Here is a 72,089-nt window from a genome sequence, read left to right on the forward strand (position 1 = left end):
AAAGTGGTCCTCCACCAGTGATCTCTTGAAACATGTTGCATGGGCAGCACCAATCTAGCTGGTGATGAGAAATGAAAAAAGATGTAGATTGAAGCCCCTCACTTCCTCTTCAGGAGTAACCTGCAAAATGCTGCTGCCAGTCACACAGAAATTTGGTGTACGGTATTTTATTACAGAATAGTGTATGACTGTCAGCCAGAAAAGATAGGCAATAAATTCACAATGCTTCTCACTCACCATTTTCAAAGGGATTGTAGCTGACTTTTGCATTGATACATCCATGGAAAGAAGACACAGGACTGGCTACTCTACATTTTCACAGAGAGAGTGATTATTGCTCTTCACCTCTTACACTGCTGGGAAGGATGCCATTCAACGCCATTCCCCCAGGTCAATTGCTCACACATAGAAGGAACCAAATGGAGAGAAAATGTAGTTATGTATAGACTTATTCTTCATTACTGCCAGCTTGATGTACATATTCACACGTACCAAGAGAAGAAAAATAACAGTTCACAAATGCAGCTTTGGAAATACTCCATTTGGGTGCTGTACTCTCACTGGCACAAAGGTGGTTTTCACATTTTGTTGCTTATCTAAACCATGGCTTTGATCCCACTTCCAGTTAATTCGGTGGGAGTTTTTCCATTAACTTGACTGTGGTTGTTTGCACTGGAACACCCCTCTTTTTTTTTTCTAATTAAAGACAAGACTGTGTCCTGGAGCTAAATTCCAATTACACCTTGGTCCAAATGTCTGAACTTGATTGCCAAAATTGGACATCAAAGCTGGATTTCAGATAGATTGACCATGCAGTAAATATCAATACCTACAATGTGTGTGCTGAGCCCAGGTTTTCTGCCTCAAGTGCAAATTTATGTGTCTTATTTCACCTGTAAATTGAGTGCAAGCTCCTAAGAAAGCTTGGAAAGATCTTCCTATACTTAGAACCTGGCTAAACTTTTTGAAGCTAAGGACTATTTCTAAATCAGAAGATTATCACACCACAAAGTATTTTCGGAGGCAGATTTGTTCCTATTTATTGCATCCCAGTTATCATCTATTTATTTATTTATTCCCCCCAGAAATGCTGCTTGTTTGTTTTATGCTGTCAGGGAGTTCAGAATACTTTGAGAATTTCAATGAAAGGGAAAGGATGATCTTTCACTGTCCAGAAGACCTAAGACTAGTTGTCAGTGCCAAGGTGAGTTCTTACCTGCTAATAATAATTCTTACCATTGCAGTAATGTCTTTTTCTGCTCTGTCATCCAAACTATTGTGTCATTAAATTCAAGAAAGTTGAAGTTAGCTGAGGACTCAGAATTTTTTCAGTGGTAAAAAGCTTTTTTTATATTATTTTTATGATTACAATGTTAAAATTATATAGAATTGTTCTTATCCATTTAAGATTATTCTCATTAGTTTTCATAATTGTTGGCATTCACTTAAGTAATTTATGGGCGGGCCTTTAATCCAGCTGTACCAATAACTGAATCCTCTTTCGCCTTGCTGACCACAGTACTTTCCACCTAAATTTCATCATTGATACTGAATACACTCAGCTGTCACAGCTCTTGGGAGGCACAAGAGCTTTGAAAGGATCTGGAATTATTTTCTAGTTTATTTTGTTTATACTCTACAGAGGTGAAAAGTATTTAGGGAATATAACCTGATTATACAAAAACCTGTGTGGAATATCACACCAAAATATATTCTCAGCAGAATAAGGTCTCTTTCTAAGACAACTCAAGGTATTAATATAGAAAGCTCCCTTGGGAAAGTAAAGCATTGCTGTGCATCCAGTGGCTTTTTCTTATTGACGCTTCGGACAGGAACTCTGCTTTGGATTGCTGAAATTTGCAAATATAGAGAATGTAACTGTGTGTGTAACCCACCCATATCTGCTAGCTGGAAGTGTTCATATGATTTGGGATATAGTTTCATTCTCTGAAGGAGGTATAAGATAAGCACGCTCAGAGAAGTGTATCATAACCTAGCTCCAGAGCAACCAAAGAGAGCTTAAATGTGGGTGACTGTAACCTCCTAACAGATCTTCTGACATTTGTGTGCCTATGATCTGGGAAATTCCCCAGGCTCTGTTTTACCTTCGCAGTGGTGAAGGATTTCTGGCCACTTTAGGAGTCTGGGGACTGATCTTTTGTTGCCTCATACCTTATACTGTCATTCAACCTATACAAAATGAGTGCAAAACACTACAGGCTCAATTTTGAAATTTACTTCAGTGTAGATATATCAGTTTATACCACCAGAGATGGTGGCCCTACATTCTGATTTGGCAGCTTTTTAACCTCACTTCGCACTGGAGAAACAGATGTACAGTCCACAGTAATGGGAAAAAAATACTTGAGATGTATTTGATGGTGAAATCATTTCAGTTCTCTCCTCTTTAAAGCAAGTGTAATAATCATTTCCTCACAGGAGTATCAGAAAAGTCTGGCCTTTCAGCTCAACGGCTAACTCATTTGAGAATAACAAACTTTCTTGTCTTTGCTAGGATTTTGTCAATTGTTTATCCCAAGCTAAGGAATTCAGGTTGAACCCATGTTCTTCCATAAACATGGCAAGGGCATTGGGGAGAAAGGCAACCAGTTAAACTTTCATGTATTTCTACCATCCTGGTTTCTGAAGGTAAAGCTACCCTAACTGGTCTTACTGAAATATAGTTACCCTCAGTGTAACGTACTTCTTGGCATCCTATGTGTAAGACAGAACGTGCTGCTGCTGAAATCTCTTGCAATGGGGAGGTGTAGTGCTGCTGAGGGGAACTGCCTGCTCACTGCCCACCCTGTCCATCCCTGTCCTCTCCGAGATGGTACAGGGGTTTCCAACATCTGTCTGCTTTTGGTGAACCTCCCTTGTGGCTCTCTTCTTCCAGGAAGGCAGAAGCCTGCTGTCCAGCTAGTGGGATGCTAGACAAAGGTCTTTAAGAAATAAAGGAATTCAGGATCAAAATAAAAATTGCAGCTTCACACATCTGCTAATGTTGGAATGGAAATGCAGATCTGAAGGTTACGAGTGATTCATACTTCTACATGGGGCCAAACCAGACTCCTGGATGGAGCTATCCAACTGTATCTTCTGTATGAGTTTGACATCTGGGTGCAGATTCATTCAGTATGGCTGAGGCTTTATTGTGTCTGGAGGAGATGAGGGAGGGAGGAAGCGGAAAAGAGCATTATGGATCTGAGGGATTTTTCTGCTGTGAGGTACTGTGAAGTACCAGGGGCAGCTATCCCCACATTTTGTCCGATTTCTTGTGAATACACATCTGAGAAAAGCTTTCAGCAAGTGTCTTGTGTTCTGTGATATCCTTGAGAGTCCTACACCACAGCTGGCATTTGCAGAAGACTGGACAAAGCTGTGGGGCGGCCATCCTCCTGCGCTGACTCTCACTGACCCAGGGGTTGGATTATTTCTGACCCACATATGCACAGTCTGTATCTGCCCAATTTTGATGAGGTTGGTTTTTTGGGAAGGTCCTTTAGATAGCTATGACTTTTTGAGGTCCCAGCTCAGGGTGGAGCCCAGTGTCCAGGCCATCAGACACAGGCAAGAGCTTTCTCTGCATGTGGCTATACAATGCTGTACTGCTCCAATGTGCCCTCCTTTCTGATCTTGTCTATTCTAGTGCTGGCTGGGAAAAAAAAAAAAAATAAAATAAAAATCTTAGCTTTTTTTTTTCCCCACACATCTACATCCTCAATGATCCTGAGGGCCTCTTCCAACTGAAATGGAAATTTTGAACTTGGTACTTGATGTCTTCTTTTGGTGTCATCTTATTCTGGTACAATGTGAAATACTAGTAACAACTCTGTAAGCACTTGTGCAGTACAGCCCATGTGTCTGCAAATCTCTATCATAGCTCCCTCAGTGACCTTCAAGCCTGAGAAGTCCTACTTGGTTCAGTCATTCCTATTACAAAAGGCACGATACGCTTTGCCAAGCCTTGCTTCCGTTCTTTGTACATTTTTGAGCTCTGTGAGCCAAATTTTCAAGACAATGGGACTAGAAATTCATACAACACAGAGGATAAATTAACAACAGGTTCTCAGACTAGGAACCTTAATTGCACCTGATAAATGATGTCAGGTGTTCCCACAGCTCAAAGATTAGCAGCTCCAAGAAACTGAAGTTATATTGCTACTCTGTTTTTTTTTTTCCTTTGACAGTGATGTTTTTGTACCTCATGTGGATTTTCTGAATCCAGGGGAATGTCTTGCCAGCTTATATTTTTTGTCATTAAGTCTTAGATGTGAAAGATAAAAATCACAACCAACGTGACAGCAGACTGTCCAGCTTATCACTTCATCTTGACATGGTTATGTATGCTAGCAAATAGAAGGTTTCAATGAATAAATTTACTATTTCAAAATTGCATAAAATCCATTCAGTTACATAAAAATCTTCAACATTCTGTCAAACGTATCATTTTATTCAATTATTTTATCATGATACATACTCTGATGTTCACATGGATACTGGAAGATTTATACTGAGATTATGAAACAACTGGTTTCAGTTGAAGACTGAAAAGAGATAGGATCTGAAAAGTCTTAGTCCAGATTCACATGTCCTTTGCATTCAACATTTTACTCAGAAGTGTCACTTCATCCAGGGGCAATTTCTCTAGTGAGAAAATTGTCTACAGTATGTTGGGTGAGGAAATAGACATTACCTTTTTGATCAACACTCTGGCTTCGGGTTCTTCTAAAATTTCTGAAGTGTAAGTTGATCATAAACTCTCTGTGGCTGTTTAAACTGGGTCTGCCTTGCCTGCCTAAAGCAAACTGTGTTAGGGCCACAGGGGAAAAAAACCACACCAAACAAACAACAAAACAAAAACAACAGAAAAAAACCTACGAGGATTACCTTTTTTTGGTTTTCACTTCTTACTCTGACAGACACACACATGTATAAAACTTTCAATATATACTGTAGATACATAGATTTAAAATAAATGCATATAAGCAGCACTTACAACTTTCATGTGAAATTTAGAGGGTCCTGACTCAGTTCACACTCAGTTCACACAGTACATGAATGTGTACTTTGGTGAGAGTTTATGAATAGACTTTTTATAAGATATCTTTTCTTTGAACAAAGCAAGCATTCTCCCTGGTGCATCTGATGAGAAAATCTGGGTGTTGTGCCTCAACTGGGAAACTTGAACTGCAGCAAGTGCATCATGACTTTGATGGTAACATGCATGGTCATAACTGCTTTGCTCATGAAGGTCTCCATGCCAGAAAGACACATGACAATCAGTAGAAATATAACTTAATATAACTAACTTAATATAACTTAATATAACTTAATTCTCAGTACTTGACAAAACATTTCCATTCAACAAAAGCTCCAGAAACTGAGGAACTGTCTTTAGATATACATTGAATACAGATGAAGTTGAAATATATTTATGTTCTGAAGATACTCATAGCTCAAATGATATGATGTCTGTACGTTTAGAGACCTTCTCTGTAGAAGTAACACATCCATCCCTGTAACATAGTATTAAGGTAGAAGAGATCCAAACAATGAATTCTGAAGACAAGAAGAACTTGTCTGATGTACTAATTTATGTCAGCCTTATGCACTGAAGCCAACATCTGAAAATCGAGCCAGGAATGCAAACATTGACAGTGGACACTTAGATTGCCCAACAGGCATTACCTTAAAAGATGTTTCAGGTAAATGTGTTTGATAACTTAGGAGGCCTTTCTGTTCAACCTGTGTTTTCACAAGTGTGGTACAAAAAGTAGTAATATATAATATATATATAGTATATTATATATAAAATAATATATATGAAAGGTAAATAATAGGTCAACCAAATTAATCACCAGAAATGTGTCCTGTATCACTATATAGCCAATGTGCCAAACAACTGAAGGTCAGCTTGAATCTACTCATCAAATAGAAAAAAAAAATTATTGTACTGCCAGGGAAGAAAACAAATTTTGGCTAGACTTCTGTCAGGGAAAACCATTTCTCTATTTTTTCCCATCAAAAACACAATTACAGGTGTAGATGTCCTGAAGTCCTAAGTTTAGTTCAAGTGTTAAAGACTGATTTATTTGAATATTGTTATAGTTCATATTTCAAAGCCGGTAATGAACTAAGATATAGATAGCATAAATATCTGTCAATTGCCACAATCTAGTGTCAGCAAGTGACACACAATATGGTCCTTCTCTTGTCTCACTTTTGTAATGTAATATGCAATATACAACTCATGTTGGAGCTCTGGAATTGATACATCTCGCACATGAAGTATTTTAGAAAACCCAGTTTTTTTCTTTGCAATATGATCCACTGAAATCAAAATAGCTATATATGGGCCTTACTTCAAGAAAGTATTTACTTATTTTCCACAATTTATCTCTTCTCATGACTCCAAAAGGAGTTTAAGGCTCCATTGACTTTAGTGACACACAGCAGTGTTAGTTTTCTAATATTGCAATACAAATATCCCTCTGATATGATTGGGAAACACCTCTGACGATGCCTGCACTTGTTCGGTCCCCTGTTTTGGGCAAGATTAACCATCAGGGGGTCATGTTAATAACATCATGGGTTTGTTGTCTAGATACAGGCCGGAATTTACAAACTCATTTCACACATTTTCAGTAGAAACTCCCTCACAATGGAGACAGGCCAGATTTGAGCAAGTTTTGGATAATTAAAATGTTCTTTGGTCTGATAGCACTTCACAGACCTACCAAATTGAAACTGTCTTTGAAGATATTATTTCTTTTTGTGATAAGTGGCAACTTAGCCTACTGAGGAAGAGACTTATAAGTCATGGTTAATGACTGTGTTTTGTATTAATGCTTTTCTAAAATTTAATTATTTAATAATGTTATTTTGCCCTCACTTTTTTTATAATACAGTGATTAACCTTCAGTTGATATAATGCAAATGGATCTACAAAATATTAGGTGGGTCTATGGAATCTAATGCATTTTCTGATATTTTGTTTTTTCCTTTGTGCTTGTTCATTTATATGTCAAATGTCAATCCTAAAATCCTGAGCTTTTTCTGAAACTTGCCATAAACAAGAAAGCCACAAGCAATGTTTCGAAGATTTTATTTTGGGTCAAAGAGACTCCTGACAACAGGAATTCTTGGTGAGTAGTCTCTGATGAATTAGGATTTTTGCTGGGCATTTTTCACTTACATTTCAGGAAATTAGCATAATGGTGTAGCATTGCTACTGGTCTGCCCTTAGAAAAGTTCTGAAATATAGTTCTTGCTTCAGACCTCAGTTAAAGATAAACATTATTTTATATTTAATCATAGAATCTATATTCATGACAATATTTATAGTCAACAAAGTTATTTTTCAGAGGGGCTCTTATGATACTGATATTTTCTATGAATAAACTATTGAGAACATTTGCCTCTGTCCTCCAAATTCCCCTGCTGTTACTACAAACAGTTCTATGGAAGTCAAATTTATATGTGACTCCTTGGTGGATCAGAGATGTCCTGTAGTTTTTGGAAAGCATACCTGTTTTGAGTTTCACCACACATGATAATTTCTCTCAGCGAAGAGACTTCCTGTAGAGGTGACCTCAAAATTCCATTTAAAAATTATCCTACTTCTCTCTCTTGTACCTCTTACGCTTTTTGGGGAACACAACAAACACGACGATTGCTTGCTTAGTTTTGACAATCCCCATAGTTTATAACAAGTCATGAAGGATCTGAATTTCTCACTATTTTCTTCAGTTTCTAAAATCTCTGTTTTATAGGGGACTTAGAGTCAACCAAAGCATTTGCATTTTAACATTGAAGAGAAGTAGCTTCAGCTGTCTCTACTCTTAAGTTGTTGTTGTTGGAATACTGCTTTTGTTGGCAAGACAATTCTGTTCTGCATGCCCCTCCAACCTACTCACAGTAATTTTGTTGTGCTGGTGGAACATGCTGGGGGACGCAAGATAAATGAAGTTCAGGAACCCAACAAAAACAAATTGCTTTTTAAGCCTCATATAAGTTTCCCAAATTGTTTGTGTTTTGTTATATTTCGTTAGTATGTTTACTTGTTTTAAAATTAATGTTATTTAAAACAAGAATGATCCATTTCCCTCGGAAGTATAAAATCATAGAGTTGTTCTGAGGACTTATTACTGTTGTACTGTGATTTGTAAGCAATGAGTGCCAAAATGTATAACCAGGCCACCACAATTTGTTGACAAATCCAAGTTTTCAGGTTATTATCAAATGTCATTGCTTTAAGCTTTCTGTGGGCAAAAGGTGCTGGGGTAATTTCAGTACAGCAATCTCCTAGATTCCTCTGTCTAGACTTGTTTCCAAGTTGTTTTCTTCAACTTCCATGAGACTTGTGGGTGCTCAGAATAAGGTCTCATCCAGCAAATTAATCTGCCCTCTGCATCTGCCAAATATGTGGAGTTACGTATTAGATTTTGGCTGATATCTCTATCTCAGCATGATAAATGCTGAAAGTCATCCACCCTACCTCAAAATAAAAATGAAAAAAAAAAAAGGCATGAAAAAACCTTAATATTGGTTAAAATGTCAGTTGAATTAAATGAGAGTGGTGTGACTTGTACCCATGAGGGGAGAAAAAAAAACACAGCAGGTATGTTAGAGGTGCAAAAAAATATTGAGTTTCACACATAACATGTAAGAGTTGACAAGTGTGCTGGCAGCTGGCTGGTCACAGGGGGCTGCTGGGATCACAGGAAAATACAGACAGTGCCACGGTACTGAGAAACGGGAGAGAAAGAGAGACAGGGCAGGATGATAGATATATCTCTTGGCTTGTTAAAACTCAAATAACTTTGGGCTCAACTCTGGACTCACAGAATTGGGAAAGATCAAAACTCGATTACCAAGGGAGTTAAAACACAAAGAGACCCTTCTTTCCATGGACAGTACCTTGTAAGAATTGATAACAGATTTTACAAGTCATAAGTAATGTAGGCTATGGGGGGAAGTGGAATGAAATAAGCAAAGAAGACTGGGCTGAACAAAATGCTCAAACAGTACCTAAAATGAGATGTCTTTGTAGGCTGTGGGACAGAAAAGATAGAGAAAAAAAGGAGAAAACCCAGCCTTCCAGCAGCAGGAGTGAGGACAGCATGCTGGGAGGCAGAAGCGAGGAGGAAGCAAAGGCAAAGCCACTAAAGGTTTCATCTGTTCAGGCATCACCGCCAGTGACAAGGGGTGCGGGCCCCTTTGTTGTGGGGAGCTGCTGTTCTTCTGCTGCGCTGGGGGAAAAGAGCAACCCCTGCGCCTCCCATCTCTTTGCCTCTTTTATAACATCTGTTTCCCATAATTTTCCTTATTTCACTAACATCTGACAGTCGGTATCTACCTCTCCCTTCTGCTGCCATAATTTGTTAGAGATAAACACGTATTTTAGGTGTATTTGTGTATGTCGGCATAGCAATTGCACACAGTAGAATTTGATTTTTAAAGTAGTTTTCTTTTACCATAAAGCTTTCCCATCAAGGCTGATGTCAAAATTTCTTCTCTGTCCATTATCTAACTTTGTGCTAAACTCTGATTGATCACCTGGCCCTTCCCTGCAACCAAATAATGGCTTCATTATAGTGAGTCTGTATGCAGTGTAATGGCTAAACATAGTGGGAGGTGCTGAGACAAAAGTCAAAATAAAAATACAATTTAAAATATGTAATCTCGTTTTGGGTATTCTTAGTATGAAGCTTGAACTAGAAAACCAAAATATGAAGTCTAGAAAAATCAATTATCTTCACCGATAACCAGACCTCATGAATGGAGAAATGGGTTGTCTGTTTTGTTTTTCCACAGAAAATAAATTTACAGGAAAAAAAAAAAAAAAGAAAGAAAAAATATCTAAAACAGAGACAGTAATACATTTTCATTTCTTAATGCTTAAATAAGCCATATTATCAATATTTTCCTTGTTATGAAAGAATAATATACTGGAGTTCTTTTCAGTTTTGAAGTCTTTTTAAGCATCTTTAAAAAATAGTTAAGTTTAACTGAAGTTCCATTTTCTCTGCAAAACCATCTTCAAGAGAAAATAATCTGACAATAAGTTCTTATGCTATCTCAAGTGTTTAAACTTTTCCTAGTATCTAGTGTTATAACTCATCATCACAGCCTAACTATACTTTCAAATTCAAAATCAAGGGATAACTAGATGGTTTACTGGTCAGGCATTAAACATTAGTTTCTCCAGATCCCACCAGTATTTCTTTTTTATTTTTTCAGATTTGAGCCATTCCCACAAGAGTCAAAGCATGATACCTTCCACAGTTGCTTTTTATGGATTTCTGCTGTATGGATGAGGAGATGGTGCTGTTTGTTAAAGTGCCTAGAACTTGGGATGGTTACCTGGGTACTTTTTTATGTAAAACAAAATAAACAAACTGTTACAGTAATGCATGTAATTGTTATGACTTAGAAACTGTGCTCATGGTATTGTTCCTATATCCTTTTTATTGTACTTGGCACAAGGAAAGGCTGATATTACCATCAGCAAATCTATTTTGTGGGTAATTTGGGGGATGAAAGACTCCACTTCAGCACCTCACTTAAGCAAGCCCTTAGTTCTTTACACATACTCAAGTTTAATTAATTTGAAGATTTAAACATTAGCTTTGCTGAATAGGGCCATGATGAGTTTAGCCGTGGTTTTCTCAGCCTGGAAACTACCAAGTAGCACAACCAAATGAAGAAATCTGGAGATGAGGTTCTGCCCTGGGCTTGCTGGGCTTTGGGACCCCCTTCCCATGGGCATGCAGCCTTTATGCACATCCATGCCTCAGCCCAACTCTGGCAGCAGTGGGACTGAAGATGGGCATTGCATTGGCTCAGCTCACATGGCAGGTGTGATTTTTTGAACCTTGGAAAATATGAGACATAGATACCAGGTTAAAATAACTTGCTGGTGGTTGTCGGAAGCCACTCTTCCTCCTGCTCATTTTGGTTCCAATTTTTTCATAACCTTCTTAAAAGTAAGTGCTCAGAAAACACAGTGCAAAGACAGGCGCTCACTTTGGGCAGCTACCCCACCACACCTGCCTCTGCAAGCACAACCACAACATTTCTATTTCAGGTAATGACTTCATACTTTAGAGCACAATGATATCACAGATAGGGGTTTTAGCAGATTTGAATTCTGTCGAAATCTTTAGACTTATTCCACCTTTACACTGAATGCCGGAGAAGCTCCAGTTAATCTTCTTTAAGGCCCTATTCGCTTAATGGAAACGCTTAGCTGCATAATTGCTTTGAGCCTATTGCTATTCCAAAAGGAAAATATAATAATCTAATGGTATTGTCTCTATAAGCGAATGAGAATTTCAGGAGTGGATGTTGGTGCCACCCATGTGATCCGGAGAGGTTAATGCAGTTAAAGTTATTTCACAGTCCATTAAGGAGCTTACGGTGACCCGTCGACCTTTGAGCCAACAACACGGAATCCATTATCATCACAACGGAGGAGCCGGGGCTCCGCCAGCTCTGCAATGGGCCCAGGAAATCCCAAGTTAGTACTTAGTCTAAAAAAATGCACTTTTCTTTCTGCTGCTTGGGTATGGCTATTAATACACCCTCCCGTAATTTGTAACATTAACATTGCTGAAGGTACAGAAAAGGACATTGAAATGAAGACGTCAAAACTGCTGACTTGGTTTGGAGTATGATAATATTGGCTACATATTGAAGCGGCGGATATATATAACGGGAGACATCAAGATGAAGAAAGTCAAGGAACTTGGGGAAATTAATGATAAATTATCGAAGGCTCTGAAACTCATTTAATAGGTTTACTTTACATTTCCAGATACCATGGGGCTGGCTTTTTGGTTTGTTTGGTTTGGTGGTTTTTTTTTTTTTTTTGGTTTGGTTTGGTTTTTAAGATTATTTATATGACATAGATATTTGGAAGAAAAAAAAAGACATTGAGAATTTACTGTATGCAGCATAAGTATGTTTTCTACAGATGTAGTTAATCCATGTTCCTTTATCTAAACCATTTATTATTTTTTACTAAAAGTGTTTTATAAAAACCCTACTAACATTCTACAGAAGATGTATTCACAAGTATGTTTAATAATGTTAAAATAAATACATATCCTGCAATGTACCTAAGAATTTTCAAATGATAATGTTGGTCACACAAAACCCAGTGATTTGAGGTGCTGGGAAAGAAAAATAAAATTTTAAAAGCCTGAGGTTCAGCACTAAAGTGTCATAGATTTTATTCTCAAAGCTGATGAAAATGCAGTCCTCCTGGTTGCTTAACAAAATTAATAAGAATAATGAGATTACATGTTATATGCATGCAGTTGTTTCAATTTCTATAAAAATAACATTGCTAAAATTCTAACATGGAACAGACCTGGTCCCAAAGCTCCATAAGCATTAAATATCTTGGTAATGTATGCATGAAGATTATATGTTTATTTGGTATTCTTAGAGATGAAAAGAGAAAGACAAATCTTCTGAAAATACCTAGAAGTAATTAAGGATCACAGTACTGGAAAGTTGACCAGTTTCTTTGATACTTTAGGACCCATTTTAACTTATTAAAAAATGAGGTTGCCACAAGCACTGCCTCTTAATGTGTCTGTAGTATGGTAGTACTGACAGAGAAAAAAATATATAGCTATACCAATTTCAAGAATGCATGGTAATAACATCTTTTCATAGCTGACTGTCTCCTCAAATAATTGGAAACAGGGTTATGTCCTCCTGATTACTCTAAAGAAATAATAGGTTTCTGATGATATTTTTTAATCACAGCACCTAAAGTAAACTTTCAGTCTTTACTATGGAAAGGTTTATGAAGTTAGTTTGAGTTCCTCTGGTACAAAACATAACTAAAACTTTCATGTATCCTAATTTTCTTTATCATGTCTTTAGAGATATTATGAAAATAGTACACTGATATTGGATTATGTAGAAGCGACGGTAAGAAATGTAACAGGATATTTTGTGAACTTCCAGAATACATTATCTAACTACATTGTTTCTCTTTCACCCCCTTACTGAGAAATAAAATTAACCAAATGGCTCAGTTAAATGATGGAGATAATCTCTCTCTGATTCTTTAACAAATATGAAAGGAGGGGGCAAATCTGTGGTGTGCTGTGGAGCTCGTGGGGTTTGCATCTCTGCAAATGTTAAAATAGGTGTTTTAAAAATCTTGTTTTCCAGCACATGACAGAGGTAGCCAGGCTGCACCTTCAGTTTTGAAGATCGTTGTGGTAACCCTGTCATTAGCTAAATAATTCAGCAAGTGGTGATAGTGAGGGGAGAATAACAATTTCGAGTACTAAGTGATAACTAGCCTTAAAAGATATTTTATGAGATACATGTTATTTTAGAAAACCAGTGAAGTCATCAGGTTTTTATGTAAGAGGAATGCCATACCGGCAATTTTGTTTCTATTTTAGGTCCTTATTTTTAATGACGAGCAGTCATTTTGTTAATTCCTATGCTCGTTAGCTATAGCAGTTTGCGGCTTAACTGAACCCCAGTTCCCTCTCTCTCACACACAGAGGCACTCTCAAATACATTTACAGAACAGCAATTATTGAGAAAGTAGCCAGGGCAAATGTAGGTGGATATAATAATATAATACAAGTAATTAATCATGGGGTGTAGGATTCATTATGTCAACAAACTAGATGAAACCTCCTTGGGAGCATGATATAAAACAATATGTAAGAATGATTTCTTTAAAGTGACAGGCAGAGATAATCAATCAAAACTCTATCTGACGAAGAAACATATCCATAAAACTGGAGTGTTTGGGACCAGGAAGTGTAGATACCATTACTGCAAAATAGAATACCTTTTGTAGAGTTATTCTGCAAATGGCATTAATAAACGGTATATCAAAACAATGGACATATTTTATCTCATCATTTAGATGAAAGAATAACACAGAGATCTTTTTAGATGTAATTTTTCCTAAGGATTTGAACACATTCTGGAAGATTATAGGGAAAGGCATAAAAATCGTGAGTACTCCTGAAGACTCTACATTTTCAAGTAGCACTGGAAGAAAGAAGTAACAGATGCACAGCTGGGAAGTCCTATCACCAGATACCGGCAGCAAGCAGGAGCTGATTTTTCTAAGTAGAAATCACATATAGGACTACAAATTTCAGGCAGAAGTTAGTGATAACTTGCTGGTGAAATAGCAAGTGAGCAGTGAAAATCTTTGGACATAAATGGAGCTCCAAAGAGAGTCTCAGCCTTCAGTAGCCAAAAATAAACCAGTTCTTGGCTGAAAGACATAAGTGCTATTGTGAAATTGATATCCCTCCTTGGCTTATTCCCAGACAATATGTTGCCTTTCTGGGGGCTGATCAATGTGATTGATGTGATGTGTGAAATCCAGGAGGGAGCTCCCCTTTAATCAAACCCACTGTCCTCCACTGATAGGCAGCTGTGGACTAACATGTTCTTCCGCCTCCCTCCCTCCAGCTCACCTTAGAAATTTGTACAGGCAAATAAAAAAAAGGACAAGGGGAGAGAAAAACGAACTGCTGCATAGGACATGAGAGGGCAGCAATCAAGCAGTGGATTTAGTCCTTAAAATATAAAAGTATTGAACTGATCTCATTGTACTGCTTGGGGATAGCATGAAGGCAAAATAATTAGGGCTAAAAATACCTTAGAAGGTTTTTGGATGTTGCTTTAGACATTTAGACATGATGTAATTATCTGTGTGAAGAATTTAAAATACTGAACCATTTTAAATTGACATATCCTCAGCTTATGATCCTGTAGGATTCTCCTCTTCTTGTACCAAAAAAAAAGACTTGCTGTATATGTCCGACTGTGGCTGGTTTTGTACTTCTTTTTAGCTGGACAGCAACTGAATTCTTAATACTTCCCTACTATGCAGAATGAATTAAATTGATCTAGCTTAAAAGATTAACATTGGAGCATGATTTTTTTTCTTTTTTTTTTAGAGGCTTATTCATTCTCATAATTGTAAAGATTTCAGAGGTACAAATCTCATTTGGTTAATTTTTCTACAATTTAGTATAGTATTATAATACTTGTATATCCTATCTTGATGCTAGATTGGCAGCTAATTATGTCAGAAACAAGCAACTAAGAAAGTCCATCCAGGCCTCCTATATAAATAAATATGTTTTTAAAGTTAGCACAAGATAGAATAACTTTTTCTCTTTAAGAAATGGAGCGAGTAAGAGAGCTTTACAACATAAACATGTTGTTGAATCCAAAAGTGCAGCAACCAGAGCAAATATAGTTTGAAGAATACCCATAGCAGGTGGATAAATGAAACTCAATCTAGCAATGATTTTCAATGCATCCTGACTTCAAGTGTGTGAACAATCTCACAGAGTCTAAGCCACTAATCATAGCTCACATGTTTTAGTGTCTTATAAATATGAGTTTGCAGAGATACACTGTTTTTTTTCCCACTGAATTTGAGTATGGTGCTTTGACACTGAAAAAGAAAAGGCTTTGTTTGGTCTAGCTATTCTACTGTCAAGACTTTTACCTGACTGTCAGGTTTTATCTGTTTGCCATTGCAGTTGGGAATTGAAAGCCTGGAAAAGACCCCAAAGGTGTTAAATCCAGAGCATTCATCTGTTTTTTTTTTTTTTTTTCCTTTTGTAAGTAACACCACACTGCTTTTGAAGGATCCATGAACACGCAGATAGGCATCCCTGCAAGAAAGCCTTCTCCTTTGCTTCTCTGAATACCAATAAATTATTTTTATTTACATCAGACAAGACTTTTCCTTGTTAGAGAGCAGACAACAGTCTTTGATGTACAAATACATCATAAGATAATTGCAAGCTTAATTCTGCTACCCTTATGTCCATGTTGCACAAGACAAGACACTGATTTCAGATTCAGGCAACACTGCACAAAAAAATCACATTGAATAGGAAGAAAAACACTCAGCTAATGCCACAGGGCACATGTAAATACCAAGAAGTTAGAATTGCCCAAGACATCATTTTTAGAACTTTTTAAATAGTACAATCATAAATGAAGCAAATTCACAAATACACACTTAGAAGATTGTATATAGTAAATATGAAAAACATCTAGCTAATTATCTATTCTGTTGCTGTAAAAACACACTTTCTATATGTAGGCACATAGTAATTTGTATTTATATGTCCACACAACACTGTCATAAAATCTAATTTCAAAGGTCTTAGTTACAGTAATATTTTTCCAAATCCAATATAATGCCAGTGTTTTTCTGATGTCCAGAACATAATTGTTTGCCTTCTTTGGAACTCAATAGCCTTTTTATTTTAAATTATTTTATTTTAAATTCTTATTTTTAATGGAAATAACACACGTCAGTGTTCCTTGAGTTTTTATTCACTGCCATGTAGTGAAATTAGAGAAATATCTGACTACTGGAATGCTGACTGCCAAGGTTTGGGTCCTCATCTTCATTATTAAAAATGTCCTTTTCATAGGATAGCCTCAATAAAACACTAAGAGGGATTAATGAGTGCAATAGTCCTTTACTGAATTTTCAGTCCAGCTCCACTTTGCCACACTGGTCCTCCCCTTTGGAGTCTCTCTGTCAAGACACAGTTTTTGTAGTGACCAATATTGACTGTCTCAGAGAAGAATAAGAAGCTGAAGGTGTGAAATGAGTCCTCAGTCACACCAGAGAGGCCATCTGTAGGAGAAGTGTGAAAAATATTTAGCTTGTAGTCAGAGTTTCCCATGGAAATTAACCCAGGCTAGAACACTGCTTGTTTAAATCTCATTTTCTTTAAGACAATCAGAAGACAGAAAGGCAGATTTGTGTCTTAATCCAGGTTAAGAGCCAAGCTTTGGAAATGCTCATTTATATCAAAGGAAAGCTGCATAAATATTGTCTCAAAATCCTAATGTTTGCTGTGCAATAATATTTATTTTTACACCAGTGGACTACACTCCGTGAAAATCTTTACTTTTAATGGTATGCAGCATAGTTATATGACAAAAACATGCCACAGGTAGTAAATGTTTCAAATGTGAAGCAGTTCACTAAGCAAGTTTTCAGTTAATGCGTATTGGTAGTAATGCTCACAGTAATGCTGGAACACATTCATTGAAAATGCCTCCAGAATTAATATCCCAGTAAGTACATTTTCATTGGAGTCACATGGAAAGATTGCAAACTCTGATCTTAGTTGGGCCGCTGCTGTGAGTCCTGCAGATAATGTCTGATGCGTAAAGACTGAACAATGGATAGACTGCCAAATCCTTATTTGTCCTTCACATGGAGACCATATTGACTGTTTCAAAAACTCTTCGTATGAGCCATTATTTTCAAATTGTTTCCCAACTTATGCTGCAATTGAAAATTGGACAGCTCTTCAATTGCCCCTGCATTTCAATTGATTACCAATACAGGTTTTCAGAATTAAGAATATTGCTCTATTCTTTTCCATGGTATCATGTTGACTTTGTGTTGTGGTCATTTAAATATTGCTGTACAGTTTGCACTGGACTCTGGTGTTAAGATAACAGAAGGGAGAATCAATTAGATTTATTATCTCTAAACTGTACAGTAAGTGATAAGACAACCCCTACACATAATGTAGCATTCATTTTCAAGGACTTGTATAGTTGTATAGTTTTAGTAGTTTAACTACCAGAGTGACTTATAGTGTCATATACAACAATGGAAAAGACTCTGCTTAAATAGAATCAAAGTTATCACAGTTAGGAAAAATGGAGAAGACAGTAGGTGGAAGCCCTCACTCATGATATTCATGAGTAGCTTACATAAGCAACTTGCTATGGCTGACATCCAAAATCTAGGTTACTAGTCAGAGATAAAGGCTGGATTGGAGCAGCAGTCCAGCCTTTGTCCAGCTTTCTTGAGCTTTCCTGGCTTCTTTATGTCCGAAATTCTATTCTTATTATTTACCCCAAGTGCAATTTCAAACTCCCCCTAAACTTCCTTTATTCTTAATAAAACTGCTCTTATTGGTTTTAGTAGGAGTATTCTTCGAGTAAAAATGACCAGAAGGTGTGGTAAAATGCAGTTTAATGCTTTTGCATCTTTTAATGAATTGTCTCACACAATTACTCTGAAGTGAACAGAACTCAAAACAAGTAATCTTTTCACAAGTCTGATAAGTCTGGGTCGTAATGTGCATGGCTGTATTCATGGTCAAACAGGTGTAACGTAAAAAATTTGTTGCTTCTCAACTGAAAAACAAAAGCAGCACTTGTTCTCTTCTCTAGTCAACACTGGGGATTTCTCTTCATTTGCTCCCACTGCAGGTATTCCAGTTGATAGAACAGCATTATGGGAAAGGTCATATATACAAAAGATAAAGAGCTTGATCTGTCCTCAAAAATCAATGAAAAGTTTCCTGTTGATTTCAATGAGAGCAAAATTGGGTCCATAGTCCTTTTAAGCTTTGTTCGTAATTCTTCAGAGCCAAGTGTTTTGCCTTCAATGACTTTGGAAAAAAAAAAAAAAAAAAGTCCATCCCTCTGAATACATTATTCAAAATCAACCTTGGAAATATCTCCTTGTATAAAATACACTTATACCTCTGGCTGATTTTTTAGAAGAAGATAAGGAATAACTTTCACAGTGAGTCATTTCTATGTCTACTAACATCTCCTAATATGTTCCTTCATTAATTTTTCCACCATGATAAAACCTTGCCTTTTACTAGTTCAAGGATTTCATTACTTTTATGACCTGTTGACTCATATGTTATTTGAGCTGAATTTACCAATTTTGCAGCTTTATACCTGAGACATCTAAAGGGCCAAGTAAGTATCCAATTTGCCACACAAAGTTAAGCTTCCCTCTGGATGTGACAGACATACAGTTTCCTGAATCTTAAGTTCCCTGGTGAGTGTTCATCTACTGCCTGTTCATGACACACATTGTCTAAATAACATGTAAGAAGTATTTTACCACTACAGTCATGAATAACTCAAACCAGGAAAGCATGCCACCTTTCTGAAGCTGTAGCATCTCTTCCAATATTTTCTTTGTTTTACTTGACAAGTTATGACTGGAAACCTCTGCAAGAGTCCAAGGCTGCTCCAGAAAATGGTCCCAGAAATTCTAAGATAGCTAAGATAATGTCCAAAGTGAATGGCATTGGGCAGTGGAGGATGTCAGCTTTTCTGTGTGTTCAGCAACCATAGCCCTGGTCAGCTTAACTCTTGAAGGTTACAGTATTCTCTACAGTGTTGGTCTTACCTGGGTAGCTATAGAGTTCTTCTTACAGTCTCTCTATTGCATTCTTACTAATATTATTATTCTCCTATTATAGTAACATTATAATCTTTTAAATTTTCACTGCTTCTGCATAACTTTGTCTGTGTTCTAACTGGGGATTTTAAGTGATTAATATTTCACTAATGCAGCAATTCATGATCATACACAATCCCATAGAATACTCCTTAACATCCCTGGAATCCACAGGACAGGGCTGTTGCAATATGGACAGTAAGGGAACCTTTGGGAAAGTCCTATTATCTAATCCATTTCCTATTTAAATGAAAAGCAAATGTTCTCCATCATTCTGCATATTGGTTGCTGAGGTCCTATGGGCAGAGTCCCTCAACTACCATCTGACTAGATACATGTTTACCAGCATCCAAGATGATGAGCATTCTTAACACATCATGACATCAAAGGTGCTACACTATGTTGCAGTGGCAAGGTGTCTTTGAAGTGTTTTTTTGTTGAAAAGAGGTTAGAAATGTCAGAAATTTTTATGTAGGTAGGTCATCCAGTGTGTTTCACATCACTATAAAATCTGATTTCAACACAGGTCTTAAAAGAATACTATTTGGATATATTATAGAAATGTTACATTTCAAAAATCTATTGCTTGCCTAAAAGTAAATTTGGAAAACAAGAAAATATGTAGGATTTATTTTAAAAGTAAATTTCTATTCTGAAAAATGCCAGTAGATTAATGTTGAATATTTTTATTTGTAATGATTGAATTTTAAAACATTTATATAATATTAAGACATTGCAAACCAGAGCAGATGGTGCTCACAAAAGCTCTGCTTGCCCATTTGCAAAGCAGGCTACTGCTTCAGAAGGCAGAAGAGCTGTGCCACCTGGCAACCCCAACTTTTCCTCCAGTGAGATGGCACCATCACCTCACACAGTCTGCACTGGAAGTGTCCCTAAAAGCAGCGAGGCACATGTAAGAAAATGATCTCCAGCTAGTGATGTTTGTGGTCCACGCTGAACTGTTGCATAGGCTGAGATGCAGAAGCAAACAGTACAAAATGACATTAGTTAAAATAGGTACCAGTGAGTGCAAGATCTGATACAGCTACAGCAAAAGAATCTCCCTCTGGTCTCTTTGGCAGTTGAGATCTTCTGCACCAACAACACTAGCCTTGACTCAAGACTTCAAGGGTGTGTGTAACTGCAGGCACAACTGTTTGAAGATAGCTTAAAATTTAAAGAGGATCATCAAATTTAAGAACGTGTAGGCCCTTAGCATCTAAGTAGATATTTTTTAATATCTAAATTTTGGATTTACGTGCATATTATGGCAATGAAGTGGCATACCAGAACAATATCTTTAATTGATTTAACACTGGTGATCCTGTTGGCTGTAAGGAGTCACATAGCGACACCCTGCTGAATTCTTAGAGGTTAGTTTTGATGAGCAAGCATGACTACTAGTAGAAATATTTAACATTACAAAAGTTTAAGTGGAACTCTTCAAACTCTGTGGTTTAAAAATTCATTTCTCAAAAGATTTTTGAACCTTGAGTTCGGAAATGTTGTACACTGACACTTCGCATTGTTGTTCTTACTCCTCTGGATTTAAATAACCTGAATACAAAGAAGTGTGTTTGCAATAGTTGAAAGTCAGTTGGATCAAGTCAGTTCTCAGGTGAATCGATGTATACTGATTTACACCACAGTTGACCTGATTAGTCTCATAAGAGAGGCAGCAGCTCTAATAAAAGCCTCACCAGAAAAAAGTGCACCTATTTATTGTTATCTTTAATATTTTGTGAAAACAAGAAAGACTTGAAGATAAGCGATTTTAATGCACCTATTGATTTCCTTTATTTAAAATATTAATGAACTAAAGTGACTTTTTCTTTTTAAATATCAGATTCAAACAACATGCATGATGTTTTCTACATGATCCCAAGTGTTTATATATTAAAAACCAAATTAAAACTGATTAGTTGATAATGACTGCAGATGCTGACCTTTGGAAAGATTTATTAGTCCTGCAAACTGTGAACTGGGCTACCTGCTCATTCTGACCTTGATACAAGAACAGAAACAGTGAATGGTAGATTTAACCCTTGCTGATTCTAAAAATAAATTCCTGCTAAAAGAAACATCAAATGTGGTCAAACAGCAGAACTTCTAGGCTGCTAATGCAAGTTCAATTTTTTTAAAGGAGATTATCCATGGGAATCAAGTTAATGCCCTCTGCCTTGCTGCTTATTTACTAATAAGTATATTTTTAGGTGATACAGAAGATTGGGGGGAACATTTTATTTAAAAAAAACCTGTACAGTTGCATTTCTTTTCCATTCATCAGCAAAGCAAGCTGAATGTGTATAATACAAAAAGACTACTCTTGCCTTGCTTCAATCTCATGATTGGTCTCATTCCCTGTCTATTGCAGGCAGCACAAATATTCCTGTTGGTTTCATTATGTCCATGTGCAGGTCCTAGATACAGAGAAAACTGTAACTTTAAAGCAGACATTTATCAGGCCAAAAAGTCAATAAGACATGTAAATATCTGAGAAAAATTATTTAATTGCATTTTGAGTTTAAATAAAGATAACTGCAACTGCTTTAGCTTAGTTTTTATTTATTTATTGTAACTTCCTTTCAAGAGCCCATTAATGACCTTTTCTAAGTTCACAATTCATGTCTATTGACTTTAATATTGCCTATTGTGATACTGATACTTCGTCTCCAACAGCTACTTTATACCTTACTAAATTAATAGCTAAACATTGATGCTTAGTCACATGCTTTTAAGCATAAAACAGCCAAATCTAGACTGTCAGGTAAGTGGTTCAGATCAGCAACAACTGGTTATGTGAGTTAATCTTAGAAAATAGGGGAAGGAATAGGGAAAGGGGTAGAGGAAAAGAGGTTGGTTTGGGGATTTTTTTGTGTGTGGTTGTTTTTTGTAGGTTTTTTTCTCTCCTCCTTTTTTTTTTTTTTTTTTTTTCCCTTTAAACCACCCTGTGATCTACACTGCAATCTGTTTTGCGTGTTGCTTCTGACAGTATCACAGGGAACCTCGCTTGGCGAGATTGATTGGTACCTCCAACTTAGCCATTTCCTTGCAGAATGGCTGCCTTTTTTGCCTAATGATGTTACATTTGTCCTGCAGATGATGTAGAGCGTGCTGCAGAGGATGAACAGCTCTGCTCTGATCACTCCTTACTTGGCAAGTACTCACGCTTCACACCAACACTCCTCAGCACCATTAATATTATATATAGATACCCTTGTCACAGATTTACATTCGGTGATCTGAAATCAGGACAGGAAGGGTGAAATGTGCGGGGGGTGTGTGGGTGAGGAGGTGATCTGATTTATTGTGAGGAATGTTGGTGAATAAAAAGGAAGTGATCAAATTTATATTAATGTCTTGACCTATATTCTCAGTGCTGCTTTTTTCACTGCTCAACCCCAAAGTGTCTTTCCTCCTGCAACAGATTTCAAAAAGTCTTTTAAAGCATGATGGTTCTCCATCTCGATATGCATTTACTTGCAATAAAATCTTTGAAATCACAATTTTGTGCATCAGTGACAGCCCCTGGGGAGATTAATTAGTCGTGAAGTAGAAGCCAGGTTCTCAGTCTCTAAAATGGTTCACGCATCATCTGCACATCCACAACTGCATGTGCACAGAAGCCCCAATCACTGATACTGTAAAACACAGGGACCAGTTGCAGAGTTACCTCCCTTTGCATACACATCTGTATATCCCATGTGTAAGACTTGCTTGAAACTTCTTACAGAGAGGGAAAGAACACATCTTTGGTACGGATACATCTCACAAAAGAAATGCAATATCAAGCCATTCAAAAACATGTCATGAAAATGGCAAATCAAAGAACTCAAACTTAGGACTGCAGAAATAAGACTACTTACAAGCTAACTTCAGTGTCTTTTATTTATGTCTTCTAATACTGAATTATTTAGGGCAATAATTTTTTCATCAAATTCCTTCCTTTGTTCAGCGCTTGGGGAAACCTGCTCCGGGGATAAATCAGGGTGTTGTAAAGAAAGAGAGCTTTTCTGGAAGAATGCCAGTTTTGTTTTTCAGAGGAGATATACCACAGGAGGTGTGGGGAACAAGGCAGAAGGTTTCCTGAGGTTTCTTGTGTGTTATTTGCTAAGTTAGCTATATACATATACTGATTTCTCAGGGTCAGGATGCTAAAGAGTGAGGAACCACTGTATTTGGAATATCTGTGCCTCTTCTCTGCCTGTATGTAGTGGAGATAATAAGACCACCTGAGGAGTAACATGACATATAGCAGAAGTGTTTTTTTTTTCTACATCTCTCAGTATGAATTAAAACTATATAAACAATCAACTGCGTATTTTGTGGAAAATTTCCTTTAAAAATAATAATTGTGAGTTCAAAATCTGGCAACTGTCAAAATAAATTGTCAATTTGTGCTGTATAGGATGCCTTTTTTTCTTTTTTTAATGAAAGAAGTTCAAACTTGTTCTCGGGTGAAAAATTGCTTCAAACTGAAAGAGGAACAATTGCGTATAAAAAGCACTGAAATGAAATGCTTTGAAACATCTGTTACTGATCCGGAGAATATTGAAATGGACTATTCTGTCAGCCTGTTTTAAAGAGGGCTTTTTATTTGTCCTTGGTTTTGGTGCTAACAACTGTCTGAATTTGGTACAAATTGACAAAAGTTTTTGGCACTATGAAGCTAGATCTTTTGGTACAGAAAAATGTTCTGACTGTTGCTCTGCTCTACTTGAGATTCCCTAGACCATAGAAATGCTGTAGGAGGAAGTATATTCACAGGAGAAACTTGAAGGGCTCTTCTTGTTCTATAGAAGTATATGCATGACTCAAGCACTATAGCGGAACTTGAACGTATAGTCAATGCAATACTGCAATGAAGCGCTAAAAAAACCCCACTATTATGAGTACTGCGCGGTGACCCAGCAAGTTAAGCTCGCTCTCCTACTCACCTCGGGTGGCTGGTCAGCAGTAAGTTAATGATCTCTTTATACTTCTGAAAAGCATATTCAAATAAGTCATTTACAGTTCATTAAATATCTGCTCTTGGTACTTGAAATGCACAGTTTTATAAGAATGGTTTGAGATACATAATCTAAAACTGAATCTGTACAAAACTTTGTTCCACTCTCCTGTTCCGACAAGTGGGGTTTTTGCCACTTGGTCGCTTTTCAGAAAGGATTTGGCAGGCATGTCACTGTGGCTTTCCAGTTTTGGTTACTGGAGCCATGGTACTCAGCTGATGACCTTGACCTGTTTGGTGCTGTTCTCTCTGGTTTCTAGCTCAGAAGACCTATCAGTATTTGAAAAATGGATAATCATGATTTTGTAAAGTATGGAAAAGAGAATATTTATGTTCCAAACATGATTTTTTTTGTGTGTTCATTCACATCTAGATTTATTGGCAATAATCAACTCTCACATCAGCATAAATTAATATAATCTGATTACCATCAATGCAACTAGGCATGAACTAATACATCATAGTGCCTCATTGAAATTAAAAAGTTTTCTTACAAAATGCTTTAAAATTACTTATGTTAATTTAGTTACAAGTCTAACATGTACTGAGCAGAAAATTATGTTGTATTAATTTCAGCACTCACCACTCTTATTAGCCAATCATATCACTCTACTTCTTTCCATTTTATAATTATCATTAATTACCAGTTTATAATAAGTTTATTCAGTTAATTCAGTGCTGTTCATGCCCTGAAGCATAAACCAATACCGATATCATTTGAACCTACAACTAATTAGAAAATTGTAGTACCATTAGGTAACTTGTTCTGTAAATGATTTCAACCTTTCAGGTAATCCAAGACTTCTTTTTATTTATTTATTTATTTTTAATTATGAACACAGAAGAGAGACATTCTTGATTAGTTCCTGTGAAGTTTGCCACATCAAGGGTCTTTATGGTTTTGTTTTGTAACAAAATTTTTATCAACAATAAGAAATTAAAATAGACTAAGCCAGAGCAATCTAAAATTACTGAAAGTGGAAAGTAAGACTCAAATACGTTTGTTATTTACAAAATTCTTACGTCTGCTTCCATAGCAGAAAAACCCAAAACCCATGGTACTGCAGGTAAAATTGGGGAGTAAAGTTTCCAGGCAGCTAAGTGGAGTGTTTTAATGAATAACCTTTTCTTGTACCATTTTAAATGGGACTAGACAATGTCACTGGTCAAGTACTATAAAGGATCATCTTGTACTGACCAGAAACTGTCTGTAATTTCTTTATGGAATTTTTTAAGCGATTCCTTAAGAATTGTTTCTTACAGTAATGCTGCAATTTGAGCTGGAATTTTGATTATGATTTAAAAGCTCAACCTTATAAAGGAATATTAACACAGTAGTGCTACTAAATGCTACCCCTTTCTGAAGGAACAGTAGTTTAATTACAGTGCACTTTTGATACAGTTGTGTGTTTTTCATATAGATTATTATGCAGTATCTAACTAGAGAAGTAAGAACTGCAGTAGCAGTACTTATACATTTTTCAGGTGATGGAGTGAAATGCATTTTCCCTTTTATAAGGGGTATATGAGATCTATTGTTCTCAGCTTAGTTGATTCCTCAGTAATTCCTCAGCAAGTCCACCTAAACATTGCACTTCTAACACTCAGAATGCAAACAGTCCTCCTTCAAGTACTTTATTTGCAGACAGCAGGATTGTCTTGCTCCACCTATCCCCAGTCTCAAGGTGCCATTGTAGCAAACAAGTCTTAGCCAGGATGGTAGTTCAGTCACTTTGTTGTACACTGAAAAGTTATGTAGAGGGATTTAGGGATTACAGGCAAATACTCTAGGCCAGATTTGCAATTGACTGATTCTATTGAAGTTCCAACAAGTTAGGAAAATTATGACTTTTAACTGTCAGAAATCAGTGTGGATCAGCCAAGACTCATTGCGACTACTATTTAGATCTGCAGTCCATTACAGCTCTCCTCGCTACTGCTGATGGTTCACTATCTACAAACTAACAACTGTGAGAACATTCAAACAAGATTTCTATGATAAACATAGTCCTGATGACTTTTCATTTAGTGGAGATAAGTCTATGTTGCACGTTATCTAGTCATGGGTCAGTTAATTCATGGACAGGTGAGATACTAAGGGACAGTCTGTCACTTTGCATGCCTTACCAAGTTAGAAACACACCAGAGACTGTCCAATCTATGAGTTAGTTTCATATATCCCTTATCCAGCTCATATGCTTCTCCTTTCAGCTTCTCAGACCCCCCTAAAAAAAAGAAAACTAAATTATAACACTGTTTCTTAGTGGAGATAGTGCCATGTCAAAGGTGGTTATTGGCCTGCATGGCTTCTAATGCTGGGTTCTGATTAAGCCCATGAAGACAGGCTCTTTTCTGTACTTTCTGCTTCTTTAAAGGAAGTAGAGGCCAAAAAGCAAGCTTGGCTTTTGGCTCCCACAACCTTAGGTTAGGCACTCCTCTGACAACTTGGGATTATGCCAAATACAAATGTGCAATGTTTTTTTTCATACAAAGATAGTGATGCCTTCAAACCAGCTGTTGCTGCTTTGCTAATATACATGGCCCAGGTAGGAGCACAGAGAGCAACAGGGAAAGGTGTTTCTTCCTTCTCAGCTTGATGACATGCTTCTAGCTGGCAGATGTCAAAGACTACCTGTGGTATGAACCCTGAAACCTCTAAGCCAGTCTTACAGGACCTGGAAATAAGTAACCTTCTGTGGTTTAAATCTGAACTGCCTCATTTGCTATTTCTTATGAAGTCAGCTTGAGCCACCTTTGCTGCTGCTTAATCACATTGCTGATGGGAAATTTTCCTGGCAGAAAACCCACACATGAGAGCACAAAGAGTAACAGGTATCATCTTGGGCCTCATCATCTCTAGGTGTTGTCCCGCTACATTTGTACTATGAATATGGTGCAATAGGCAAAAATATATTTTTATAGCAGCTTGGCTCTTTGCAGTACTGTATGGTGCTGGGCATAAAGAGAGGTGAAAGAGTGAGAACATTCATGGGATGGCAACTGAAGAGGAGGCTCCGGTAACTGCAAATGAATTTGCAGCATGAATGTCTGTGAGGCTGGAGTCCCAAGTTGAATCAGAGAATGATTGTATGAACAGTACGCAGAATACCTGTAAACCCTGAAATCTAGTCTGGTTCTCTCAACACTTCTGTTGTCTCTGATTCCTCCTTTCATAGCTCCAGTCATGCAAGAATGATTACTGCTTATTTGTTCTTAGCATCGTAGAAACGCCCACACTGATAAGGACTAGAAGACATTTTAAGTCAAGTTTCTCTGTTGCTAGTAAGATGTTTCAGAGTAGCAAAAAATCTTCAAGTGTACAATTATGGAATAACTGATACTTCACAGTGATGCTAGCTCTGAATGAGGTTTAGATTCTATTTGCTAAATATTTCTTATAAAATAGATTTTTCAATCTTGTTCTTCATATTGCTACAGCCTGTGCAGAGTGATTAAAAATTCTGATCTCACACAGATGGTTACAAAGCATGGTTTTGATTAATCAGAAAATTGGTTTAATCACTTGTTGCTAGGAATAATAAATTAATGCAGATGAAGTCCATGCTACTGTCTGTTGAACTATGAGTCTGATATCATAGACATTTCTGAGAATTCAAAGGAGCTATGTCAGTAAAATATTCATCTATATATTTGGTCTGCAAGTCCTCACTGCTCTATTTGAAGTATTTGAGACCATTTGCTGTTGTATCTAACATTTAATTTCTTTTTGTATTCACAGAAGGTAAGCAAATATTAGGAACAAATACGGGGAGGCATATTAATATTATTAGCTGGCATTTTGAATAATGGAGTCATGATAAAATGTTACAGTGGAGAGGGACTCTGGACAAAGATAATTAATCATCCACAAACTTTATTCCAATGCATTATGACTTTTATACTGAGATAATAACTCTGAAATCCATGCTTTAAGAATTATTTGATAATTGTATATTGGATGTCACTGTGGCTAGGTTAGGTTGTGCCATTTCAAATACAAATATCAACAGAAATAGTATTTCACTTCTGTGGTCACTTGTTAGAAATATCATTCTAGATTAAATATCACTTAGATGTTTACAAGTTTACAATAAATTACAGAATTTTTATTTACTGTATTCCTAATAAGAAACTAGATTTCTCAGTTAATCTCAGCACAGTTCCCTGTAGAGGGACTTCAGCTCAGTGAAGAAGAGAGTATATACTGAAGAAAGGAAAAACTGTAACATAGAGAGCTTATACCTAGATAAAAGTCAGCTGTCAATATATGAGTACTAGTCTCAGAAAACCAATACCAACTGTAGTTATGTGTCATGTACCTTTATTCAGAGAGTTCTGCATTTCCTGTGATGGGTCAGCTCTGTAGAAAAAATAGTCAGAAAATCAATACTTAGAGTAAGAAATGAAATAAAAAGCAGACCTGTTTTAGGCAGGGTGTTTTCTCTCTTCATCAACGACATAAGTAAGCGTTTTAAAACTTACAACTCTCTGCCTACAGCTGAATATGTGTTCTGTACATAGTGTGAAGACTTTCAATCCAGAAAAAGCAAGTGGAGTACAGATTCCACTGCCAGGTCACTCTGAACTGCCAATTCTTCATGTAATAAATGTTTCATGTACTTTTACATATAAGATCTCTCAGAATAAGAGAATGATCAGAAGTTAAACTGTTGCCTTTCCATATTAGGTAGACCTGGGGGATAGGGGAACTCATAAATCTTCTACTATTAGTTTCTGACACAAACACTGTCTGACTTACCCATTTGAACTATTTTTTTAACCGTGACCTGTACATAAGCAATGCTCAGCTGAAGTCCCCCTATGCAGGGAGGGGAAATTCACTGCTACACTAATCTCTAAAACTGCTGAATCAATCCCTCTGCCATTTTAGTAATCTCTTTGATCTATCTACTCTATCTCAGGTGTCCCAATTCAAGTGATAGCAGCCAAGGTGTGAAGCAACAATTAGGATACTTGGAGTGACTGGTCCAGCAGGGTAATGGACTTGTCCAGCATGCTGGGGAGCCCTGCTGAACTGCACTTTCACCTCTACCCTGCAAAGGTGGGGCTTCAACCCACACTTCATTGTAGGCTTAACCACAGCACCTCACCTTCAATCCATGCCTTTCTGTGTGGCACCTTGTATCTAAGAGTTGTGTGTGTAGAGGTACTAATGTGGAGTAGTTTACTGACTATAAAGGACTTAAACTTCCGTGTAACATTGTGGAAAATATACCCTTTGGGCAAAGAACTTCTTCCACAGCATGTTTAAGTTCAAATGCAAGCATATTCACACTCAAAAATTGCGAATGTATGCAGGTGCTACTTTATAAGCAGAATGTTAATACAACTTATTACCTGATTTAGTTATTTGAATTAAGAGATAAATGCTGTTTAGATTTCTGTGGGAATTCTATCACAAGTTCTTGAAGTCCTTTGCAAATAGCAATGAGGTAGAAAAGTGTTATTGGTAAAGAAAAATAATATTGATAAAGGACAACAGCCAAAGATAGCCTAATGACTTCATTAAGTAAAACTAAAATTCACAGGAGAATCAAGAGCTGATGCTACATCGCTGCACTTCATTCATCCTTGACTCTTTCTGGTTAATGAAGTTCGTGCTCCTCAATTTCACTTGAACATTTATTCTCTTCTGGAAAAACTCTAGCAATTTGACTTTTCTCCATTGCTTTGCAAGGTACCTGAAACCACAGCGTTTTTCTGCACCTGAAGGTTGGCAGTGTGGATAAGAAAATTTGGCATCTCGTGGTATTCAGCAGCAGTTTGTGTCTCTCAGAAACCTTTCTGGTTTTCCAAATTGAGGAATAAGTGGTGCTGAAAGATTGTGTATTAATGTTTAATGCCAAAAGTCAGGGAATTCATTGTCCTAATACATTTTTTTTTCCATCTCAACATGATAATTTGATGAACCGTCATGTTGCAGATTGTAATAAGAAATGTAGCTGAACTAGAGATTTTGTTTCTGGGCCCAAGGTTTTACAAATATGGTCTGATTTCAGTATATCAGAGAGATCTTTTGCATTATCTCCATTTGGAAACTAGTGCTATAAAATTTGATAGACCTGAAGAAGTTAAAGAATAAGCAGTAAGACAGTGATTTCAGTTTACCTTTTGTGGGTCAAAAAAGAGATATAAGCTCAAATCCTAAGCAATGTGTCAAGAACTGAAACACTTGGGAGAACTTGTGAAAGAACAATCAGACAAAAATAGCTAAATATTTTGATCTTCAATATCCATCTATTAGAGGATGTTCATTTCCATGCACTATTTAGTTTACAGGTATTGATGCACCGAGTGAGTTTTAAGAAACAGCAGGGGATTTATGGCCTTCTGATTTGTTATCTGGGTCATGAATATAAAGATTTCATTCTAATGTCCTCGAGCCATATCATGCCATTGATTTTTTTTAAGCAGATTTTGCCATTGATTTAAATGGGGAGTTCTGCTTAAAAATCAATGGCACAATATGGCCCTAAGACATTAACACATTCAGAATATTGACAGAAAAGGAAAATAAAACCTATTTTCAAAAGCTCTTTCTCTCAAAATATTATGCTTTCTCAAGAAGGTCTAGGCATTCTACTGGATATTCTTAAATTAAGCATAAACGTTGTTGAATGCAAGTTAACAATTAGATTTTTTTTTCTAAAAAAACATATGACTGGCATCCAACCTTTTAATAAAAAAATTGACTAATCGCTCACTGTGGTACAGCTTCGCAATCAGCTCTTCCAGCTAAACTCATCTCCCCTGACCCCCTCCTTGCCTCTTTCCCTCTGCACTTCAGAAAATGTTCAGTACAGCCCATTAAGGCACACTTTAATTCAAGAGGGTCTGGCTGATCAAGAAAAATTAAGCTCCTAATAACAGCAAAATCGAAAGAAATTTGGACAAAATGACTCTCCGCATCACAGATTTTGTTTACTAGTGAGTAATTAATTCTCCACATATGTTGGGAACATCTGTCGCAGTGACCTGCCATCGTATCTGTGAAATGACTGCTGTGCAGCTCCTCCGCAGGTCATTAGCAACGCTCGGAAAGGAATCTTCCTCTTTCTGCCCCAACGGGGCAGTGCTCTCTGGGCTGTCCACATCCCATGAGCCACCCAGGTCTCTGCGACCCTGCTTCTGGTTTGTTTCTAGCACCTACCTATCCTTCTGAACTGTGCAGTGCTCAGAGGAAGACCTGGTGCCTGATAGAAAGATGTCTAAGACAGGTATTGTAAGAAAAATAAGACGGATTTCATCGTCTTCTGCATCAGCCTGAATCTTATCACACCTTCATGGATTAGCCACCTTCTGCACCATGATACCATCCTAATTTAGTGCAGCTCAACTGTTTATTCTCTTTCTACTTGGCCAAAAAGCTTTGATGAGTGGAAAAGAGGAAGGGAACTTTCTTTCTCATTCTGTGCATAGCTGCCTTTTCTGTCTGTATGGGAACATCAAGACAAAGAAGGATGTGCCAAAGGAAGTAAAAGAGAGGCCAAGGTTCCAGGCTTCCTCTTCTATGTCTGCATTAAATTATTCTGTGATAACCAAAGGATGAGTTGACATAGGAAATCTTCCCTAATTAGAGAAATGAGATATCAGTGAATACTGATAGATGTGCAACTCTCTTTTTTTTTTTTTATTTACCATAAGCAAAGGAAAAATAACATACTAAATAAACACAAACACAAAAGGAAAAGCCCAGTAGCTGTACTTGAAATCCACATTTAGGTCATATATTGGCCAAGTACTGCTCACATGCCAAGGCATAATCACATGCTTCAGAGCTTTAGACTTTATTTTCAAGGTCATGCAGAAAATATTTTTCTGGTGAGGCATGTTCCCCTTCCTCCCCCCATACCCATAGGGACTGGAATAAGCTGAGGAGGGTGAACACCTGCAGCTCTTCCAAGACACCTGTGTTTACAATGAATGCCACAGAGCCAACAAATCTTCTTCCACAGGAAACAAAAAAAGATGCAGACATCAAAGCATATTAATCTAAGATATCATTACACACAAAACAAAGCATTTACTGTAAGAATCATATGTTGCTCTCCGTAATATTTTATTACATGCAAGATTTCCAACCCCTGCCGTTCTCAGATTTCCTTATAAATACCTTTTCTTCCTTTCCCTAAATATGTATTATGTTCTGAAGTGTAGGATTAATGTCTGTCTTTAAGTAACCATCTAATTTATCTTTTTCCAAGGGACATTGCCACATTAAAATTCTGGGTAGGTTTCAGTCAATGCAATCTGGTGTAATTCCATTGATAGCTGAGAAAAAATACTGATTTACATCCACAAAGATAGCTGAGAAAAATTACTGATTTGCAAACACCAAGATTGCTGGACCTCGCTATCAAAAACAACAACAAAGTATCTATCCTTACCACTGTTTCAGATAATAATAGGGAGGAGAAATCGTACTTTTAATATTTCTTCTCAAATTAAAATGTTACTTTTATCTTCTGTGGCAAAGGCTGCTCCATGTGCATGCTGAAATAAACCATTAATAAGCTATAGTCTGTAAATCATGTGATACATAAATCATGTTTTATATATATATAACATTAATGTCTTGCCATTGAACAAAACTGGTCATATTCATTTTTCCAGATACACAGTTTATTCATGTGTGTACAAATCAGTCCAGTGTATTTGTAGCCAGAGCACAGGGCTGGGAACTGGGAGATGGGAACTACTGCTGACTCGGTTGAAAACTACCTGCATGACCTTGGCAAACATCTTAGGACTTCACGGGACTGATGGCTGCTTAATGAGATAATCTACTATGAAAAATGGGGGTGGGGGTATGAGGTAAGAACATATGTGCGTGCATGAAAAGACGAAGGAGTTTCTGAGGCCAATAATTACCTAATTGGGTCAGTGTTTTAACAGGTTTTGCTACAACTTACGCACAGAGCCTGAAATTATAAAGATGGTAGAAACAAGAGGAAATGGAAGAACTACATCACCAGAGTGGTCTTCTGGTAAGCGAAAGAGTCGGGAGGCAGTTCTGAACGAAACCATGTTCAAGGCAGGTTTTGGTCTTGCACATTGAAAGAGAACAGTCTGCCAGGGCACTCAGCAGTGGCTTTGGCAGCAAGGGAGAAAATAAAGTTAAATCACTGATCCTTTACAGTACCAGAAACAGTGAACCAATTTTCTGGTTGACGATCTGCAAACTTGTTGCCTTGTTTTTACCATGGGGATTTGTTAAAAGGGAAATGTATTTTATTGCATTTCTGGCAAGAATAAGACAGTGTGTCTGGGTTCCCCAGATGGCTCTGGGGCTCCAGGAGAGGAATTGGAGACACACTGAGAAACAGAAAATCTATTAGCTGTGCAGGGTCTCTGACAAGTGATCTCAGAAGTTGCATGCCCTCCAGGAGAGAGCATTCAGATGTATTTATTTATATTCATTCAATTGCTATCTTGCATGGTACTAGTCAGAGTTATATCATGTATGTGATAGCTATTGCAACATTCAGAATCACATGAAGGACCAAATCAAATGTTATATTCCAGTGTATTTCCACTTAGGACTGTTTAGCAAATGCTTCTTTGCAGATCATTTACGTTGTGGATCACAAAAATAAGATGAGAGGAAGCTGCCTACCTGGATCAGCATTGAAGGGGTAGTCTAGCCATGGGCAACTTTTGACGATTCAGAAATACAGGTAAGTCACATACCCTTGTCCATCTCTGAGTGTAGTTCTAGAAATTCAAGAGGGTGAAGGCAGAGGGGAGAGAGTGGGTATAATCTCAAATTTTATCCTTGAATCTCTCAGCAAATCTACACGCAAGTAATACTCTCCGTATTGCCTTTATTCCTTCTGTGATTCCTGACAGGGTAGGCTCTCCTGAATTCCTTCAACCGAGAGTCTAGAGAAAGTTGACTGTGAAAGAGTCAGAGCAGCTTAGAAAAATAACAGTGCCTCAAAGAAGCTGGGATATCGCAACGGCTATCGTCACCTGCAGACAATATCTCTGGAGACCCTCTCAAAGGTAGTCTGAAATGCTGATGGATTTTGTCAGAACCTCTTGCATGTTAGTTTTTTGTGAAGGGACCACCTCCCTCTCTGCATTTGCCTCCTTCCCACTTTTCCCCACACACAAGCTAGAAGAAGCTGGAGGGAATTCTTGCAGCAAAGATTTTAAGGGGTTTACTTTCCTGTTTATGCCTCCCATGTGGCGTCCCCTCCACCCCCTCCACAGCAGTCTCTGGCTGACCCAATATTATTCACTGTTCCTTCTGCAGCCTGTAATCTCCAGCTCTCCCAGGGGAGGAAAAATAGCAACCAACTATCTGCTGATGGCTTTGCATGTTTAAATCCATAGCAACTTCATTGAAATCAGCGGAATTAGTTCGGCTTGACACCAGTAAGAAGAGGAGTTGGATTTGACTTATTAGCACAATAACAGAGAAATTAGTTAGATTACACTAAGGATTTCTGTGATAAAAAACATTTAGTTTTCATTTAACCAGTGCAAAGGTAGCAACATAATTCCCTTAAGGAATATGTAGAAATAGGAGCCTATATACAAAGAAGGAAAAACCTTAAAGAGGAGTATGCTGTCAGGGAGAGTGATACTAATGCCCAGGAGAGCTGTATATAATTAGCTGTCATCATTTACATGGTTAGTTTCTTCACTACATACAGAATATACATAATTACAGTTCACTTACAAAGGATTCATTTGCTGTGTTCCGTATCTTATGAATTTTTATGGCATGTAAGTCAGTCACCATTACGTTAAATCCTACGCCAAAATTGCTAGAAAAATTCCAAGCAACACTGTCTTGCAGAATGCAGGAAATTGGCTACAATTGCTTGATAATACAGTTGAAAATCTTTCTAAAACTCAGTGTTTAGTTTTTTAAAACTACATCAAATATTACAGTTGTTACTCGTTAAAAGGTAACATTTGACTTAGCTACAGAGAACTAAAATATGCCACTTCTGAAACATGCCAAAATCTTAGAAAAAACCTTCAGAAAACTTGAATCAAAGTAATCCAGCTATTTCAATTAATATTAATAGGAGAAAAACATTTTCTGTGTCTTGGAAATAATGAAAAACATGCCACTGAGAGGCCATACCTAAAATGGAATTTTTCAGAGCTAGTCTTTTTGTCAGGGATGGGAATGCATTCACCTCTGAGAGAGCTATGAACTCTCCAAAGTTCCAGTTCCTATATAATCTGCAAAGACTTTGTCAGGTAAATTGTCCAAGGACTGGAACCTGATAAAAATGTCCCTAGGAATGAGATTTGAAATAAAACAAGTAAGAAAACATTTCCAGGTGTTAGAATGGGACCAAATATTTCTGGGCCTGACCATACCTTCACTCTTTAACAAATGAACATTATGTCCACTGGCTGTTTGGATTTTTCATCTTCCCTCTTTTTTTTATGGAGTCAGAGCTGTTAACAACTCGCTACTGCTATCAGGCACTCTTCTAAAAATTGAAATTAAAGCAAAGAAGGAAGGAGTTGGTTTCTATTTGTAGCCTCTGTGAAGGGGAAATGCAATATTTTTAGAAATAATGCTAACGAAGATCTTGACAGCAGTAAGAAAACATCTCCTCCTTGGTCTTTGTATCCATACTTCAATGAACATGAGTTTCGAACCAAAAGTCTGTAGAACAAGACTGTCTCTACAGTGATTGACTAGAAATCAAAACCTCATTGCTAGTATGGCATAAAGTGCTGATTTAGTACAAGTACTCTCGGTTGACTCACATTCATTTTAACAGTACTTTAAAGGGCTAATATTGTCTTATTAGAGGTTATACTGATTGTATATACTCTGCTATCTCACTATCAGCACAAGAATAATTGTGCTTTATTGCTATTAGTGTTCTCTCTCACTATCTTGTTCAAATTGTTGAGCTACAAAATCACCTTTCCTTTCTCAAAACAGTCTACTCGAGAAGTTGAGATCAAATCAAGTTTGAGAAGGTGACCAATAGTCCAGCGGTCCTCTGAGGAGAGGAAAAGGTGAAACCTAGGAAAAAGAAATAAGAAAATAGAAGTAGGAGGACACTTTTGCCATGTTAAGAGTAAACATAACACAAATTTGTGAAGTATGTACATGTACATATATTTGGGGGCAAAATACTCTTCCGGAGCGTTATCCAAAATCCATTAAAAATGGTAGCTTAGAAACAGAAGTCAGAGAAGGCCAGGGACAATGTAGTCAGGAAAAAAAATATCAGATGTGCTCATGGCAGTGGATCTTCCTGCAAAAATGCTTCCTAGTTATTTCCACACAAAGGGAGAGGAATTAGTCCAAAATACACCAACCATCTCTGGAAATAATTTTTAGGCTCAGCTTATGCTGGCTGGATGCCTCCAGGAAATAATTGGAGCTTCCAACATACAAGGCAAAGGAAATAGTGTAGAGTACATGACTGGAGCTGCTTTTAGAAGAATTAACAAATATAAAACACTCTATGTACTCATGCAGAAGAGTAAGACGCCAGACTGCGTGTTTGCCCCAGAATTTGATGCTGGCCTGGAGGCAATATCCTAATTCCACCCACTGTCATTTCTACGCTCAATGTCCTTCACATTTCTCAGATCACTTTCGGCTTTGCCCTACACAGTGAATATCTGTGCACTTTCTGTAGGTATTTGTATGTGAAGTACAATATTACTGTTGTCAATTGTGGTGAGTGTTACTTATTAATATACTTCGACTTCTTTTAAAATTCTGTTTGTATCTACATGGGACTGATCTTTGGATGCTAGTAACTGTGGTGTCTTGACAGCAACTGAGCAACAGTCATTTAACTAAGCTGACTATCTGCAGCTCTGTATGCTAAGCACTCTTGACACATTTGAAGGCAGGAGCTTGGCTTTGAAAATACAGGAAAATAGAGGTGCTAAAACTGTGAGTTAGTTGCTTTAAATCCCAATTAAATAAGAGCTCTGGATTATTTCTGAGATTTGCAACATGTTTAAAAGATTTGAACACAGGTGCCTGGATTTCTACTACATTTCCATTTGTTTGTAGCAGAGCTCAAACTTCTTCAAGCAAATGTGAGAAATTAGTAACTGTTCTAAAAAAACGTGATTTCCATGGCACTGTAATAATGTATTTAAATTGCTGAGGGACACAGCTATGAAGACTTGCATGTACCACACCTTCCTACACACTCCGTGCAAGAGTGCATTTAAAAATTTGCAAAGTCTAAGCAGATGCTGTTACCATGACAAATGACTTTTTAATCAGTCATAATCTTGCACTAAGTGCTGTATAAGTGCCCTTTGTTTCACTACTTAAACTGTCAATGGCTAACAATGGAAGTCACAGACTAGTGCCTGTCGTTAAAAGCAATAGAAAAAATCAATACAATTTTTAATTAAAGGTGTCCAACGACTTGAGTATTAAGAAAGGAATTCTCCTTGTCAGTACATCTTGCCTTCAAGCCCTTACTGGCAGTTCAGAAGTTAACACACAGGCAAATGGAAGTATTCACAATGTGCTCCTGGAAACAAGAAAGAAGGGGGCATGAGGAGAATTCAGGGAAAATACGTTCTATTTGATTGGTATTGTTAGGGAAAGGATAAAGTACATAAGTACTGATGTCTGTGGAACCCTAGAGCATGCTTTTCATTAGACTTTTAAAAATATGGAAGAATATATAAAAAGATACTCCTGTCAGTAAAATTTGCAATATAGATTTTCCTGTACACACTTGTGAAGAAGCAGCTTGAAAAAAACTTCCTATTGCTGTCATTATTATTGGTGTATTCATGTTATTAACTGCCTCAAGCATCCTGTCTTTGTTTAGTCTCTTCTTACTCCTGAGTGCTCGGGTTTTTTTCCTGTCATGTTTTTCTGATACTTTCTGTTTCTCTGTTATCTGCCAATGTGTTTGTAGAAGAAGCAGATGTGTTTCACCCATGGTGATAAAATCTTCACTGGTTACCTTTAATAACAATACTGCTACAACAGTAGCTGAACTCTAATTTCTCAACAGAAGAGAAATTTGACAGGAATAGATATAAGGTCTGGGCCAAATAGATGATCTTTCTGGGCGCTTGCTGGATGTGCATACCTCCTAAGTGAACATAAACTTGTTTTGAAATTAGGGTAGATTTTCTGAATTAGGTTAAATTGTATTGAAAGGCATAGAATATAAATCAAAAGGACACTTGAGTACCATAGTATATGTTAACTTATGCTACTAAATTATCAAGTAATTTTGCAGCCTATATGAACCTGACATGACCTATGAAATCTTAAATTGCTTTTGTGTTTTGGAGAAACTTATAATCTCAGCAAATATAAATGCTTAAAAGCATTCATGTGATCAGCACTTCTAGGTTTTTACAGATTTAGATTTTCATCCTTTTGGTTGCAAACTGAAAAACATTAGACTATGAACCACAACTTAGAGTAGGAAAAAAAATTGTATTTCTAGGAAAAATCCTCCTGATTTTGACAAATGATTAAATATTGGAGCAACAATGACAGACTTCAGAACTGCTATAACACTTTCAAGAACAGTGTGACAGTAACAGGAACCTGATCCTGTGAGAATTACGTGATTAATAGCGCTTTGACTTCCTTACAAGTAGTTTTCATAAGCAATACCTAGCTTCTAATGTAAGTCATATATTCCACATAATATTACTGATTTAATCACCTAAATCTCAACTTTATTTTTTTACTTTTTATTTTCCTTTCTATTTTCCTTTCTGTGATACATTAAGAGTAACCTGTTTGTTATAGCAGTAGCAGGTAGCATGCAGCATTTCTTTTTCTTGCTTAAACTACAGGGCTTCCATGAGGAGTAATGAAGAAGAAAAAGGCAATGGAATTAAAACCAGCACCAACTGTACGGAAGAAATATGTGTAATGCTAGCAAATGAAAATATACCACAGTAGGAAAACATCGGGATTTGACAATGCATCCAGCACCCTTGGACACAGCCAGCGTGGCTTGCCTGGCTGAGCTCCAGCAATATCTTACTCTCTTTCAGTCTGAGCCAGTCTTTCTCACCTGATAAAGATTCAGATGTCTGGAATTTACTTATTTGAAGGGAAGTTGAAGGTGTGGAGTAGAAGTTGGTGAAGATTATTTCCCCTATTCTCTGCTGACAACAGCAACAATCTGCATTGACCGGTCACTCAGTGCAACTCAGGACCATCTTAAAGTGCTTCATTGAAGACACGGCACTTCTTGTGTCTAGAGGTCCTGTCCAGCCCACCTTCTCTGACTGCCAGGCAAGGTGTTATATGGGATGAGGTGGGATTCGGGGCTTTGCTATCAGGACTGAAGGAACCACGTCAGACCTTCACTGTCCAGACTAAAATAACTTGGGATAGCCAGTTAAGCTGTCTCTCTGATCACTGTGCCTGCTCAGAATCGGTACAGGAAGACTTCTACAGGAGGGTCTTGAACTGGTCTAGGCTGTTAATGTTTTTAGATGGCAAGTGACATACACTCCCTTGTGTTCTTTTCTCAGGTTATCATTGCTGAAGCAGAGTCCTCAGCTTAGCTGTTGCTCCCATGCCCAAAACTGAAAGGTGACCAGAAAAGAAGTGCCTGTGGAAGAGCTAACGGTGAGTGAGACAGCAGAGCTCTTCAGGCAGGACATGTCTGACACTCAGAGTATCATGTCCCTCCTGGCTCTTTGGACACTCACTTGCATATGCTTGGTTGAGTTGCTTGGTTACCGTGTCTCTACGTATCAGACTCTAGACTGGCCTTTCAAATGCTGTAAGCTCAACACAAAAAAGTATCTTACAAGTTTAAAGAAAAAAAGTACTGCATTTCCCAAAAGTGTCTAGTGTCTACCATGGGTCCGTGTCCTCCAGCAGGGCACTTTTCCTGTTCCTGTCTCAAACAATGAACAGCAGAATTTCTGGGGAGTTTTTGCCTTTTGATCTCCTCTCTGATCTAATGCAATTGTCCACTGGCAGAAGCGCTGTGAGGTGCAGAATAAAGTAATGAAGCTAATCTGATTTCCATCCCCCAACCCCAGTATCTACATGCCCTTATTATATTAGATTCCTAATGAGATTCTCTGTCTGCACTCCAGAAACAGGGCTGAAAATGTATGTATATGTGGGGAGGGGAGGATGTTGTGGAAGGTTGCTTCCATTTACATCCCATCTTTAATGGATCAAATCTGCCTGTCCTTGAGTTGCAAGGTATCTACCTCCAAGATTTCTTGAGGGAGAAGCCTCTGAAATTGCCAAGAAAAAATATATGCATTTAAAACTGATGTGTCTTTGGTATGGCAACAAATGTAAGTACAGAAGCAGAAGAGGGAGAAATCTTCTTGTGAAGGTTTTGTGCCTGATGAAGCTGGGAGACATCCTGAAGTGAGTGGACAGTGTTTTGGAGGGATAAGCCTGAACTGGAATTGCCAGGAATAACTCTGAATAAGCTAGTTTTGTCTTGTTAAGAAAAAAACACCGCTACCTACCTTGTGAGTAAAGAACCCATACACTTTTTAAGGTCCCATGAAATGAGATGCAGCGATGCATTTCTTGCAAGTCATCCAATCTATGCTTAATCCTTAAAAAAACCCCAACTCTTACTGTCCTCCGCTGTGCAGAGCCAATGCCAGGCAGTTTTTAACAAAGAAGATGAGAGCTACTGGAGCTGGCCAGTAGTGGCCATCGCAGGCTAAAATTCACACATCAGTACCCTGTTTTGCTAATCTGGTCACAAATAAATCCTCTCCTGCTAAACTGGATTAGATGCATCTTAGAAAACAAACAGTATCGCTCAGAGAGTACATGGTCATCACAGAAGATGTTTTTCCTCTGGAGGGAAAGTTTTATTTTCAACTAAGTCACCAAAATGTACCCGTTGTAGTGTGGTAATAGGGTAGGCACCACATTAACAGAGAAAAACCTCCAGCCTCTGCTCAGTTTGGTGAATAGCCTCATAAGCAAAGCCTTTCATGCTTGACAGGCCCAAACTTGGTCACTTCAAAACTGAGTTTGTCAGTTGGTCCCGAGGCAGAAATATTTTTGTTGCAAAGAACTCTCATGACTGATTGGTGTTTATGGGTAAAATGTCTTTAAAAGTTTAACAGGCTCAGCTGGGTCCTTCATGGACAAAGGTCCATATCACAGAAGCACTATACATAATTCACCACAAGAGAGCCCCAGAACTAAGCAAGAAAGCTAAATTACCTGTCACTTCCAGAAGAAGTGTTCCCTTTGGGTCAAGGTTGAAATCATTGGTAAACCGATGTGAAGAAGATCACATTGGTCTCTGTGTGGATTCCTTCCCTGTGTCAGGACTGCAGAGAAATAAGGGAGGCAAAATGAATGCCTACTAAAATTTCCATGTTAATCGCAATTCTTATTCACAAACCAGCAAACCTCTCTCTGATCAAAGTTTGAGGGATACGTGCAGCTTTGGTGGGGGAGTATCAGCATTTCTGAAGCAGTACTGATTCTTTTGCTGAAGCAAAACAACACTTCTGGCAGAGCATGTATTCTGTTCACAGGGACATCCTGTCAGAGGTGCAAGGCATTACAGCTTCGTCTGAATACAAAAAACATCTCATTATTACCCTGTATAGGAAATGCTGCTAGTTACAGAGAGTGAGTATGACTTCAGGAGTACAGTTCATGAGAAGTAGATGCCATCTGGCTGTCATTAAGTGGCTGATTGTGGCTTTCTGTGATTGACTGGTGATTGATTGACAGGTGGTAGAGAGGAAAGGGATAGCGTGTCAGCCAGCCTTTTGTTTCAGTTCTGTAATTTTTGTGGTGTGTGTAGCTATCAGGGGGGCAATTTTTCTTTCAGTCCCACTCGCACTGCAACCTCCATGTCAAGTAGACCTGACGCCTGTAGAGAAGAATAGGACAATGTGGAGAGTATTTGACCAAACACTTGGACTCTTGCAAACCTTCACAGTTTAATTCTACAACAAAGAAAAGGTGAAATTTAAAGAACATATTTTGTCCTGTCCTCCCTTTCTCACTTGTCCACATTTCCAGAGGCTGTAAGGAATGGATTTTTATTCTGCCACATTAATTTTACAATAAGTCTAAACGCTATAACTATTTAATAACGTATTTTCTAAATGTTTTAGTAAAAAAAATAGAAGCTTAGCTGGTAAGACATATAAAAATAAACTCAGATTAAGCTTGCAAAGATCCAAATTGCTGCACTTCAACAAAATATTTGGGAATGAAGTGTTTGTTTCACCCTGAAAATGTGAGGTGACTTAGACTTAAATTGTGCTGAGCAAGGTTTGTTTTCTTTAAATATCCCTAGAGTAAACTGGTTTCTGGAAGTGCAAACATGCGGCAAAGGCTTTATGCAGACCTGAATCACGAATACTCAGTGTCTAGTTTCTATGAGGACTGCACACCATGGGAGTGGATAGGAGCTGCTTTGCCTCTCCATTGCTCTTGCACAAATTTTAATGACATACGTAAAGTTGCTCATGATTGCGAGATCTCTGCTGGAGATCAAATGTGCAGTTTAAGTGATCCTGTCTTGAGGCTGGCAAGCATCCAAAGGGAGGTGGTGGTTGAAGGTAGGGGTTATTCCAAGCTGAAAGGATGAAGCAGTGTCTGAGGAAGGCTCCAAGGTCAGTAAATGAGTAGGGTAAGAAATCCTCTTGAAGCAGCTGAAGATGGTCAGTAGTATCTGGTGACTGTGCCTCAAAGCACAAAGACTAGAAATGTGTCATTTCCACTGCAGAGGGCTAAATTGTGCTTCAGTGAGGCCTTTGGGAACGGAACAGTTCATGCTTGTGAAGCAACTTGTCTATGTCTGAGTCAAGCCCTATCAGGTCTGCCTAATTATGGTCTCTCCTTGGGCAAAATCTTCAATTTCAGCACTGGGACTGTTGGCTCTAAATCAAGAATTAAAATAACCTGTGCAATCTCAACAAAGATATGAGACCAGAAGAGCTGATAGGGAGTCACTGTTGATATTAATGGGGATTTCTGCTTAAAACTTGGCACTGTATTTCCTCACCTTTATGTAAAAATCTTTCACTGCAATCCAGGTTTCTTGTGTAGTTGAAAGAGCTTTCACACTAGACAATTTATTTTAAGCAAGTTTCTAGATATGTTTAGAAATTTTGAGAGAAAATGAACAAAATAAATAAATTCCTCTGGTTTGCCTTGGTTTTAGGTAGTCTTGCGAGGAGTAGGAAGTTGGACTCAATGATCCTTATGAGTCACTTCCAGCTTGATGTATTCTGTGGTTCTATGGTTCGATGACTATCTGGAGTAGAAATGTAATCAATGTAATGTCACTTAGGTTGGAATAAACATTCATGTAAATCTCATTTGTAGAAATACATGAAACTCAAAATACAATTAAAAGACAGTGTTTTTTCTAGTGCAAAACCATCTATAATACAGTGTCTAATAGCTTTATGTATTTAGTTAGCAGTTGACTACATACATGGAACAATACTGAATGCACACAAACAAGTTTTAATAGTTCCCATGGTAAATAATGTACAAGAATCATCTAAGTACATAAAAAATGAATTCATATTTGGAAGCCTTGTTTCCTAGATGCCTGTTACTTTACTGATACTACTAAATGGGATGAAACATTTCACAAGAAAGGAAAAGGTAGGATCTTAATTTGATTAAGACTTAGTAAATATGTTACACTTCTTTTTTGCACTTATTATGTTTGTGCAGCGATACAGAAAGTAGCTTTAGTGCTCAGTGCAATCCCTTATGACCAAAACAAAGCTTATATTCCTGTGCATTCCAGCAAAAAGTGTGTTCCTCCAAGAAGGAAAAATTAACTAGCTGGGATTTTACAAGTTATCACATGCAACTCAGGATTTTACTCTGGGAGTCAACAAGACTACTGCTACTTTAAGGAAAGATGGTCTCCAAACGGTTTATGAAGTGATAGATCATATATAAATAGGTTGTTTGCTCTCAGTACAGATGCCATCATTACTAACTACTTTCAGGCTCTTTGAGAGCTAAATAATTTCGTAATGCATCATTGAACATTTAGTTGCTTCGATAGCAGATGGTTTCAGGGGTCCATCTGCTCACAGCAATGTTTTCAACAAGCCCCCTTCACCTTCACCAAAAGGTTCAGAAACATTAGAATATTCATTCCTCACCACAGGTGCCTTTCCCGGAGCCACCCCATACACAGGCATAGTGGGTCGCACACTCGGAAAGGCAGAGGTGGTTTCTGAAATATGTGACTTAATCTGTTGTGTATAGATTACTTCTGTCAGGACATGAAAAGAGCAACAATATTAGGAAATATGAAGCATCAGGTTACCTGGAACACAGCTTTCATTTGTCAGGGGTAGATTTTTAATCGGTTTGCGTCTAAATACAAAGAGTTGAATAAATTTTAATAGTATTAATAATTTTAACTGTGCACATAAAGTTACTGTTGCAGTTAACTGTGTATACACAGTTAAAATTATTAATACTATTAAAATTTATTCAACTCTTTGTATTTAGATGCATACACAGTTAAAAGATCAGTGTAGAGCATAAATAACCAGGCACCAGCTGTTGAAGAGAGAAATCTGATGTAGTGGAATACAAATACGTCAAATATGTATTACCTTGTAGTGCTAACAAGCATAATAGCAAGGGAATAAGTGATAGAGATCTTTGTATAAATTGTCTGTCCTTTATTAACTTCTATGCAAGAAGTGCAGTGAAAAAAATTCAAGAATGAACCACTAATTATTTGTTGTGCTTTTTTCCTTCAGGTGAGTCAATTGCAGAAAATAAATTACAAGGGTCACAGACTTGGTTTGGCAGACGAAATAAACATATTTGATCTGTTGACTTGTTGGAGGTGCATTACTCAATCATCCATTTTTACTGCAGTTTTCTCGAAGCAGACAACAGGGCTCACTGTTGAGATCACCTCTTCTCACAGACTGATCTGTTGAACACCATTGGGACATATGAATTAGAAGAGCCTTTGTATCTGATTTCCTGCCTCTATAATTCCCAGGAAAGCTACCTAGAGTTGCTTGATTTTATCCTCTCCAAATGCATATATTCCTATGTAGATTTTGAATTTTGTAAAGTGTTTGGAAATAAAAATGAATGTAGAATTAACTGAAAATAGCTTTAAGCATTAATTGAGTCCTCCTGTCTAAGAGGATCTAAGGGATGGGTTTTATGTGAGTCATAGAGATTATGAATTATTTGTAAGAAATAACAATTCACATTTATGTGGTGTACATTGAAACAGGGAATGTTTCAACTTTTGTCCTTATATCAGGTTGCTAACTTTTCTTGCTTATGAATTGGGGTATAAGTATACAGTATCTACTTAGATATTCCCTGTCTCAAAAGCATATAGACCTTTATGCATATAAAAGACCAAGTACAGCAGCATGCTCCACTTCATCGGGGCGCCTGAACCCTTTTTGATAGTTACGCAGGAGTTCCTTTACCTGTCTAAACCTGGAGAAACTGTCATAATAAAGTAATATAATAGGTTTGACGTAGCCTTCAGAAAAACAGATAGTAAGGATTAAATTACTGCTGGTGTGTCTGAGCACTGCAGTTCAAAACCTTCTGAAAATTGCTTTGCAATGTATGTCTGACCACTGAAGGGTGGTTTCATGATTTCATTTTGGCACATGACATACCCTCCTAGTCCTGACTGTGTAGCTTGGAGGAAGCAGCTACAAGCAAAGCACTTGGGTTTAAAACTGCAATTTTTTGTCATTTACTCTGACTACCTTCATTCTATGAAGAAGAGTTGTACAGATACTCCCACAAGTAGTTAAGCCATGCATTGTCTTCTGAGCATTAGCAGCAGACTCATAGAAAGGGCCAAATGAAGGCAAGTCGGCTTTCTCTGTTTTGTAGAGTGCAGATTCAAAACACATTCTCACAGAAGACTAAACCTAAATTTTGCAAGTAGTAGGATAGTTTTATTATAATATCTGAACTCCTTCCATCCCTGCAGCCAAAACTCTGCTGAGTGAACTGTTACAATATCAGAAAGCTTTATTTTGCATATCCTGAATTAGGATGCAGAGTAAAGAAAAATGAGATTTGAGGGGGATTGCTTATTTTATATGACTGGAAAACAAAGTTATTTGATCCAAACTAGCAGCTTTCTGACTAAGAGGCTCATATTATATGCATGCAGATACATCAGTCACTGAAATACCAGCTGAATCTCAACTGCAGTTTGGGATATGAATGGCTTTTTCTACATAAATATACAATTGGGGTTTTTAAAATTATTGTGATTTTTACAATGTACAATAAATCACAGCTGTAAATGCACTTTTAATAAAAAACTGTCATATAAAATCATTTTGTGAAACTAGAGGTTTTATTTACACTGTACTGGGGACTTAACATGTCAACAAAAAAATGGCTTTTCTTAACTATTGCAAATAGACTGTACCTGCCAGAGTAGGTGTAATAAACAAACAACTGGAATGTATGGGTAGATGATGGCTAAAATAAGAGTCCCCAACCCTGAAGAAGCACTCAAATGGAAAAATTAATGCTTAAAAAATATGAAAGATCTTTCTGTAGTGCTTACCAGTGGAAATACTCTATGCACTACATGTGTATACATCCACAAAATAATAACAGCAAACATCCATGTGTCTTCAAAAAAAGGATTGATGAGAAAGTCAGGTTTATGCTCAGAAGTAAGGCATTGCATTTATACTGGGGCAGTCATTCCCATCTGTACTGCCTACTTTGTTTTGCTATAGCATCACATTATTGCTTTAGACGGCTCTGTAAGGTTGTGATGCTACAATCTTTCTCCAGTGAGTAGCATCACGGAAATTTATGGGACTGCTCATTTTATAAGACGGCTCTTTTTGCAGCTGCAGAACTTCAGCATTGATAGCAAATGACTATTTTTGGTCAGTTATCACATGCTCATCACAACAGGACTTTATGCTAGAGCAGACAAAACTTAGTTCTAACTACTCCATGCATGTTAAAAGTAAGGGGGTCAGGAGACCATGATCTGATCAAATCTTTGCTCTCTATACCCTAAAAATATTATGCAAAAAATCTTTTACTGAAATTCTCATAGTGCATTGTCTATAGAAGAGGGAGCTGACAACTTCTTAATGTTCTCAGGTGTCTGGTTCGGTGCACTGTCCAAGTTAACTCAAGTCTCCCTTGGAAAAGCAAATCCTGAAGGTGGGTTGTTACACCTTCTTCTCTTATCTGTGACTGCATTTTACTTACCAGCTACTCTAAATACAAATTTCATTCTTTGTTTTGAACTCCTTGGGGTGGCTTAAATACATGTGGCTTGGATCTTGGTTTTTTTGAAAAAAAAAAAAAAGAAAAGAGCATTTCCCCATAGACACAACTTTTCTGAAGGTTTTCAAGTAATTATACTTGTGGATACAAGAATGGAAGGAGGAAATGCAATATGTAGTTTTCCTAGAAAGAACACTGAGAGCATTTGATAAAAACATATCAAATAATGAAGAGGATCTTATCTAATTCAGAAAAAAATCTAGGCTATATTTTGAAAACAATCTGGTAATCTTCCCTTTTTCCTGGCACTTGGTGAGCCAGTATTTTTTTTGCATTCGTATCACCCCATGACAAATTCCTCTTTACCTTTCCAAGTTCAAACTGAGAGTAACTGTTCACAGGAAGAGAAAACATGTCACATTCAAGCTACAGGACAGCCCAGAGCAATGTGAAATAAAATCATGGCTGACTACGCCAAGATGGGATCCTAACAAAAATACAGTATAACTCTTGCTGACTTCTGGCATTGCAAGCCCAAAATAACTCTTCTCCTTCCTTCACTTGCAGTCCCTCCCAGCATTAAACCTCACTCAAGCCTTAACTAGCCAAAGTCAAACATAGTAGTCCCACCCTCTTGAATAATTTCAAGCAGAAATCATGAACAGCAACCAAAGTGGAAGAAAAAGGGTAAAAGAATGAGAGTATGATAAAGGGAACAATTACGAGAGATAAATTTTAGTTTAAATATGTGAAAGTGAAGTGGCGGAAATCATGTAGCATGTCTTTTAAAACCAGCCTGGAGAAAACATTTTTATGTCTCGTGATGGTAGAGGGATGGATTATGTGTTTTTATAGGTTTTGAATATCTCTTAACTCCTGTGTATTCAACCTATTGATTTATAGTATAACTAGATTTATAATATAACTAGGATCGCACTTGTTTGAGTCTCTGTTGGATAATTCATAAGATGCAACTTGCTTTAGAAAGGAGCTTGGAAATTTGCAGCATGAGTATGAATGGACCCTATAAGAGAAAAAGAATCAGTATTTAAATCTGGCATTTCTCTAAAATTTAGAGTAATTTAAATTGAAGGTCAAGGCAGAACAAAATGGTTAGTATTTTCTTTACAGAAAACTTTTGTTCAATGTAGGATGAAATGGTATCAAACATACCCACAGTACCATGTTCTCTGAGATTTACCACAAATTTTTCTCTAGACTGAAATTTTGTGACAACAATCACCCCTGGAACAGTCTGATTTCTTCCAGTTCGGGAGAAAATATGTTGGTTTTGCTTTTTTCTCTCCAGAGAAGGGATAATGGCCAAAGCATTGATGTGAATTCAGATTCTGTCCTCCTAAGTCTTCATTTTTAATCTTGCTGTGCAGAACATTGAAATAAGAAGGAAAAGGAAACGGCAGTTGGAAAATAACATCAGCTTTTTCTGTTTTGACCCAGAACTGACATGACCTATATTTCTGATATGTTAATGTATCTCCAAATCACTATCATGTTAACATGGTGTCATTTTTATATGGTCATATGGCCATAGATAGTGAACCTTAATAACTATTCAAAACATGAGACTGTTAGTGCAATTTTTCTCCTTTTCTTTCAGTTGCATTTCCCAATTCAACGTTGGGACAAAACAATTGCAAACTAAAATACAATCATTACAGAAAAATGTTTCTGGCCTTTGTAAAGATACCACAACTACTGAATAGCTGACCCAAAGCTTTAAAGTGTATAAATTATAATGATTAAATCTCAGTCAATATAAGCATTTAATTAAATATGAGGGGCCATACTGGTATCTGTGTACATGTTCAATCCACAGTTAGCTGAGCTTTCTTGGTTTTCTTTTACCAGCCATGGTAGTCATTATTCCCTATTTCAGAGATTCATTAAAAACTTTTTTAGTGAAAGCTAAAATCTCTCACATTACTAACTTACATTGACAAAAGTATTTTCTTATAGGAGATTTTTAAAATGAAGTTATAATTTATACTAGAAGTATAATCAGATACAAGTAAGATGTGAATTGTATAAAGTACCTTAAATCATCAATTCTGAGCATGTAAAGAGAGAAAGCGTGTTGAAGAATGGAAGGGAAATGCTGTTATTTATATAAACAGTGGTTGATATACCTCCATTTATTCATACATATCCATACTTGACTAATTAGGCACCAAATTCATACATTTGAATTATAGAAACCTCACCATAAGGCTCTCCCCTATGGTTCAAATCCAGAGCAAGATCTACCTAATGGGTTCTCATGCTTTACACCTGCTGTAATACGTTTACTCTTAGTGGATGTCCAATAAGCCTTGACTGATAGCATTTCCCTTCTGTTGCCTCCGTAACATTTTCGATCTTCCAACATTATTTCACAAGGAAATTGAGTCATTTTCTTTCCTGACTGCCATGCCTCTCCTGCTAGCCCCGCTTATGCATCTAACAGAGTGCAGGATTCTTCCTCTCTTTCTGGCCCCTGGGCATTTCTTTAAAAGAAAAAGCTAACAAACATGCCAAGTTGTATAAAAAAGTGGAATGTCAGTGCTCTGGTGAAATAATGACATTCTATGTCTGCAACTCCAATTTTTGAGGCAGTGTACAAGTTGGAAAAACACCGGTGGCAAGAGCAGTTGCCATTTTGAATTTCATTCTGACTCTCACAATAAGACCATGGAAGAGACTAACAAGCTTTTAATTTCTGTTTACAAATGCAGGTAGACAGTGGTCTATGTTGGAATGACGCAAAGTATGCCAAATCAATTACTGTGTTAAGTTTGGGGTTGCACTTTTTTTTTTTTTTTTATATATAGTGAAGACTGGAAGTCCACCAAATAATTTCTTTAAAAGATGAAATAAATAAAAGACAAAAATATAACAGATGAGTAAAGGAAAATTTTAGCCTCTTATTAGTTTGTAAAGTTATGAATTAAGTGTAGAGACAATCAAATTTGCATTTTATGAAATAGTTTCCGGACATTGCAGTGCTTAAATTCAGACTTGAGTTAATCAGTATACAGTTGCCTTTTTGCTAAGGAATAGAGTTCACTGAATTCCAGAAATTAAGCTTCTCCTTTACTTGAAGTACAAAAAACTTCCTTATATTTTTGTGTGGATGAACACGTCCCACAACTTCAGTTTGATAGGAATTTAGTTTGTTTCACACTGTCATAAGGTTGAGAATATTAATACCCTATTTTAAACTAATTTATACTTTTGTTCATGTGTGTTGCAAACTGATCGTGCGTCTTTATCTGGTTAAAATGCAAGTCCAATGTGGAGCATTAATCTGCTCTAACACATTAATATCTTCAATTGCTGTTTCTGAAATTTTAAACATAAATTAAAACACTAAAATCAAAGTGACTTTTAAATGTAGTTGCAAATCTGTATACAATTCTAAAAATGGAACATAAAAATTAAGCTGAAAATACATTCTGATGCAATTATGGGCCTGTAGATACTGAAGTAATCACATTATTTCATTAGTGCATTACTTATGAGTAAAAGATATCAAAACAGTCAATAAAAACAATTAATACAGACAGAATAAGTTTTATTATGCTTACAGGGAATTCATGGTGGCAATAATTTCCAATTACGTTCCTTTTGGCTTGTTAAGATGCTGATTCTGTTCTTGATGACCATGGAGTTTTATTCATGAGGTGGAACATATATCAACGTTTAAAACCAAGCAACCAAACAAACGAAACCTAAAAAAAACTTAGATAATTATGTTAACTTGATTACTTTATAATTTTAAATTAAAATTAACTTATGGCAGTCTCATCTGCAATAAATGAATCTGCATCATAGTTTTCACCTGAAGAATTGGTCATGTTACATAAAGTTTAGTTTCTGGATAAAACTGACAAGATTCTTTACATAGAACTAAGTGCAAGGATTTATTTATGTAATAATAACAGAATGATCCTCTGCATACTCAACAAGAGAAGGTTCATTTTCTAAAATGCAAGACTACATTGTAGTATATGTGGATATTCACTTTTCCTGTTGTTATGGAAGCTGATATTCTAGGAAATATTTTCCCTCTGATATCTTTAATACTTTTTGTGTACATAAAATTGCTCTGAAGAGGAAAATATTATAACATTCAAAAAACCATCTTACAGTACAGCCTAATATACTTAAGTACCAGACTAAGCTTTTTGGACTGACCAGTAATTTAGTCCATACCAAGTTAATTATTTATAATAAGTATTATTTATGTAATTATAAGTGTCTCTTCCAGAGGTGTACATATTAATTTGGTGTTTCCTTTAAATATAAAATTGCCTGGAGGCTTTTCAGTTTACAGACAGCATTTTTAACGCCATTCAGAACATAAATCACAAAGTTTATATTTTCTTTGGAAGAAACTGGGAAGGTGGTTTGGTTCCCTTCTGACTTATCTGAGAAAGTCATTTCACCTTTGAGAAGCATCCGCAGTAAACTCCATCTTTAATTGATACAGTTCCCCTTCCTTGTTTCCATGTCTGTTTATTTTCATCCTTTGGAGATAAGGAGATTCCTAGTATTGGCCATAGGAAAGGCAGCTTACATCTATATTTTAAGGCAGGGTGTTCAATTATAGCAAAAAAACCCAAAGCAAAACAAAACAAAAAAAACACACCAGGTTGTTCTAGGAGGGAGGAGGATGGAAGAAGGTGGCTATTCAGCCACTTAAACAATTGCCCTGTGCTCATTTTGGAAAAAGATGGGGGCTCCCTGCACCCATTTCTGCTCCAATTTAATAAAGCTGTTAAAGTAGCAAGACTGACAGGTTAATTATCCTTTATAAAAGGGGGACAAATTGAACTGTGTCTTTCCATCATTTTTTGATATATCAAGAAGCTCCTGAGGTGCTCAGATGCCACTCTGGTGAATAGAACAACTAATCCACTCTGCTATTCTTTGCTGACCCTGGTCCCCCCATTGGGGCCTTGCAGTATATTGCAGTTGGTTTTTGTTTCACATTCAACAGATTCCACTTTATTATAAATTCAGGAGGATTTTTTTCCTCCATATGTTGGCTGACAGCTCCCCTGAAATAACTGATGGCTAAATTTAAACTCTGATGAAAATTAACCCGAGTGTTAAATGCAAACAGGAGCTGCTTGGAAAGAAAAGAGTTATCATGGTAAATGCCAAACAGTGGAAAATGTGTGTAAATTAATGGAGTCTCACTGGTGACAAGCTGTCAGGCAGTTTGATGGCTCTCGCTAGTGCTTCAATCCCACTGAAGTTGGCCAGAGGGCAACATGGACAAGTCCTGCTTTTCAAAAAGACCGCGGGATGCTTGACAGTAACGCTAACTAGATCATCTAAAGTTCATGGTCAAATAAGATTTTTTTTTTTCTTTTTGCAAAGCTTTGCACTAAACAGAGTTCATGCACAGCTGGGCTATGAATGAAATATCAAATCGCAGTTTCTGTACAGCGGTCAAAACAGAATGCGGATTTTAGAGACCAGAGAATTGCAGTGAAAGGAATTCAGAGAAAGTTCAGATAGATGTTAATATTCTTGTATTGTTGTATTCGTTGAGCACAGAACAATGTTCGAGGGCTTTCTGGATGAAAGTCTCATTTTCTAGATTGTATTTTAAATGGGTTTAAAAACTGGTATTATTTTTAGTCTTATTTTGAGTCCTTCAACTGAAACATCTTTCAGCTCTAAAGAAAGCTTTGATATATATGGTAAGATATATTTTATCCCCTGTGTTTTATTGTTCTCTGCTATTTTATTTTTCAGCATTTGTATGCTGTAAATTTGAGAAATTAATTAGTGCTCTGCACCTTTCAGAAGCGGAGTCGTCTGGCTATTTACTTCTATTAAAATAGTGCCTAATCCTGATAGTGTCTAAATACTCTCTTATAGTCTGTTCTGGTACAGTTTTAGCACAAAATAAACTAATTTAGTGAGAATTAAGTTGAAACCACTGTGGTAGATCTGGGTGTGGACTAAGCACTACAGACCTTAAGGAGTCTGTTTCTGGCTGTGAGGTTTGTTGGCTTTTTTTTTTCAAAAATGAGAAAGCACAATCTCGCTTAAAGCATTTTTTGAATTTACATTCCTAGTCAAATTAGCAAAGGTTTTACCTAAATCATCTGTAGATTGGGAAAAGATAATAAGATACAATAAAAACTCAGTCTAGTGGATAATTCACAATTGCCAATATTTACATGAGATTAAAGCAATAATATGCCCTATGGAAATGACTGTCTGCATTGGTCAGGATCATTTCTCCTAGGCTAATGCTCAAAGGGGCAAGTCTTAAAATCTTAGTAAATGTCACACAATGTACAGGGAAATCATATTTGAATAATACATTGGAGAGGACAAAGGATGATGTGCAGAACTACCCTCCATGATCCATCAAATTCATGTGACCCCACCACTTCATATCACCTCCTGTGACTGATGTCACCCATCCACTAACCTGTTTCTCTGTGGGCTTTCTTCATCATTTCAAATGCCTTTATCATTCCGAACATCAACAACATCTTGAAGTTCTCCTTTGCCCTCCACAGAATGTTGGCTTCTCCATGAAAATGACCTTTGCCAGAGCAGACGAAATTATGTCCAGAATTAGTAACCACTTTCCACTGTGTAAAATCATCTCAGTCTGGACTCTGAGACACTGTGAAACTGCAGAGCTGGATGAAAGAAGTCTGTATGTCCTGATACACAAAGACTGTGTCTTACAATCGGAATTCTTGACTGTTTTAGGTGAAAATCAACTAATCTAACTCATAAATGAAGATGTTTGTTTTCCATTGTATTTTTGTTTCCTTGATCCTTGTGTAGGAAGAAGAGTGATAACTGGTATCTTGTTACAGCCGTGTATTAATGCATGGCTTAATTAGAAGTATACCAGCAGCTCCATCAGCTTCTGTGAGATTTCTTATATGGCTAAAGTTAGTTCACAGTTAGACAAAAAAACCAATAGTTCAAAGAGTCTGAATTCTCTGATGCATTTACTAGTACTGGTAGATATGGAGTACACAGGGGTGTCATGTAGGTAAACTAATACCACATTGAGAAAGCCATTGCTCTGTACCACACCCTCCTTATAAAGGAGCTCAAAATAAATAATTTAAATAGGAACTAATATGTAATCTCTGCATTAAATGAAAATCTGAGTGTCACGGTGACTCAGAACCAACATAGCATTGATTACTTTCTAGATTTTTCTCAATTGCTGGCAGTATATATACTGTTTCTTAAATGAGAAAGATTTGCTTGTCTGTAAAGTTAGAACCTATTCTTCTAACCACTATTTCACAGCCAAGTATTTAAAGACTTTTTCTCTGTAGTTTCATAAATCTCCTGTGACAGATAGCACTGTGTGGCACTGCTTTACCCTTTCATCATTTGATTTCAGAATTTAAATTATATCGAAGGAAATCCAATTATTATAAAACTGCTCACCAAGAGAGATCATTCTACCTCATGTTTCCAAGAATGTAACACTCAGGCCAGATTCATAAGTGCGAGCACTTTAACTAGAAATCTTTTTTCTGAGACGCAGGTTTAGACTGTGGGCTTCATCAACTTGAATAACCCTTTTGATTGCATGCTACTAGCTACTACTACTAGGTCATGGAGGAAGAGGTGGTCTACAAAAGGCTGTAGTAAACCTGATTTCTTTTAAGAGAACAGGCGTTTTTTTATTGTTGCTTCATTGGACTATGGGGTTTCACCCATAGCGTTTGAAGAACATCAAATTTGTTTATGTATAAAGGCAAGAACTTTGAACTAGATCTCACACCACACATGTAGGTACAATGACACACTGCTTATTCTCCTGGTGTGCTTTCATCACGTTTCACCTACTGGGAAGGCTGAGAACACCCTTACTCTCCTCTGAGTATCTCATGCGGTGCATTAAATCTGTATCTTCCAGTTTCTGCCCAACTGTTGCGACCATGTGTGTGCTATGTACGTGCTTCTTTATTGTGTATCACAAAGCGCCATCATGAATACTGTCATTTGTGCATTTCTACTGCACATAGTGTTTAAGGACTCTTTTCTGTAAGTGGGAGTTATTGATAAATTATGTGCAGTAATTGTCTCAACCTGATCTTTGAAGGTTTGTGTGGTTTACAGACTTAAAAATTTGCTAAAAAGAAATCACGCAGACTAGAATAGAGCCCAGGCTCAGGGCAGGAGTGACTGTTGCTGCTGCTACTATGTAACACTTGAAGATACATTATCAGCCTGTTTCCTTTTCTAGTTTTATGGCATGTGCTCCTGCTCCTCTTGCTCAAAGACCACAAGTCTGATGGACATCTACCTTTGGGGTATTGGCTATATATAAAATAAATAAAAAAAAAAAACAAAAAAATAAAAATTGAACCTTGGATTCAGCTGAAGGAAGAGAACCTCCTTTACAGAACCTGTGGCTTCTACTGGAGGGCTAAAAGGACAGAACAAGAGCTGGTGAAAGTATTAGATCCTCCTTTCCTCTCTATCCTCAAAACTGTGTTTGGCATATGCTTGAGGTTACATGGACCCCACATGGAGGGGAAGCGCTGCAAGGAACATAATTTGAAATCAAATATCCACAGGTCTATGTTTCAAGAGGAGGTCTGATTTTCATTTCACAGCCAGCACCCTTTATTCACTGTAGGATAATTTGTTTCCTGACGTAAACACAGGTACATGAAACCAGAAGGTAAAATGTTGCACAGTGCTGGCAAAATCTGAGGACCCAGCTCACGCCTGAGTGCAAATTGCAATGAGCCAAGCGAGCTGGCTGTGCAGTCAGCGTGGGTTTCAAGCAAGCCAGGGTTTGGTAGAAAGATCTCTACAGTAGAACATTGAAAGGGACTAAAAGATGGAATCCACCAGCAGTGATGTGAAGCTGCTGCCACTGCAGGTGTGCCTCTTCAGGGTGTTCAGCTGACAGCAGGTGAACATAAATAAGGTGCACAGACAGTGTATTGAGGAGAAGGGGAAATTAATGAAGGGTCTAACTGCTAAGCTCAGTAACACAGAATGAAAACACATTGAACCTGATATGTCTGTGTTGCTGGTTTTGTAAATGTTGATGGCTAAAGTGTCTCTTTGATTGAAAAAAAAAAAAAAAAAAAAAGCAAGCTGCTATGTATCTTAGGGATGTTATGGTAAACAGATCATTTGTTTGCTTAATCTATAAAAACCCGATTGATTTTCAAGTCTAACTTTGGCCCTATTCCTGAATGAGGACATTTAAAGTGAAAATATTTTATAATTCTGGAGTCTTTTGTGGGAAAAAATAGAAAATCACAACTCCTTAGGAAGCTGTAATCTTCAGTGCCCAATATTATCCTGCATCTTACAATGCAGGGCTATGCAGCGATACGGCGAGTCTGTTAATCTATCTCCAGAACAAGAAGCAGTGGAAATCTGTCAGCATGGTCCTGTGTGAGTGTTATTTGCACAGCTGGAAATGTTGAGCAGATCAGATTAAAAAACTTTTAGTCCTCTGCTAGTGTGCCTCACACAGGGCTTTGCTATACCCCAGCCTCACTGGGAGCTGGCAGAGGGATTGTTAATACAGCTCATTTCTGCTTGGAGCTGACATGTCCCTGTGTCTACCACTAGAATTCCCATAGTATTTACTACTTATGTTGATGCTCCTGCCCAAAACTGCTTCTAGTTTGGCAAGATTCAAATGTATCAGTAACTATATAATAACTAGGCCCTGACAGATACATTCCTCTGACTCTTCTTTGGTAAGTCCTCTCTTTCTAGTGACTGTATAAAAGAAATTCAGAATTGATCCTTGAAAGATGACTCAAGGATGACCCTTATTCTGATGAATATATTAATATCTGTGTTGGAGAAATCCCACTCCTTTCCCCAGGGAGACTTCTAAACGTTTCATGTAAAGGAGGAGTCAGTAGGGTGGGTGCAGAGTAATGCACCTGAAAGATTAAGCTGCTTCTGACATTTCCCACCCCTTTCCTCTATCAACAAGCAGGTGCAAAAGCACAATTACATATTGCTCTGAGCTTACTTTTTAGTGTTATTGTGGTTTTTTTAATTACTATAGCTCGTAGGAGCTGTTTTTACTTAAGAGTTGTTCCACTGCATAAGAACATGTGGATTAAAAGAGTCTATTCCCAGCTTTTGCTCAATCTCAACATACGAAGTAGCAATAAAATGTGGATATAGGAAAAGCAAAAGGAAAATACATCCTAAGAAAAGAGGCACCCTTAGTCCGTATGGGAGCTTACATACATCCAAAATCTATTTATTGTGTTTCTGTTGTTGCTGCTGTTGGACACACAGCAAATAAGAAGTATAAAGACAGTGAAATATGAATGTGTAACAAAAGATAGAGGTCCAAACTGATCACATGTAAGAATCAGCTTTCTACTTGGCAGGAAATAATGGATAATTTGCTGAGAGATTCTGGAAGTGAGCATAAGTGATGAGTCTGATGCAACAGAGGAAATTATGTTGCAATAATCAGGATGTAAAGTGAGCAGATACCATTCAAGAGTTGTATTTATATAGATTGACATGAAAATCTATATCATGGAGATGTTACACAATAAATATCTCTGAAGTTCAGGTACAGGCTTCTATCTGGGCTATGTTGCAGATAACACCCAAGATATGCACCAGAAAAACTGATAATGGCAAATGGGAGGAAACAAGGAACTCTGGGTTTTACCCAGTTGTATGTCAGAAGACATAAGAAGTTTTGGTTTTTACTTCATAGTAAATTTAACCTATCATTAAACACATTTGAATGGAAATCATAGAGTCCAAGACTTTATTTTGGACAACATGTGACAGATTTATGGTTCAACATAAAGGATGGGAAAGTATTTGGAGGAAAAGCATAGCGAAAATGTGATGGTGACTAAGAACCAAAGGCAAAGCTCTGCAAAAGTTAGGCAAGGGTAAAGAGAACTCCCAAAGTAGAACATTTTGGGAGATGAGAGGAGACTACATCAAAGTTGATGGGCTAAAAACCACGGTAAGATGGCAGGCTGATGGACAGTGCTGAAGGGGATTGAGTCAGAGAGATGGGTTTTAGCAGTAAAGAGGCCAGAGAGGAGGAATAGTAACAGGTAAAATGAAAAACTCGTTTTCTTGTTGGAGGGAGGGTAAGAGGCTTGAAATACAGTCGCAGGACATGTGCAAATGGGAGTTGTCAAGACAGGAAATGCAGCTGGTCTTCAGCTAACTCTAAATTATGGATGCTGAAGTGTGAGAGGAATAAAGATGATGAGGACAAGAGCAAAGATGTCACCAGTCAAAATTAGGGAAGAATACTAAGGGAAGGAACTGAATGAAGCAACTGGTGACAGCAGAGTTAGATCAGGACTGAGAAGGAGAGGAAGCTTAACTGCAGCATCATTTGGAAAGAAGATATATTGGAAAGGTTGAAGGGGAAGGGGAAAAGCCTTTGGTATACAAGGCACACACAGCATCTGAGAGAGAAACAGCACAGGCAGCAGGCCAATGAGGACTTGTCAGCATCAGTAGCTGCAAGGAAGGAGAGATGGAAAAGTCTTGATTAACTATGTGTGGAAAGGGATATAATAGAAGAAAAAACTCAGAGGAGTAGGGAAAGCACATAGCTCTCAAGAATGAGAATATTCACATGGGAGAGATGAAAAAATAATATGAATTAGGTGGGTGGAAAGCTGGCCAGCTCTGTATGAATGTCAGTGAGAGTTCTCCAGCAATATCCCTCAACAGCCCCCTGTACCAAATGGGATCTAAAACTTGTATTTGCCTTTAGATTTCTAAACTGATGACCTCAAGATTTATGGTTTAACTTCAGATCTGTATCTAAAAATTAGTGGGAACCAAGTCTCTTGAATCCTATGTTTTTGGTTGTGTTGCCAGACGTTAGATCTGTTAGTGGAGCATCAGTCATCTCTATGAATCTGCTCCCGCGATACACTGACTCACTTAATAGATCAGCTTTTGTAATTGATTGATACATTATTACAATTTCCACCCAAACCTGAATAATTATTAAACAAAGGGATCTAAAAGAACTCTGTTGTATATGTAGAGGGGTTTGTTTGTTGTTGTTGTTGGGTCGGTTTTTCTTTTTTGTTTTGCTTTTCTCTTTTTTTTTTTCTTTTTTAACATAGTATAGTTGTGAAGTCATGGTAACTAATTTGTTAAGATGTTTCAGAGGACAGGGCTGTACATGTGTAAGATCTGTTTTCTTGCTTTTTTCAGCCTCTGCTTACTGCTTGAAAACAGTTATTTCCCTTAACACCTTCAAATCTATTTTTCTTTCATTCTTTTGTTAAAAAGATCTACTTATACTGCCATAGAGAGAGAGAGCCTGGTCCCTTGAAAGTACCTCTCCAATTACTGTAGTAAAAAATTCTACATTTGCTATTTGCCTGCGGGTATGTCGAATGAAAGATTTCATACTTCTCCAGAAACAACTTCACTAAAAATAATAATAATAATAATAAAATAGTAATATAAAAACTTCTACCAACTAAGATGCCTCTAGTCTTGTTACTTTTTTAGATGTCAGAAAACATTTCCATGAAATGTGTTCTTACAAGGTGGTCTGAACTGCTGTGAAATGCTGGATGGTTTGTGCTGAGTGGCATCACTCTTGCAGACCTCTTGAAAAGGTGCTTTATCAGACAACATTTTGACAGATTTTTACAGGCATGGTTTTGTTTTCCCTTCCTTCTTCCATTAATAATTGGAGAAACCGATTTAAAATATCTCCCTCTTATTGTGTACGGAGTAAGGATTATTATTTTTTCATGTCTTTACCCACTCTTCAAAAGGTATTCAAAAATAAAAAAAAAAAAGACCAAAACAAAACCAACAAAAAACAATAACAACAACAAAAACCGAACCAAGCCAAGCCAATTAAAAAAAGGCAAAAAAAACCCCATCAACCTCCAAACCTGCTGAAGTTAGAGTTTCACTGTTACTAGGAGGAATCAGCCAGCATTAACAGTGAACCAAGGCCCTTGCTGGTTTAAAGCAGAATTAGCAGACTCTAAAATGTCCTGAATTTAAGGACGCTGTGCAACACTTAACTGGCGACCATCTTTCACATCCCCAGCGAATTAAAAAACCCTGCAAAGCAGGGGAGACTAAGAGATGCAGAACTGTCCTGCAAGGCTGCCTCAGCCCACAGGTGACTGACACTGCTTCTTCCTCTGAACGACTCTGGCCCCTCTTGCTTCTCCATCTTCCCACCTTCCCCACCATCTGTTCCCGCTGCTCCCGCAGCCTCCCCACTCTCCTCCCGCCAGGGCCTGTCTGAGCAGACGGGTATGAGCGCCTCTGATGAGGTAGGCCTCGGGCCCCTCCATCACTCCTCGCCATGAGGAAAGCACCAGCTGTCTGGCTTCATTTGCATTTTCTCTCCAAAATAATGAAATTAGCCACGAGTATCCTGAGGTGATGCGAGACGCGAATTTAGGTTGGATGTGTCAGCGTGCGCTGGGAAGGCAGAGGGAAGGTCACGGAGGATGCTCGCAGCATTGAAATGGAGGGCAAGACATCTCCTGCCTTTTGCCAGAGCCTTGCAACCTGGTGAGAAACGCCTCTTCACTGCCCTCAGCCCATGCATTACCTCCTCACATGTGAGGGGTATATCCACTCTGCATCACTAAAAGCACAGGGATAAAACATGAGCACGTTTTAGCTTCTTGCCAGCCTTATCCAGATGTCAGCAGTTAGCTCAAAAGCGCGGATGGGCAGTATTTTAATTTGTGGGTAGCTGTGTTATGGCAATTTCAAACAAGGCTGGTCTGGGCTCCCACCACACATTTTCCACAGCACTACCGTTTTAAATTATCTCAACGTTTGTTCAATCAGGACTGGCCACAGCTGTCGTATGGCAATCCTCATCTCCACTTCTTATTTCTGATTGCCTAAAGTGGAGAGGAAGATATTTGCTGAAGTATTTCTAAAAGTCCTGCTAACACAGCTGAACAAGGAGATCAAGCTGAGATTCAAGCCTTGCAAGCTGTCATTGCACTGGGGACAATCACTGGTTCTTCTAGGTTTACTGTTATTCTTTGCATATATACAATTTATATATAGTGTTTTTACAGTGTACAAGCATTTATAAAGTGTACAAGGAATTTGGCTTTTCACATTCTGCAGTTTCTTTGTCTTAATTGTTCTCCAGCGATAAACATAAAGAACCTTTGGACAGCTTTAAGATATGTGTAGAAGAAGTACAACAGCAGAATGACACTCCACCTAGACGAAAACTTAAAATATTTAGAAAAAAGGCATTTTGAAGGAAAAAAAAAGTTAAAACTTTATTTGTATACATATTTGCTCAAATAAGCTTATGAATTAGTTTATGTATGCAAACAACTTATTTTGAGTAAATACTGTGAAATATTCTCAAAAAACACTCACAACTGGACTTTATAACAGACTTATCAAAACTAATTAATGCACTCTGATTTTACTATCATATACCCACATTAAACTCTTCATTAAAACAAAGGGTTACCTATGCATTATGAATTAATCTCAGAGGGACAAGTTTCAGCAATTAATACATTCAAGAGTATGGTAGATTACAGACAATTCAAATTATCTACTTTTTCAATGCAAATAATTTGCTCTGCTCCAGCAAGTGAGTTATGTACATATAAATATGTTCCTGCATGTATGTTTGTAACGGTAAAAACTCCCAGCTGCCAGAATAGATTTGGCCACTCATGACATCTCCAGGTTATACTTCCCCTTACCCATGTTTCACCCCCTTTTTTTGCCTTTTTTTTCAAATACATAGCAACAGTCCAGGTTTTCCATCCAAGAAGTTTGTTCATAAGTCATAGCGTCTTGTGCTGAGGGCCACCAAGACAAGATGGAGTGTTCTATATATCATCTAATGGGTGCTGAGACACACCCACTCGATAAACATTTCATAAGCATTTGGATATTCTCTGTTAATATACAGCTTGCAACCTATAAAGATTTCTATTGTTTGGACTATGGATTTTGTCAGCAACCATGTGTTATGTGCCAGCATGTTGTATGTTCACATTGTCCAAAGACAGTGGGAAGGTTCATCCGGCTGTATACTGGACTGTCTTGAAAAAGAGGGTACATTTCAGGAACTGGTGGGTTTGCGAAAATTTTTCTAGATTCTTGAGAATGAAAGTGCTTTTTTAACTTTGCACATACTTAATTTCTTACCTGTACCTTGTAGCCAATGGGGACATGTATTAGAGTGAAGATACACAATTACAGTGGATCAGGTTAAGACTTGCCCTTGTGTGCTTAGAATTTAATTATAAAAATTTATGATATTATTTCTGTATCAATGGTCTTGATTTGCATTAATTGCAAGGTTTCAATGATATCTTCAGCTCTAACTGGTTCTTCACTTTCATCTTCAAACATATTTTACTTTATTATCTTTTCTGTCCTACCTACCAATTTCCTCCACCTGTGCTTATAGAGTAAACAAAGGTAGAATAAGATAAGTTGATCTTGCCTTGTTTTTGAATTCTTCATCTTCTTCTAAAATGAAAATAGACTGGGACAGGATATTTTCAAGCTCATGAGAGTTTCCAGTGGTTAGAGTAAAGCTGTTTTTGCTGTTTGAAATACAGTGGAACACTTGCAAGTCCAGGATGTGAACAAAGACAGAAGCTGGATTCTATGATATTCCTGCATCTGCTTAAGGAGGACATGGGTATCTTTTCTTGCATCCATGAAGAGGAGTAGATTCACATGTGAATGGCAACTGCCCATTTGTAGGACGCACCTCTTTTTTAGGAGTTGCAACCCAATTTGTAATATTCTATTTCAATAGCAGATATATAGCTGGAGATGTAGATCTACTCATTCGTCTCAGCTGCTTAATTCATTGTGTCTCCAAGGTACTCCTGAAGTTGTTTACAATTCCATATCATATGTCGTTTCCGGTAGCCAAATAACTTTTTCTCTATCCAGCATGGATACATTTGAAAAGTAAGAGGTGTAATACATAGTGAAATATATGTTCGGAAAATAATCCCGAAGGCCCAACCTTACCTATTTTGGCTAAAACTTTAAGCTTGATGAGTATGGGGAGCAAGGATGGTACAAAGCATGCAGGTTCTCTGAGATGGAGTGAGATAAGACATACTTTGGCATCTACAGTGGCTCTCAGATACACTCAGGATATCCTTTTCTGATCTGTTCGCCAGACAGAATGATTTAAGGGAACGGTAAATGAACAATGGTAAGTTGTTATTACACCGATTTATAATTGTTGAAATCCAGGTAAAATTACATTCCTTGCATTTTTTCTTTCTTGCAATCTGGTTCTCATCTCTTCTTTCTATCACAAGTTATTTTATCAGTCATAGCAAGCAATGACTCAGACCTCTTCAGTGCTTACTCATCACTTATGATGATACACCTTGCCTGACAGCTCTTCATGTCAGTCAAAAGTCTAGGTCAGACACTTATCAATTGACCCTGTGCTAAAGGTAGACCCTCATTTCAGCACCTGTCAATAGCAGCTTTTGATGTATTTAGAGTGGAGGCTGTATCAGTAGAGTTATTTGTAAGTGAGCATACATGGACTTTAAAGAAAGTGAAACATCTCTAAAACTCTAAAAGCAGTTTGGTGTCTGGTTTATTAGTATTTAATAAAAAGATCTTTTAATCTTCTTTGCCTAGAGGACAATTGGGAGATGTGCTGATAGAAACGCAGTAAGTCCTACCAATGTACACAGCTAAAGCCCTTGCTAATCTCGCGTCCCTTTTCTAATACAAGTGAACATAAATAAAATGCTGGTGTCTTGTACTGTGCTAATGTGGAAGGAGAACCTTTTGATTATTAGCTGCAGCTACCATGAGCTCCCAACCTGGGATGGTGTCTACACTTCTCCTTCTGAGGTGTTAATCACAAATCTGCCAATCCTGTCCCACTTACAAGACAAGGAAAGAAATGTGAACATGTAAAAATTCACAGAGGGGCCCAGGAAAATTTCCCTGACACACTCCTGCTGTGACACCGCAGCAATTGAAGAAGGCCTGTCATTTGGTTGTCAACCTTTGACCTCAACCAGACATATTTTGAAATGATGTGAAAAGAATTGCTGTGCTGTACGGCTGGCTCCTTACAGCTTTGCATGTCTGTCCTTGATGTCAGTCAAAAGTAGTTAACTGGCACCCATGGAGTCTAAAAAAAAAAAAGCTCCTTTAAAATATCAGTAATGACTTCTGTTAGCAAGACTAGCTCTTGTCAAGTAATGACTTTATGACATAAGGTATTGTTTATCTAGGCATCGTTCTCTTACTTGCATTTTAATGAGCCTAATTAATAATAAGTTAGAAGTCCTCAGCTATTTCTTCACAGCTGGACCATATGCACTAATTACACTGAGTGTGCAAACTTAAGCTAATCCCTTCGTCAAAAGAAATATTTTAATTTAAAAAACCTCACTCTACCTTTTTTTTTTTTTCACCTGATTACTTTAAAGATGTAATCTTTTCATTCTGGCAAATTTGCACAGAATCAAAGTAAACCTTGGAGTGGGAGAATTCTATAATTTATAATTTTTCCAGTGGTAGACTTCATTCTTAAAATAATTGAGGAAGATCATCCAAGAGCAGAGTGGTGTCAGGTTCATTTCTGATGTACGTTAGGTTCCATAAAGGTAAGGGATAATAATTTTTAAGTTGAAGGATAATCACCAGTCTCTATGAGAAGATCCTTCCTGAATGGAAGTAAAAAGAATAACTATACTTGGGTGCAAACAAGTTGGGGATGTTTCTATTCTCAAAATATAACAGAATGCCCAACACCAGTTAGACAATTCCCTAAAAGTGATGAGATCCTATTAATTCCAGTCTAATAATAATGTAGTCAATATTAGATCAAGTATTACTATTTGAAAATAAGAAGGGTAATTTTGCCTTAAAGGTATATATCTACCAGCTAATGAAGCATAATTTGTTTTTATAATTCCTCATTTTCTTCTTAAAAGGTCAGTCACTTGGCTGACATATTGGAGTTTGATTCTTTTTCAACAAGAAAAAGGCCATACAATACTTTTCCAATCCTTTGATGACAAATTTAACTATACAACTGTCCATAGATTGCAGCAAGGCACAGTAGGAGCTAGAATCAAGAATTATGGTAAATTTCATACTGATTCTATAACTATATTAAATGGTTAAGTACCTTGATATCAAAATATTAGTGGTATTAGAGATTCAATGACTAAGAAGTGGATGTTAAAAAAGTATCAAAATCTTGTTGGCAGCTGTGAAAATGGCTAGTCATCAGATGTCCATATGTTTTCTAACTTCGTATCAGTTCAAACTCACATCTGTCTATCTTCACAGTACAGTCAGAAATCAAACCAGCCACAAGAAACATGAACTCCCTCAAGCAGGATCACTGTTGTCCAGCTATCTTGTCCTCAAACAATAAAATTTTGACAGGATTGGACAGTCCACTTAACAGCTTTTCAGGTTAGACAATAAGACATGTTAGAATCATACTCATATGGACAGAAAACAGTTGGATTCTCAAGTCTGTATGTGGACATAGCTTTTGGGAAACTGCATAAGAGCAGGTGGTCATACAACTCCCGCTTCTTGTTTACTGACTTGAACTGGTATCATTTGAATTAGGTTGGTCTGCTGACTGAAGAATGGTGCTGGTGACTCTGCTGCTCTTTTGCATTTTGCCTGTAAGGTTTCTTCTTGAAATGAGCAGTGACAAGTTTTTCTCAATAACTTCCATAAGCGGAGCGTGTAGATGTGCATTTGCTTCAGGAATGTATCTTTAGTATTAGCCTCTGCTGATGGAACCAACAACTCTTAACCCAAAGAAAACTTTTCCCCATTTACCAAAGGAATAAATTGCTCCTGCACATGTTCACACGTGAAGCCACTAGAGAGCTAAAGAGTCATCCACTACAGCTTCGTCCCTCCTCCATCTCTTACCCCTGTGTGTCTCAAAGGAGTTTCAGTTCTTTCAACGAATTCCCCGTTATCTGAAACCTCAACATACAGCTGGGTTCTTTCTTAGGAGATATAGTGCATTCCTGAGCCCAAGTCGTCTATTCTGAAGAAGTTACACTGCTATGTATGGTTCTCAACAGTATCTGCTGAAGTGTCCACAAGTAATCTATTTGTTAGCATTTAGTTTTCAGTGGTTGGACTGGAATGAGTAAGTTGGAATGAGCAAATCTTGCTATCAGGAAGGAAAAACTTTGGTTATAGTGTAATCCTTCTATATGTGTACACTGAAAAGATATTTCAAAAAAGTGTCATTATATAGTAATCCTTCTACACTGAAAAGACCTTCTCCCCAACAAAATATGATATTAGGCAGTTACCTCAGCCTGGATGCACATAAAGAATGTGAGGCCTTTCAGCAAAGGAAAAATTGACCTGGTGTCATGAAATTTGGTTTGCCAGACAGAGACCCAGTTTCAGCCTGGAAACTCACTGATGTGGAGCTGAAAGCAGTTATTTGCGGAATTCCTACCCCTACAGGCTGGTCACGAGCCACATTTGTATAATTCACATATTGTTCTGGCCACATATTGGCCTTTAATTTTTTTTTTTTTTTTTTAATAAAGGCACAAAACCTATATAAATGTGCTGGTTTGGTTTGGTTTTTGTATGAAGAGATGAAACCAGGCAACTATAGGTTGAGACCTTTCCCTTGTCACCCATCCTGACATTGCTTTTACCACTATGATCTATTTTATTGTACGTAATTCTTTTTAACTCTTTCAGAGAATTTCAGCAATTCCAGCACATCTTTTGGGAGCCTGTTTGACCATCTAATAAATTTTTCCAGTAACAACTCTTTCCTGATGTGCTCAGCCTAAATTTTCCGTTTCTTATTTTCATTCCATTAGCCCCTGCTGCACTTTACCGTACCTTTCTATAATTCTTCATTCTTTCTGGCTCATCCACCTTACAGATCATTGCAAACCATTAGCTCATCCTCCCCTATTTGTTGTTTAGCCAAGCTTTCACTATGTATCTTCAGACCTTTCAACCTTTGTTTCAATGCACTGCTATTAACCTTTCAAGTATTGACTCTGGAAATATAATAGTTCTTTCATAATGAGTTACTCCATGCGTAATAGTTTGCATGAAAATTTAATAACAATGCTTTATCTTCTTTTTCAAAAAGCTGTTGCAATCAAATTAAGGATATCTTTTACAAAACTATAACAAACATATTTGTAATTTGGAACAGAGGGAAACTTTCCAGCAAAACAATTAAATGAGTTTGAGATTTCTATTCTGTGTTGTTCTCTTAGAAATCGGAATGCTATTGATTACTTGTCTAATTAAGTTGTAGCATTTCCTTGGATCTTGCCAGACAAAGAAGGTTAGTGCACCAGACCATCTTCCACAGTTAAACACTTACGGTCTAATCCTTAGTCTTCCTCCATGCACAGAAAGTCTGCCTGTTCCTCCATGAACAGACTTCACGGTTCTAAAGGGCAACGTGCTGCTGGTATTGGCGTATCTCAGAAGAGCCAATGCCCCCTCCTATTAGGCATTGGCCTACATTCACCTCTTTTCTTATGGAGATGCACATTTTTAGAGTACCTACAGTACATCTAGAGATGTTCTTGGTGTCACGGTGAGCTCTGGAGCCAGAGGCTGCCAGCACTGCTGCACTGACAAAATGAAGTAGTGAGTGGAGATAAGACTCTGAGCTGAAGCTGAAGCTCAGGTGAAGTTCCTGCCTAAAGACCAGCCACCAGCAGTTATCAGCTGCAGCAGCACTACCACAGCATGCTCAGGAACTCAAGTTGTGAACCAACAGAGGGAGGGAGGGAGGGAGGGAGGGAGGGAGGGAGGGAGGGAGGAAGGAAGGAAGGAAGGAAGGAAGGAAGGAAGGAAGGAAGGAAGGAAGGAAGGAAGGAAGGAAGGAAGGAAGGAAGGAAGGAAGGGAGGGAGGGAGGGAGGAAGGAGGGAAGGAGGGAAGGAGGGAAGGAAGGGAGGGAGGGAGGGAGGAAGGAGGGAAGGAGGGAAGGAGGGAAGGAAGGAGGGAAGGAAGGAGGGAAGGAAGGAGGGAAGGAAGGAGGGAAGGAAGGAGGGAAGGAGGGAAGGAGGGAAGGAGGGAAGGAGGGAAGGAGGGAAGGAGGGAAGGAGGGAAGGAAGGAAGGAAGGAAGGAAGGAAGGAAGGAAGGAAGGAAGGAAGGAAGGAAGGAAGGAAGGAAGGAAGGAAGGAAGGAAGGAAGGAAGGGAAAAGAGACTGTATCTAAATTACCTTCCATCTCTGTACTTAATTTTTGCTGATGCTAAAGTTTGTTGTCTCAGGACCTTCCAAATATAGACACAAAATCCTGTTTCTGTTGGAAAGCTGAGAATCTCTCCCCTCCAGAAGGTTACTGCTCCAGTTTATAACCTTGATATATTGTCTGATCCTAACCTTGTTACTTAATTAAGTCTGGGCTCCAGAGCAGTGCAATTCTGAGGTGTTAATACTGTGTTCAGTGGAAGACATTGATGTGATTTTGTTCAAGAGAAAGCAGCAGAGTAGGATGAGTGTTTAAGCACAATGCTAATTATCAACCATGGGAATTATTTCTACTGTTATAAAGCCTTTTATTCTTCTTTGCTTTCAAGAAGAAAGATCCAGATAATTTAGATACATACACATTTATTTTTAGAAATGATTAATGACTTAATCTAACCATATGGAATTAGCATATTAGTCTCAATATGGCATCAGATGTCAGGTTACTTTTCTGGTTTAGGACTTTGAGAGTTCATAGAACTCTTACGGATGGATTTGAGGAGCAGGGAGGTAGTGAATTTCCTTTTTCCTTTTTCCCTTTTTCCTTTTTTCCCGTTTTCTACTTCCCTTTCCTTCCCTCCCCTTTCCTTCCCTCCCCTTTCCTTTCTTCTTTCTTTTCCCCTTTCCCCTTTCCTTCCCTTGTACAAAAAGAATACTATTCCTGAACTATGCTGGGAGCCTGACCTCAGATCTCTGTTCCATCACACAGGTTTTTTCAGGAGCAGTGAGATCTCTGTTAAGAACTATGGTAAGGCCTTTCCTTATATTCTCCCATTGCCATTTACGATCCTTTAAAATGACATGCAATTGCTTAGTTGAAGGTTGCTGACATATCCAGCACTTACTATGGTGAGATAAACCTGCTTTATGAATAATGACAGGTTGTTTTGATTTTGGTTTGGGTTTTTTGGTTTGTTTTTTGTTTTGGTTTGGTTTGGTTTTGGTTTTTTTGTTGTTGTTTTGTTTTGTTTTGTTTTAAGGGATCTATTTCATATTGATCAGATCTTTTAAATGACAGAAATCGTCCCAGTGGAGACAGATTAGTAAACAGAGGGTAGATGTGGTAGTCGAAAACACAACTGCAATTTGCCACATGGTCTGTGCAGTTTTCATGCCAACGCCTCTGACACATACGTGGTACGTGTATCCTACAAGTTTGATTGTGTTGTGCTTATCTGCTCATGTAAGATGTTACCCAGCCATCTCCTAGCACTGAAAAAAGGTGAAGTTGCACAGGGAGTTTGCTACTATTTGGTCTACAAAGCATGGTCTAATAAGGCAGAAATTCCTTGCACTGAGGATCACCACAAAATGGTTATTAAGACGGATGCTGAAAATAAGGCTCACCCTCAGGTTAGATATGAGTGTGCAAGAGAGAAAAACATAACTTTAAGGTCCTGACACAGGTGAATTTAAACAGAAAATACTCCGTATGTCTATACAATCTAAATGAAATGCTGCATAGAGCTATCAGTAGTAGCTAATACATAGAGATGTATTTTTGTGCTCTGCAGATAACTGCATGGATATTAATGAGTTTCAGTCATTTGTGCTAGAGACAACATTTCTCCTAGATCATTTTACTTGTTCCATATTTTTATCTAGTGCTGCATCAGAAAGGTTTACTTTGCTGGAGTTTCTTTAAAAATTGCATAGTGAAAACAGTGCAGGCATCGTGCTGTTTGAACCTGATAATGTTCTGCATCATCAGTAATTCTTACAACGCTTTGTGCTATTTTGAAATCACTGAAACAGCATCAATGTGGGTTGTTTTATTTTTTATAGAAAGTGCCTATTGATTAAAAAATAACACTTATATACTATCACTTTTTTTTTCAGCTGAGACAAATATCTTATATAGGTACTTCAACAAATAAGAATGTTACCAGCAAAGAGTGGATAGTCACTATTTCTTGGCTGCATTTTAAATTAAGCATAACAAATGCTGTACGTTTTTAAAACAACAGCATTAATGTGAAGAAAAACAGGATAACAAAATACAAGTGTAAGGGTAGATTTTTAGTGATGATATCACTGAGGAAATTATTAATAATATCTTCTTATTTGTTCATACTGATTAATTATTAATTGTAAAAGATTTGTATGTGCAGCAATGAGTAGATCCAACTTCTAGGATGAAGAAAAATGTGAAGTTTTCATGGTCTAGCATTTGACCAAAGGAATACTCAAGACAGATCCAAATGAAATAGCTTGAAAAATGCATGTATTATTACAGTTCTTTAATTACTTAAGAACTAGAGCAGTCAAATGGAGGATGACTCAAAAAATCTCAATGGAGATAAACAAAAGGATTTGTCACTCCTAGCTGTGTGTATGCTAGCAACATGTTATTTATCATCCAAGCTAAATAACTGAAGAAAAATGAATGAAACATTCTGCTTTGTTCCATTCTAAGGTAAGTACATTTCACATACTCCCCTTTCTCATGTTGCAAACACAGGAAAGCTGGATTTTAAGGCAAATTTTGGAATTCAGATGAGTTCTCCTTTGTTCAAGTGTAGGAAGGTTTAAACAGCACTGACAGTTGCTGGTGTACTCTTACTGAAAAAACCTACTGGAGTTGCCAGAGGAAGTTTGTGACTCTAAGTGTAATTATGTTCAATTCATTAACACAATTAGAGCTGTGAACAAATTTATTGACACAGCCAGAATCACTTAGAAACAGCTAGTAAGTCGTAGATTATGTGGACTAATAGACTATAGACTCATACACTATACGGACTACATCCATACACGTCCAACCTGACTCCTTGGCAAAATACATCAGTCGATCATTTGGGAATATGTTCTGATGCCAGGGATTTGCTCTTTTCCTTGAACTAAATTAGTTGTATTTCAGTAAAAAGGTCTAATCACACCCCATGATTAAAAACAACCTGAAAGCAAAGGCCTTAACACACTTTAATATCAAGCAGTTGTGAATGATTCCTTTGCTGGATTTATCTACTGATCTACTTGTTGATAATGAAAGCATACATGTTAGGTCCATAACTTAATCAAAGTCAGAAGACTCTCACAATTTGGGGCAAACCTCTCTGAGAACTCTAGTTTTGCTCTGAACACGAGCACAAGCGTATTAAGTCAGTCAATGAAGTGATGGGTAGAGGATTCAAGGAGAAATTTATAGGAGAGGTCTAAGGGAAAAAAAAACTTTCCTAAAACGTCTCTTCTGTGCTTTCACCACAGCACCTCCCTTTTTGTGAGGTATATGAAGTATTTTGGGCTGTCTTCCCGAGTCTGTAGCCTGATTTCTCTGCTTTTTCTCCACCTTGCATATTACGAAATTTAAGGAAATGAG

Source organism: Patagioenas fasciata, chromosome 3 (assembly GCF_037038585.1).
Source record: "Patagioenas fasciata isolate bPatFas1 chromosome 3, bPatFas1.hap1, whole genome shotgun sequence".
NCBI lineage: Eukaryota > Metazoa > Chordata > Aves > Columbiformes > Columbidae > Patagioenas > Patagioenas fasciata.